We start from the raw sequence: 68980 nt of genomic DNA on the forward strand, positions 1-68980 counted from the left end.
CATTCAGTCTCTCAGCTATTTTCCTCTCTAAACAATAACTTGCAATCCCAGCATTTCTGATTTCCCACTGTGGGTCCTTTTAGAAATTAGGAACAGTAAAATTAGCTAAATCCTAATATGAAAGAAAATTGGCCTCCTCCTTAAAACTATTGTTGTTGCATTATAATGGTGCTGAGAGGCACAAGTCAATAGCAGCACTGCGTTGCTTCCACACCCTGAGCAGAAATAGCAGGTCAGTGAGACCTTGACTAATGCACAGTCTCGGGGGATAAATCAGAAGCAGAGAGAAGAAGGAAGTAACCTGATGAGAGCCATGCTGTAAGCAATGGCAGGATGGCAATAGCAGGGTTGGAGCAGGACATTCAAGCCCGTTTGTAGTGCCAAGAACACAACACAAGAGCAGAATGCAATAAATGGGCTCTACCAGAGGCAGCATTGGGTGGATTTTGTTGTCCTCATACCTATGTTCTGAAGAGTCCTCTTGTGTTTGCCCTCCCATGTGATGCTCTGCCAGACATCCCTATTTGTGGCCATCAGCACCACAGCCTCTTCTGTCCCGTGTCAGTTCTCGAGATGCTGTTCCTGCTAACAAAAGTCATAAAAAGCATATGAAATCCAAGCAGGTTTGCATTACATCAAACTCCACGCTACAGGCAGTGTTATTCAGGCTTCTCTTTTCCTGACAGAAGTTTTCATTTCCTGTTAGCACCTTTGGTGCCATTTCCTCCCCACTTGCAGTGTATTAGTGTCTGTCTTATCACACCTTGCACAGAAACAACCGCAATATGCTTCACGCTGGCATGTTGAATTAACCTTTTCATCTCTCATTACCATCTTTCCCTTCTCACCTCATGCAGTGTCTCTGCCTTGCCTTGTTTTCACAGTGCCTCTGAAATTAGTGCCTTTCATTTTAGAGCTGGGCATTGTTCAGATGTATGCATGGTGTCTCTTAGAGGGCAGCCCATTGCCCTGTTGGAGAGAGCTGGCTTGTCATGGCAGGGTCACAGCACAGCTTGACTCTAGTGGTTGGTGACCCTGCACATAGCAAGAGGGTTGGGATGAAATGAGGATTCTCATTGTGGTCCTTTTCAACCCAACCATCCTATGACTCTGCGACTCCACATATGACTTCATTCATGGCTTCAGTTGTAAACAGATGATACAGATGGGTCTGAAGTGCAGAAAGAATAAACACGCTGTGTACAACTTGCTATTGTTGAACGGCGCATGAATGATGCTGTTGGTTTGGGATCAGTCAACTCTTCTGTTTTTAATCATCGGTTTTCTTTCACCCATTTCATAACTGAATTGTTGACGTAATCCTACCCCGCGTGATGTGAGGTTCAGGGTTTCACAATAAAGAAAATGCCATCTAAACCAGCAGGAAATATCCACACAGAGTAATATAAGGTGCCCACGGAAGCTGGAGGAGGAAGCAGCCATTGGGGCTTATGGGGAGTAATTTATTCTCATCAACATTTCTAATCCTGCCTATTTTTTCTCTTCGCTTGCCTAAAGAAAATTCATATTTCGTTTCAGCAGTGAGAGGACAGATCATGCAACAGGTGGGAAAGCAGGAGGTCTGGGTTGGTTCAGGGCTCTCCGAGCTGAGCCGTCCCCTTTGATTTCACCACGAAGGGCCACAAAGAAACAGCAGGTGAGCTGACCCTGCAATACAGGCAAGAAACACTCCCAAGAATGTTCTTGATCAGAATTACAAGGAGGATTTGAGCACTGACTGTCCTTTAAAACAAACAGTAACGTCTCGTCTGATGGCTGTACCTGGAGATTCCACCAGTTCAATGCTTCACCCAGGATGGGAGCAGAACCCAGACACAACTGAGGGGCACAATCTGTCTGCAATCCCAGAACTGAATTCATCTTGTCCTCAAAACTGGTGTTCTTACTGCTTGCTGGGAGTGATCCTGGGCCTGTTTGAGCTGCCTTGTTCCTTGGAGTGACTTTGGGCTTTTAATTATAAAACCATATAAGGCTTCGAATGAGACCACAGGAAAAGTTGCCTAGAGAGGAGCTCCATCCAGACAGGAGCCCAGGTTCCTCCTGCCTGTGTTTTCCTCCCTTCTACCCACATGTTTTGCCTTTCCATCTTTACTGCAGCTCAGTTGCAACAGGAAGCTCACAACATTTATGTCTTCTGTGATGAGATCTATCAGGCCAGCAATTTCTATCACCGCATCAGTTTCACGAGCTCTGGAGAAGAGCTGGTGGACTGTCCCATCTCCTCGCACTTATGTGCAATCCAGCTTCAGATGGAGAGGAAAGCACCTCCGGTGGAGGAAACACTCTTACATATGAGTCTCTGGATCTGCAGATGGGAATTGCTTCTTCCATTCAGAGGGCAATAGCTCAGCACTGGGGACTCAGAAGGCTGTGAGAGCTACAAAGTCCCATGTTGGATGTGCTGGATGTCCCTGCTTGCTGAATTAAACTCTCTGAAGTTTTCAGGGCAGGGTTACTTTGTGTGTGAACCCCAGGCAACTTCAAGAGGGGATGAGGACAAAGACATGCAGCAAACCCAGGCAGCAGCATTTCCATGCACGGACAGTTTTGCTTTATGGTCAAACTTGAGGCTTTTGGAGTCCCTGAGATTCCTAAGGATTTTGGAAGTTTCAGGTTGCTTGGAGATCTTACAGTTCCCTGTGTCTGGACAGAGTGAAATAGGCCAAGCAGAGCATGATGCTAATGCAGCTGAGCACATCCATGAACTGGAATTAAATGATTGAGAATAGATCAGCTCTTCACCGTGGTGGCTGCATGCTGCCCGTGCTGAAAGTCATGTTAAATGGCATTGCAACCACAGGTCTGTGTACTGAGCACACCAAAATCCAGGCCTGCATTGTACACTGATAGACACACCTGGAGCAAAACTCAGCCTCGTTTATAATGACAGTGAAAGCGTTACAATAACTTTAGGCTCAGGTATTGTAAGAAGAACATAGATTTGGATGGGAGGTTTTAATCTGGTACACATCCTGCCTTCAGTGGTGCAGCTGTGAGCCTTCAGATCCCTGCAGCAAACAGCTTTCCTCTCCTAATTCCAGAGGCCCCCCACCCCAGCCTCCTGTTTCCCCCTACACATCCATAAAGCACTGGAAAGCAAAACCCCTCATCTTCTTTCCCCTGCGCTATCCTTCAGCCTGGATTTATTTCCCACGGCTGCCGATGGATGAATGACAATTGGTTTTGGCACTCGGAGGGGATGTGCATTGTGAAGCTGCTTGACAAGCCAAGCGGTGGGAGAGGAGGGGTGGGAGGGGAGATGTCTGCCGGGCAGGCGGGCAGTGCAGTGCCAGTAGCTGCACTGAGCTTTCGCTGTGTCCCCAGGGGCTGAGCCTTCATCTCACCCCAGCCTTCTCCTCTGCCACACAAGAGGGGGAGAGAGAGGAGATAGCAGAGAATCCCCTGGCCCTGGCAGCACCCAGCTGCCCGGCTCACATCTGCCTCACAAGGAAGAGCCTCTTTGCCACCACGGTCACTTCACCTTCAATTTAAAACCTTCACGTGCTTCCACAAGGGATGATGGAGGAGCAGTACATTTCCAAACTGCATCCAGTAGTGGACTATGGAGCTGGAGTCTTTCTTCTGATCATAGGTGAGTTCTGCTTGCTCAGCCTGTTATGCTCGAAGCCTGGCAATGAGCAGAAAGGGACTGCCCCATCCTTTGCTTTCATGACTTGCCTGCACAGGTTTGCTTCTGTGGCATCACAGGTATTCAAAGTAAGCCGTCTGCCCCTTACTGTGGCATCCCAGCCCTGCACAGTGAAGGAGGGGGCAGCCTGTCCTGCAGGGCTGAGCAGGGAGGGCGGTGTGTGGTGTGACCCTTGGAGGGTTTCCTTGTGCGTGAAGGGCAGCTGCGTTGCACGGACCCAGTTTGTGTACAGCTGTTTCTTTGCAGAGGAGCTGGACTGGGTTAGGCACGCAGTCCCAGGAAGATCAGCAGATGTATTTTAGTGTGTTGAATGGAAGGATTTGGGCAGCAGCACTGGCGTTAGGATTTCACATCTCACACCTCTCCATGCGCTGCTATGCACCGTGCTGTCCCCTCAGTCGTGCTGACAGCAGAGAGTAGAATTCATCATGGGAAAAGTCAGCATCTGCACAACAGTGAAAGCGTTAAACAGAACCCAAACGGGGATGTCAGCTGCTTTCTCACCGAGGAGCAAATACAGAGCTTAAGTAATGGGATGGGACAGCAAGAAGGGAACTCCTTTGGCTGCTGCTGCTGTGATATTGTTCTTGTTCCATCCTGCTATCATCTTACATCGCTCCTAAAGGGTTTTAAGGCACCCTGGCTCTCAGGCATTGCTTCCAGCACTGTATCAGAGCCCTGTATGCAGCTCAGGAACATCCCATGTACTGAGCAGTGAGATACCAGGGCTCGATGTGGAGCTTTACCAACACGTCTTGTTGAAATCTTTCCCTTGAAGTCTATGCCCATGCACGCACTTATGAGTGCATGTAATTTTGTTGTATGCCCCCTGATTTGTTTGCCTGTGAGCAGCTGATGAATGAGTTATCATCTGTGAGCAAATGCAGCCTTCCCGTTTCCACTGCTATAAGAGAACATGACAGAACCTTTTCACCATAGGATCATAGAATGGTTTGGGTTGGAAGGGACCTTTAAGACCACCCAGTCCCAACCCCCTGCTGTAGGCAGGGACACCTCCCTATAGCACAGGTTGCTCTCAGCCCCATTCAACCTGGCCTTGAGTGCTTCCTGGGAGGGGGCATCCACAGCCTCACTGGTCAACCTATGCCAGTGTCTCACCCTCTCTTTTCCTGTATCCTTCTTTCGCTTCTAACTTCAGAGGACACCTTCTCAGGAAAGCCTTTGATCAAAACATTGCTCCAGTGCAGCGTTCACTTATAAGATATGAGAAAATGGGTTGTTTAGATGCATGTACTTTTGACACTGTTGTCACGAACACTTTAAAGCCCTATGGCATCACTGAGTAATGTATATCCGACAGGTCCTTTTGCAAAGCAGGCTCTCCAGTTTGCCTCTGGCAAAACAATTTCTTCTCATAGAAAGTAAGCAGGGATATTACAGAGAGCAATGGAGGTGGATAGGTCCAATCTACCTGCGCAAGGTACTCTAAGAGAACGAGTGTGAGCTACTTACATGAGGCTGAATCCAGAGGCAAATAAGTGGAACGTAGTGCATGGAACAGGGAGAGGAGTAATTTGGACGTCTGGTGATGGGAAAGAGCTGCTTTTCATATGACAAAATTCCCCTCAGTCAGTGAGGCTGGCCAGCACCTCGCCGAATCATGGAATCCTTTGAGTTGGAAGGGACCCTTAAAGGCCATCTGGTCCCATACCCAGAGACTGCGAGCAGAAATGCAAAGCCCTCTTTGCTCTAACAAGTCCATAGCAGGACCATAGCCTGACTGGTGAGTCTTCCAGTACATCCCATCCACCTTTTACCCTTCAGCCCCAGGCTAACAATTGCCATTTGTCACATCCTTTGTGTAGCTGCATCTCATAGGTGTGCTAAGGCCGTGGTATTATTGTCTGTGCTGATTCTTCTCTTTCAGCCATCCTGACAATCCTTGGAAATTCTGCTGTCCTTGCTACAGCAGTGAAACGCTCTTCCCTCCTGAAGTCTCCAGAGCTGCTTACAGTCAACCTGGCAGTGGCAGATATTGGGATGGCTATCAGCATGTACCCGCTGGCCATTGCATCTGCCTGGAACCACGCTTGGCTGGGAGGAGATGCGTCCTGTGTATATTATGCCCTGATGGGTTTCCTTTTTGGTGTCTGCAGCATGATGACGCTGTGTGCCATGGCTGTGATTCGATTCCTTGTTACCAACTCATCCAAATCTAACAGTAAGTCACTGCATCTCTGGGAGCCTCATGGGCCATTATGGTCAGAGTGGGACTCTGCTGAACATGGGGTGGAATATCAGACCAGTAACTGTCTCAACTTTAACTGCAATATCAAACCTCTACCATCCCTCAACTAGAGGGATCTGGCTGAATTCCTTACTAAGCAGTGAGGCTTTTCACTTCTAAGTAATATCAATGAAACAACTTCATTGTTGGGAGTGGAAATCCCAAATATTTGCTGAGCCAGACTGCCTTATCTTCTCATTTCTCTGCGAGCAAAGGTACTAAAACTTGACTTGTGCTGGTGTTTCACATCTGGGATTGCAATACACTCAACCCTGTATAGCACCATGACTTAACAAGCTTTTAGGCTGGCACTGAGGGCTGCAATCATGGCTCTCACCTGACCCATGGATACCCCCAGCATATTTATAGCCACCATCCTTATGTTGGAGAACTTGTAAAACCTGTGGCTGAGGTGAGATTCAAGTAGATTTGCTCTCTTCTTTCTTGCAGGTAACAAAATCTCTAAGAACACTGTTCATATCCTGATTACTTTCATCTGGCTTTACTCCTTGCTCTGGGCTATTCTGCCCTTGGTAGGCTGGGGCTACTACGGCCCTGAGCCATTTGGCATCTCTTGTACAATAGCCTGGAGCAAATTCCACAGCTCCTCCAATGGCTTTTCATTCATCCTGAGCATGTTCCTCCTCTGCACAGTCCTGCCTGCTCTGACCATCGTCGCTTGTTACTTGGGAATTGCCTGGAAGGTTCATAAAGCATACCAAGAGATCCAGAATATCAACAGGATCCCTCACGCAGCTAAACTGGAGAAGAAGCTGACGTTGGTGAGTTATCCCAGTGAGGGGAAGGGTCTGCAGTGGCCAGGAACTTGCAGGGAACTGCTTCTGTTCATACGTGGTCTGCTCATGACCCTTTGTTGCGTCTGTCTAGTAATGGTGAAAGATGGAGATGTAGTTGCATAGACACCCATACTCTGACCCCTTCAAGAAGCTCCTGGAAACTCTGCCATTTCAGGAGCGTGGTCAGGATTACATGCTGCAGGTACCACACGAGCTGTTTGTAGTCAGATATATCTGTGATTGTTTTGGACATAGAGATTTCCAGTCATGCTGGAGTAACTGATGAATCCATTCGCACAGTAGTTGGAGTGGAGGTCCTGTCCTGCCCGGGTGTTTTAAATGGACTGAGTGACTGCTCCAGGTGAGAGCTACAGAGGCAATAGTCTGGTAGGTCCCTATAGAAACAGGTGTGTTTTTTTAAGATATAACATTATTTTTCACATAAGCACTGTGTCACATTTCCTGCAGAAGAGCTTAGACTCAAGCTTTCTGGAGGCCACTCTGTTGACATCATGCTTTCTGGCTGGGCTGTTTCTCCCATGGCATATTGAAGCCAGAGTCAGGAAGGGGCAACTGTTCAGGCAGAGGACTGAAGCCATGTTTCCCTTTCAGATGGCCGTGCTCATCTCAATTGGTTTCCTAAGCGCGTGGACGCCGTACGCAGCAGCCAGCTTCTGGTCCATATTTAACTCCAGCGATTCCCTGCAGCCCATCGTCACGCTGCTGCCGTGTCTGTTCGCCAAATCTTCAACCGCCTACAACCCTTTTATTTACTACATCTTCAGCAAAACCTTCCGTCATGAAATCAAACAGCTGCAGTGCTGCTGGGGCTGGCGAGTTCGTTTCTTCAGCACTGATAACTCTGCGGACAATTCTGTCTCGATGATGTGGAGTGGGAGAGATAACGTACGTCTCTCCACCACTGCAAAGGTGGAGACCCAGAGGGCTGCAATGCACTGACACGTAGCGATGCTTGCAGAACATACGTCAAGATTCTGACTCAACTCGTGGGTCCCAATAAGCAGGAATGCAGCACGTGGAGTTGTCACTGAATATCTTATGTCAAATACTAAGCTGTAAGTCTATACTTTTCAAACCGCTCCCAATTACTGTTTCTAAGATGCACAACAAGAAGAAGAATGCTGTCTTTTTTCAAGAATTTCCACTTTAGAGGAGATAGATCTATGTGCTAAACAAGACCATCATCACCTTTGGTCGCACTTACATCCAGGGAAACAGCTATAATTAAAACATATATATTTTTTTTCCTGCTTGTAACTTTTTAATGCAGTTTATCTAGGGACCCTTGGCTCTGTTAGTATCAGCCATCAGAGTGAAGTGTGGGCTGAACGCAAAGCGTTACCAAATAACTACAGCTGAGAAAGCAGCTTTCCTGAATCACCGAATGGTTTGGATTGGAAGGGACATTGAAGCCCATCCAATTCCGGCCTCCTGCTGTGGGAGGGATACGTCCCTAAAGATGTTGCTGGGATTACCTGCCTGGCAGAGGGCAATGCTGCAGGTGCACTGAGATGCTGAGTTCCTCGCTGGCTGGAAGGAGAACAGAAACAAAAGCATTTCAGTATATGTGCAGAGTTCCTGTCTGATTTGGCACTAGCTCAGATTTTCATTAGCTTGAGCAGTGGTGCAGTACTGAAGCAAACAGGTTACAGGCTGCAGTACATGGGGTTCAGTTGGCAGCCATTCACCTCTACCAGCAGGGCTGACAACTCCATGTTAACCTGTTAGCAAACACCACCTCTATAGCTGTGCTGCTCCAGCAGCACAGAACTTATGGGAAAAGCATGTTCCATCTTGCCATCCCATAAGAAATCCCTAATTAGGCAGGGAACTGCCTTGAAGGGCAGGGCCTAACACAAAATAGTGCACGCTGGGCAAGAGAACCATTCCTTCTCTAGACTCTTGATTTTACTTTTCAACCTTAATACGACAAGAGAGAATTGATGGACGTTAGCAAGTCCTAGTGCAGAACTTTGAAGAGACCTCCTTCAAGCGTTTAAGGATTTTGATTGAAGTTGGTGGGAATTTAATTTACTGAACTCAAAAGGAACAAGATGCAGATTTTAAAGATAGTTAAGAGTTTTACAAAGCAAGGAATCTGTATTGCAAACATAACTAGATGGCTGATACTACCAATGAGCAGCAAAACCCTTAAATAGGAAGAATAGTGTCATTGTAACAAAGGATTTTCTCCAGTTCCTTCTAGAGGGGAGGCAAAAATAATAAGCTGAGGGTTGATTTACCTAAATAAACAGCTACAGCAAGAACAATACTGGACAACGGTACAGCATTAAGGGAGAATGATCACTGAAATGAACTTCAAAAGCAGCGTCCCTCAGGGGTTGGTCTTGGGACCGGCGCACTTCAACATCTTCATCAACGACAGATGATGGCATCAAGTGCACCCTAAGCAGGTTTGCAGATGACACCAAGCTGAGCGGTGCAGTCAATACACTGGAAGGAAGAGACGCCATCCAAAGGGACCTGGACGGGCTGGAGAAGTGGGCACATGAAAACCTAATGAGGTTCAATAAGGCCAAGTGCAGGGTGCTGCACTTGGGTCAGGGCAATCCCAGATGTTTATACAGACTGAGGGAAGATCTCCTTGAGAACAGCCCTACAAAGGATTTGGGGGTACTACTGGACAAGAAGCTGGACATGAGCCAGCAGTGTGTGCTTGCAGCCCAGGCGGCCAACTGTGTTCTGGGCTGCATTAACATAGAGGTGGCCAGCAGGGAGAGGGAGGTGATTGTCCCCCTCTACTCAGCTCTTCTGAGGCTCCATCTGTAGTGCTGCGTCCAGGCCTGAAGCCTCCAGCACAGGAAGAACATAGAACTCTTAGAGCAGATCCAGAGGAGACCACTAAGACGGTCATAGAGCTGGAGCAGCTCTGCTATGAGGAAAGGTTGAGGGAACTGGGCTTGTTTAGCTTGGAGAAGGCTCTGTGCAGACCTCATTGCAGCCTTCCAGTACTTGAAGGGAATGTATAAACAGGAGGAGGAACGGCTGTTTGTGAGGGTGGGCAGTGATAGGACAAGGGGGAATGGTTTGAAACTGAGACAGGGGAGGTTCAGGTTGGATCTGAGGAGGAAGTTTTTCCCCCAGAGGGTGGTGACGCACTGAACAGGTTGCCCAAGGAGGCTGTGGATGCCCCATCCCTGCAGGCATTCAAGGCCAGGCTGGATGTGGCTCTGGGCAGCCTGGGCTGCTGGTTGGTGACCTGCACATAGTTGGAACTGATTTATTTGAGAAACAGTGAAACACAGGAGATGTAATGTAGGTTAGAGGTACGCAGTTGCTCCTATATGGGTTATGCCAGACCCAACATTATTATCTTATTAAATGAACCAGAAACTTAGAAAAACTACTGTTTATTTACTTACACACAAGTGAGTTGAGTCTGATTAACATTAACATCAAAGTGCTGCTTAAGTCAATCACGTCTCTGCTGAACTTTAGTGATTTTGCCCGAAGACTCCAACATCTGCCAAATACAGGCTTCCAAAATTCAAATGGTTATCTGTATGCAAAAGAGGTCAACCAAAGAGCCTGAGCTGATATTTTATTTATCAGTATATCTAAAAAAAAGAAAAAAACCCAAACCAACAGCAAACCCACCTACTGAATTCCCTTGATTCCTTGAATTAATAGCTTCAGAGATAAGATTTTCTTATCGGTTAATACATAAATAATCCTCAAACAAAACAAGCAGAGAATTTACAACTTTCTTAGAAAGCACAAAGCACCAGACCATGGGGCACTGGAACCAAAGGAATGTTGCTGGCCATCCTTCACTGACGATTACATTCCAAATACGATTAATCTAAGGCTGGTTGAGTAGTGTTGCATTTCAGCATTACACGGACTGCTGCCTCTTCTCCAGGCATTTCTCAATATCATCCAACACTTGGACTGCTGCTTTAGGAATGCGAGTCCCTGGGCCAAACACATTGGTAACGCCGGCTTTATATAGGAAATCATAATCCTGTCCAGAAAGAAATGTGACATCTTTTATGTAACGGTGCAACAGAAAATTGACCCTCACAGTGACTGTATGTGCTGGGCCTGAGAAAATATGCATCAACTCCCTGAGAGAGGCAACAGAGCACCAAGGGAAATAGCAAAAAAAACCAACCCAGTAACTGGAGGAATAAAGAAATATTAAAAGCATCTACAAGAAAGGTCTTATTTGTTTATCATCAGACTGATATCAGAGGTCGAATGGATGTGACCCTGAATAACCTAAACTAAATCTGACCTAACTTCCAATTTTGAAAATGCTGCTTTGAACAAGGGTTTGGAATAGGTGACTGGCTGCTGGTGGTCCCTGCAGTCTAAGTAGCTCTGATGTTATGGTCAGCCTGAAATTCCAAAGTGACCACAGAAGCAGTTATCTAGCTTCTCTTCCTTCTACACAGGGTATTCTATGTGTCTTTCAGCTAGGATAGTAGTATCCTACTATCTTATCCTACTGGACAGAACATAGTTTGTCTCTTAGAAAAATCCTAGGAGTTCTATTTGTTCATTTTAAATGTCTGTCCTTCCTAAATCACGTACCTGACTGGTTAGAGAAGGAAAACATCAGGGAAAAGGGAGTTAAGAGAGATTTGTATGCAAAATCAATCTGAATCTCTCTAGACAGAAGACAAACCTAAAGATGTTACAGACACATCTGATTGCGAGGGAATCCAGCAAGGCTGGGAGAAATACTTAATGAGAAGGAATAAGCCTGATGACAGAGAACACGAGGAGCAGCTAACTAGAGAATGAAATGTGCAGCCTACAGCTGCTCTGATTAGCCATGTCTCTTAGTCACTGTGCCTCTTCGGAACCATTACTCTAAGTCATAAATTCTCTTCAGATGGGAGCTAGCCTTTACCAGTATTAAGCAAGGTGCTGGTAATTGAAACTAACAGAACATGAAAAACACTTCCATGAGGCTGGTCTCCTCACAGCAGAACTTAATATTCCATCCAACAAACAGTGTAAGTTAAACCAGGATATGGTGTACAGAAAGCTCTATCAACAAGATGTTGCAGCACTCTGTGACCTTCCTGCAGATCTGTGCTGAACCTGGTGATGGTACCCAGCAGCCTTCAGCACTGCATGTCACCTCTCACATAAAGAATATCTAAGAAATAGCTAAAACCAGCAAAGGTGGAAATGATACTGATGCATACCTGGGGTGGGATCACACCTCCACATATGACAAGAATGTCTGGGCGGCCAAGGGCATCCAGTTCTTTGATGAGTTCAGGCACAAGAGTTTTATGACCTGCTGCTAGTGTGCTCACACCAACACAGTGTACATCTGCATCAACAGCCTGCTGGGCCACTTCACGAGGAGTCTGTATGGAAAGAGGATTATATGACAACTAACAGCCCCAGCCTGGTTGCTGAACGAGCATTAGGGGAAAAACACTACGTTTGAAAGACATGGGATTGAACACTGCTGAGTCAGTCATACCTGGAAGAGGGGACCTATGTCCACATCAAAGCCAATGTCTGCAAATCCCGTAGCAATAACTTTAGCTCCTCTGTCGTGGCCATCTTGGCCCATCTTTGCAACCAGTATCCGGGGCCTGCGCCCCTCGTGATCCATGAACTTGGTAACTCTGATTGAAAACACCAATGATCTCATTGTTAGTCACTGCGATTCACTAGAAGCATTTCCACAAGCTTAAAATGAAAGCTGCAACTGCAGCGTAAGTTCTGTACATCAAATAAATGACCTTCCAAGTCATCGTTTGCTTATGCAGTTGGCACAGTTCTAACATTCATGTTATGTGATTACTAATCCATTTCTTGTACTTAGCATTCTGAACAATAAAATAAGCTTTTTGGAAGAAAATCACTACTTTTCTGCTTTCTACGAGGACTTAATGGGGTGAATAACCACCAACTTAAACACGATTCTTAGATTTTAAGAATCATTATGAACATTTATTTCACAAGGTTGAAGTATGGCACTAGAAATGCTGTGCACTGACACATCGCTATGTGGGAGCACTAGTTAGAGCTGAAAAGGATTAATACGTCTTCCATTCTGCACAAATACTCACTGCTTTCACACATATGACCATCTTCTGATGTTTTCTCCCTAGTGATACGACTAAGTAACAACCACAGACAGCAAGTTTTATGTTGATATCCAGGCAGATTTGAGCCTTACAATTTTAGGAACAGAAAAGAAAGAAGCTGCAGGGACGATTTGTGGGCAGCAGGTTTTACTGATAGGAATAATTAGAAATATCTGTAGAGATTACTATCACACAGTCTTCAGACAAAGCAATCCAATGTATGAGGATGTCAGACAGCGTTTCTCAGCTTTCTTTTTTAACCCCATGGCCACCTCATCTGTTTCAACAAAGCCCTCCAACCAAAAAAACCATCTCAGTGTCTGTTCAATTAACTGTTGACTTTTCTCCTACTGCACTTACTGTTTTCTTATCCTGCTTACTGGCTTACAGGTATGGGAATGCCTGTTCAGGTGGTTGTTTTGCTACAAGGAAGGCTTTTTTAAGGCACAGTAGCACGTACACCTAATGTGAGCCTGTGTTTGGCTTCCTGCAAGGCTCTTCTCACCTGTTGATAGCATGAAGGATTTCATCGCTCTCCCCAAACTCCTGTCGGTAAGCTCCGCTCACCATTCGGTCACTGGCTTTATGCTCCCCAAACACCTTCTTCATTGCATCTGTTATTTCTCCAACGGTGCACCTAAGATACAGAAACAAAGTATTAATGCTATCAGCTTACATGGAAACAGAATACAGAAATAACTGGCAGCAGCCTAAACTATTTGCCTTGCTGTAGGAGCAAAATCAGTTACATTCGCTTCCCTTGTGGACCTGCAACTCTGGACTTGCATCTCACTACTGGAACACGCAAGAGTATTTGGTAAGAAAATACTGTTCTGCTGATGTGAGAAGTGACTTTACATATGATAAGGCATCTGGGACTGTTACACGGCAAAATACTGCAGGGAATATTTTAATGCTCAGCTTGCAGGATCCTGCATCTGGACTCAAATACTAAGAAAAGAAAAAGAGCACACACAAAACCAGACTGCAACCTAACTTGCTGCTGGAATTGGTCTGTCTTGACCTTGCTGTTTATATTTTAGTACTTCTTACCTGCTTCCAGCATAGCTATTTTATTGACTGAGAAGCAGAAGAAGCTGGGAAAATCCATTTCCATGCAAGTGACAAGCTTTGTTTGCTACTTGAGACGCCGTGCATGCTAGAAATGATACACATTTTACTGTTATAGCACAATTGCCAGAAGCAAACCAGGTTGTGCTGCCTTCTCATACAAACAAATGAAACAACAGCTTCTGTTGCAAAGCATTTCGAATCTTGTGCTTAATGGATTCCACCTTTCCATGTAAAATCCCTCATGCAGAATTGTCCCCAAAAGACAACGCCGTGTTCTAATAACAATTGAGCCTACAACCAAATACTGAGGAAAGGAGTCTACTTAGAAGGGAAAAACAGCTTGTCTGTGGAGGAAGAGCAGCTCACCTAGCAGCTCCATCACAACAAACTTCTTACTTGTGGTATGAAATTAACTGGGAGCTTGCACCACATGCCGGCATCCCACTGAGCTCCTGATGAAATATATCATCAATAATAACCAGCCAGTATAAACATGTTATCTTTGAATAGGAAAAGACTAAGATAAATTGTACAAAGGAATGATTATCACTTGCTGTGCACTTTGTCAAAGCGAAAGGGACAAAAGCAATACTCTTATGCAACCCTTTGAAAGTGTTCTTACAGAGATCTGATCCATTTGACTACTGCTAAGCATCTTTCAAACCTCCTGCCATGTTACATTCACCTATAAGCTACCCTTAGGTGAAATGAGGCACTCTAAAGATTTTAATACAAATTACTCAAAGGACGCTTGGACAAGGTGCAGCTTCTCGTCCATATGCTTTCACAAGAGGATGAGCAAATGAATGGCACTCAGGTTTCCTTTGGCTGCTTGCATTTTGAGTGGGTTCTGTGTGATGCCTACCTTACACAGCCTGCCACACAGCCAATACAACAGATGGATTTTTGCTGTATCAACTGGATCCTTTGTACCTCTCAGGGATGTATTTTACTTCCTGTGGCTGCCCAGCTCTTTTGCTGCACCATCACTGGCTCATGTGTAGCATCCTCAGCAAACTTAACAGTAGTTATAATCTAAAGCTACACCAGAAGATTATACACAAGAAAAGCAACCAATGCCAAGTAATAGAAAACTCATATTACCTGTAAGTTTATGGACGAACTGGACTTAGACTTATACTCTCTTTGAATTTATTTTATTAGTAGTGCCGTAGACAGCATTAGTTTTAAAGCAACCTGTCCATGACTGTATCAGAACCTGCTGCCATCTCTGTGTAAATCTTCATTTTCACGGCATCTGTGGGATCTCATAAAGCCTAGCGAGTACCGCCTGTATCACACACTGCAGTAAAACAAATGAAAGTCTCAAGAGATAAAGAAATAGACTACCCTGAGTGTGTTCTCTTGAAAATCTCTGCACGTTGCCCTATACAGAACTCCTTGTTCACAGCACACACATCTTTCAGATACTCTTCATAGAGTCACAGAATGGTTTAGGTTGGAAGGGACCTTTAAGATCACCAAGTTCCAGCCACTCTGCTATAGGCAGGGCCATCTCTCTCTAGCCCAGGTTGTTCAAAGCTCCCCAATCAGATGCCATCATGAAGTCATTCTGTGGTCACATCCCATACTTAGCCTACATGGCTCCAAGGCAGAGATAAATTCTGTTTCATATTTGCAACTTACAAAGTATTAATGCTTTTACAGATAATAAAAACAAGGTCACTAAGGAAAGAAACCAGCAGGTAATTTGTCAGTTTTGGTACAGAAGACACGAATTCCTGGTAAATCCAACATTATCTTCCAGTGACCTCTACAATTCAAAGTCAGGCAGAGGTAGCCATGCTGCTGGATAAGTGGAGCATCATGCTGCATCACTAGCATGACAAGCTGTCTATGGGAAAGCTTGTACAGAAAGGTATTCAAAGAGTGGCTGCTCAAGGAAAGAGAATAAAGAAATCTGAGAACAAGCAAGAGGGCATTCCAAACTTGAGTGATTTTGGCTTGTTCATTTCTGAGGCGTTTAGTTAAACAAGGAACAGATGGATACGTTGTATTCTACAAACTGATGTTTGAAGCAGAAAATAGTCTTAAAAGCACCTTAAGTGGAAAAAAAAAAAACAAATATCTTCCACTGGGTTCTAAAAGAAGCCTGACTGCTCTATTCAGAAAGATCCTTCACACTGTTGTTTGTCTAAGGAAACTTATTCTCCTTCAGTGGTAAAAACATTTTCACACCAAGCTCTAGTGCAGGGAAAGATGAAGTAACGTGCTAAGATTGTGCACATCCCTTTTCACATCTCAGACACTTCTCAAGTTTCCTGACCTATGAAATGGCAGGGTGGCAGAAAAAGGTAGCTGTATCTTAAAACTGCTAAGATTCTGAGCCTGAAACAACACAATTTCTGTGTACAACATGGTTTCAGATGAGATACTTTATATTCCCATTGTTCGTCAGTAGAAATTCATGCATAGCTTTAATAGACTGTAAAATGTAACAGTCCTATCTTACAACGTCCTATGCACAAGTCCTTATTTACTTCCATCTCCAAAATAAAATCCAAAAGACCTTGAGACCAACCTCACTGACACCATACCCAAGAGTAGTTGAAAGATGAATCACAGAATCATAGTATAGCTTGGGTTGGAAGGGACCTCAAGGATCATATGGGTCCAACTGCAATCCGCCACAGGAAGGGCCACCAACCTCCACACTGAATACCAGCCCAGGCTGCCCAGGGCCCCATCCAACCTGGCCTTGAACACCTCCAGGGATGGACGGGGCATCCACAGCCTCTCTGGGCAGCTGTTCCAGCACCTCACCACTCTCACAGTAAAGAACTTCCCCCCTGAAAATGAACAACCAGTTTTTAAATAGCAGCTGGATTTTCACCTTCATCCCTAATACCTTGAACGTGCTGCTTCCACTGCAAGAGCCAGGATATTGCCTTCACCTGTGGCTGCACACTGTGTCAGAGCATCAAGGCATCGCTGAGCTGCTGCGGGGTCTCTGCTAGCCTTCACCTGAAGTAGAGAAGAAATGTTACATGCTTTGGGTGCAAAACATGGCACAGCTGTTTTCTGGCTCCTGAAATTCATATCCTCATGAGACTCTCTGAAAGGCAACGATTAAAACCAAATGAACAAAATTCAAACAAAAATGGTTTTGTTAGTACTTTGTTTCCCGGAGGGTTTCCATCACTCTACATTAACATTAATGAACTGAAATCCAGCTTCTCCACTAAAGACTAGAATGGATCCTAAGTGATTTAAGGGTCATGCTTTTGGGAAGCCACGTTTTCTGTAATATTTACTCAAGTTCTATCTGAGATTCATTTTTAAGAAGGTTTTTCCCACCTTATTAATCTTCTCAATCTGCTTGTTACGGACTGAAGAATTATCAATAGCCAGAACTTCGACCGTCTCCTCTTTTTCTAGCTGATATTTGTTTACTCCAACAATGACTTCAGAACCTATTTCCAGTGGAAACACCAAAAATTTAGAATATATGACCAAACTAGTGTGAAAAGACACAGTATTTATAGAAGAACATTTAAGTAATAAGATACAATGCTTTGCTTTATAACATTTCAAATACTTTTAAGAAATAGAAGAAGGACTTAAGTCTGTTTCTCATATTTTACTGTAAGAGATGATTATATGCATGAACTTTCAACACAGTTAACACTGGGCAGACAATTTGAAGCAGAATATTTATCTTTCAGACTCATTTAGTAGTAGTAGTAGTGCTATTTTTCTCTTCTTGAGTTTACAAAACTAAACAGAAGTGTTTGTCCTCTGCAATGCTTTGCATTTAGCTTTCTGATTTTAGCAGACAAATAAGTGAAGTTCCTACTTAAACCTGCTCTGCGTGAATTAAAATTATCACATTCAAGAACTGCATTTCAGTTTGCAGCCAATATGGACTTAACAAGTATTTTATCTGCAGTGCTTCAGAGTGTTACTCCCCTTTTCAGGACAAAAACTAGTTAAGAATCTGCTTCAAATTTATACTCAAATAAGGCTCATACAACTTCTTTCCTGTTCAAGTTATCCCTGTAGACTAGAAGAACTGAACAGAGGTACTAAACATATATATACACAAACACATTCATTACACACATACATATGTGTATACATGTACATATTTGCACATAAAAACACACCTCCACAAACACTCATTGTTTGTGATTATGTATCTATACATAAATAAAGAACTGCATCATCTCCTAATATGAAATGACTGCATTTTTCTGCTCTTCAGGACGAACAGGCACTTCTCAAGGAAACTGAGACGCTTGGCCAGATGCATTCAACACTGCCATCTGCTGGCTATCACTGTTTTACACCCAGGAACAGCAGTTCAGATGTACTACCTCAAAAAGAAAGAAAAAAATCCCTTCTTTTGCCTTCTTGCTCCCTACCAGAGTCAATCCTGGCTTGCCTTCGGGCTGCACACTCTTCAATACGAAGTTTGGGAATTCCTTCAGCAACAGCTTTGGCCATTCCACCCATTTCTTCAATCTCCTCAATGAGCTGAAGCGCAGAAGATTGAGAAAAAGAGGATTAGGAAGGTTCACAAAACGAGCTTTGCAGTTGCACTACCATCCAAATTCTCACTGCATCCAAATAATTTATCAGATCCTGAAGACAAGTGCTACGTCATGGTCCAACTCATACAAAAAGTCCATTCAATTCCAAAACACCGTGTTCAAACTGCCTACAGAGAGTGGTCATCAGACCATGCTTGGCACTATCTAGAAGCATCTTAGTTAATACAGTCCTGAAAGACTTCTGTCAGTGCAACCCACTAAACAGAGAAATCTGTATGGTGCCAGACTAGTGTTTGAGCCCCTCTTTTAGTTTAAAACCATTCCACCTTGTCCTATCACTATCTGCCCATGTAATCAGCTGGTCTCCCTCCTGCTTATAAGCTCCCTACAAGTACTGAAAGGCTGCAGAGAGGTCTCCCCCAGGTCCACCATCTTCAGGCTGAACACACCAAGCTTTCCCAACCTTTCTTCACAGGAGAGGTGCTCCAGCCCTCTTAGCATCATTGTGGCCCTTCTCTGCATCCATTCCAACAGCTCCAAGTACAGGTGGACAATTTTATTCAGGACTGCCACTCGTCAGGCTACTCTTGGGCTGTACCTTTTATTCGCAACTAATAACTAGCAAATGAAATATATTATTTGGAAGCAAAAAATAAAACTTGGCTTCCAGTAACCTCTAGTTTTTAAATATGAAGCAGAGTAACAAATGCAAGAGTAGACATAGAATCATAGAATATTGTGAGTTCTAAAGACCATCAACTCCTGGCTCCACATAGGACCATCCAAACACTGTACTTTATTATGAAGTTCATCTACAGAAAAAAAAATAAATCATTGAAGCTGAAATGTTAAATAATTCCTCCCTAAGAAGTTAAAAAGATACAAAACAGTCACCTCTCAAAAATTCTATAGCTGAAATATTCCTACAAAACATAAAAGAGCATTCAAACCAACCTTCAAAGCAGCCTCATAGACATCATTGGTGAGGCACTCCATCATGTAAGATCCCCCCCAGGGATCTGCCACCTTTGGAATCCCTGACTCCTCTTGTATTATGATCTGTGTATTGCGAGCAATGCGAGCACTCTTCACTGTAGGCAAACCCAAAGCTTCATCAAATGAATTTGTATGCAAAGACTGGGTGCCTCCAAACACTGCAGCCATTGCTTCAATTGTAGTGCGAATAACATTGTTAAAGGGATCCTGAAAGGAAAAGGAAAGCTCTAAAGATCAAAGCTTCTGCCACAGGGATGAGGTGCACTGATTTCACATATACTGCTGAACATAAATGAACGCAAGATTCCCAACAGAAGAACTGTGATCATACCAAAAGCCGAAAAAGAAAGCGGTCAATGGGAGACATCCAATGAAACTGATATATCACTCAACAGTATTTCAAGCAAAGAGATTAATCAATAAAGCAAGCCAGAATTTTTGATGTACAGGCAAACTGGTCACAATAATAAAGCAAAGCACAATTTATATTTAGTTGGGTTACAAATAGCTTAATTAATTCAAAGTAGAGGTGGTGGAAGAGGCAGGATTCCTCCAACCCAGCATCTGAAAGTCTCAGAGAACATTTGGAGAACAGGTCACGAGACAAGATCCATTTTGGAACCACATTTGCTCAATATTTTCACTAATGATAGTATTACACAAAGGCAGGAGTTACTGTTGAATTCATGGATACATCAATGGATGTAAACATTTCAATAGCTGCATTGTGTGCAGGAAGCTTCAGGGTAAAAGAAGAATTATTATGATCTTAGAGAGGGGAAACTGGGTAACCTGTGTCCTAAGACAGTGAAGAACAACTCAATGCAGGTGCCTGTAAACAGCCCGCTTTAAGATATACACCATGAGAACATGTTTTAATAACAGAGTACAATTTCTAACAGAGTACAATTTCTAACCTGCTCAGTGAGTGACCAGCCTGAAGTCTGACAGTGAGCTCTCAGCAGCAGAGATTTGGAATCTTTGGGCTTGAACATTTTCTCTATCAAGTGAGCCCACAGCTTCCTCCCTGCTCGAAGTTTAGCTATTTCCATATAGAAGTTCATGCCGATTCCCCAGAAGAAGGAGAGCCTGTAGTAAGAGTACAGGAACAGGATAAAGCCTTAAAACAATCTAAAAACTCAATTTCAGTAAACGATAAGAGCTATAACAAAGCCCCCAATTAATTTAACTTTACAGATTCACGTGAGATGATAGGAACATGTCATTTGATGCCATTTGCAACAGAAGGCATGCATCTATGCCAATAAGCAGTCTTAACTTTGAAACGAGGCAACTGCAGGCAAACTGCCAGCAGTTATGGTTTCTGGAACTGCTAAGATGTGCCCTGGGTCTGATGTGGGGGAGCCCTAAGGGAAGAACTGCTCTAGCACGTCACTAATACAGACACTGACACTGCAATGCTAGGGAATTATGCTGGACACAATCTACTTGTGTGGCTACTGCTCACAAACTACTTACGAGCAGAAGTCATCCCAGACTTGTAAGTACACTTCCATCCTCCTTCTTTTGACAATTTTAGGCCAAATCCAACATCTGCTTAATGCTGACGTAAAGGCTGATTAATCTACTTCTTTTTTATTTGTAACTTCTAAGATTCATAAAAGCAAATAGTTAAAGTCAATAAAACTCAGGATACTAAAAGTGAAGCGAACTGAAGGTAACAAATTCATGGTATATTTTATAGAATGGCCTGTGTTGCAAAGGCCCACAGTGCTCATCCAGCTCCAACCCCCTGCTGTGTGCAGGGTCGCCAACCAGCAGCCCAGGCTGCCCAGAGCCACATCCAGCCTGGCCTTGAATGCCTGCAGGGATGGGGCATCCACAGCCTCCTTGGGCAACCTGTTCCAGTGCATCACCACCCTCTGAGTGAAAAACTTCCTCCTAATACCTAACCTAAACCTCCCCTGTCTGAGCCCCTCACAGCACCTCCATCACCAGAAACTAGAAATCTCCATTCCCAGTTTGACAGTGAGGCTGTCTCTGTCGACATGATCCACTTTGGTTTTGTCACAGATCTTAGAAACAGTGTTCAATTCATCTGACACCTACAGCTTGACTGTGCAACAGGCTGTATGAACTCACTGTACAGGGCAACGAACAGTGTTATTGTGTTACAAATATACAGTGTTTTTTGTTACAAAGTTTCAAAGGCAGGAAAATACATTTGCAGTAAGAGCCTTGCAAATATTACTGGTACACATAGAAATGCTTAAGATTAAAATTAAACTGTAGGGATTTTACCAAAAAAAAAAAAAAGAGTATGATATTTAGCTCACCTTGGTGCAAATTCATCAATGGTAAGGCCGGCTTTCAGTCCAGTTCTGCAGTATTCCAAGCCATCTGCTATAGTATAAGCTAATTCCAGAATGGCATCAGCTCCTGCCTCTTGCATATGGTATCCACTGATTGAAATGGAATTAAATTTCGGCATATACTGCAAAAAGAAAAGAAAAAAAAGTGTATGAAGAGAGGAGGAAACCTGATAGTAGTGCTAAAAGCACTCACAAATAATCCACTACCTGTAGATTGCAAATACAACATGTTAGCTGTTCTGTGCGGATGCTTATTTCACACACTTTCCCATGCTTTTACTACTTTTCCCATGCTTTTACTACATTGTGCTTTATTTATTGTTACTCATCATCACTCTCTTCCTCAAGGTGTCCCAACTCTTCTATGAAAATGCAATTCAGAAAACAACTGGTAGCACTGAATTTCCAGGGCATAAATCCAGGCCTTCACTCCTTTCTTCATCTGCTTTCTATGCTTTATATCACAGCACAAGGCCTTTAGATTTTCTACCTCCTTGCTCCTCTTGCAGCTGAATAATGCTTCTTAACTATGTGGCTTCTCCCTTTGTACAGCAAAAAGCCTCTCTACTCCTTGTATCCAAGCTTCCTGACACCCTTTCAGGCTTGTCTGAATTCGATTTTGATTTGAATTTACTTAATCCTAAAATTTATAAATGTTTGCAAATGATTTGAGACCTTAACTTGTCTTGATTTGTCTTCCCATCTTCTTCCACAATTGCATCTTTGTTCACTATGGCAGGTCTTCCCGTTCTCTGCTTTCTCCTGCAAAGCCCCTTATAGTTAACCAGGTATAAAAATGAAGTAAATACACTTAAACAATAAATACCTTTGAGGTGTACTGGAAGATGTCAGCAATAATCCTCATTGATGGTTCTGGAGGGAAAATGTACGTATTTCGGACCATGAACTCCTTCAGTATGTCGTTTTGGATTGTCCCTGTCAGCTTGGCTTGAGGCACTCCCTGTTCTTCCCCAGTTACAATGAACGTTGCCAGCACAGGGATGACTGCTCCATTCATTGTCATAGAAACTGACATTTTCTCTAAAGGAATTCCATCAAAAAGGATTTTGGTGTCTTCCACCGTATCAATGGCAACTCCAGCCATTCCAACATCCCCTCGAACTCGTGGATTATCTGAATCGTAGCCACGATGGGTGGCTAAATCAAAAGCCACAGACAACCCCTGTTGGCCAGCTAAGTGCAGAAAAGAAAACAAAAAAAAGAAGAAAAAAAGAAGAAAAAAAGATTCAGAAGTGTTGAATTAGAACTGGATCTCAACTCTTTGAAAGGGTGGATAATAGCAGGACAAGGGGAAATGGTTTGAAGTTGAAGGAGAGAAGATTTAGGTTGGATGTTAGGGGGAAGTTCTTTACTATGAGAGCGGTGAGGTTCTGGAACAGCTGCCCAGAGAGGCTGTGGATGCCCCGTCCATCCCTGGAGGTGTTCAAGGCCAGGTTGGATGGGGCCCTGGGCAGCCTGGGCTGGTATTCAGTGTGGAGGTTGGTGGCGCTGCCTGTGGAGGATTGCAGTTGGACCCTCATGATCCTTGAGGTCCCTTCCAACCTTCCACAAGCCATTCTGTGATTGATCTAATTTTATTCAGTTTATTTTTCACCACTCAGGTTTGTGCAATAAAATCATTCTTTGCTGATTCTTGCTCAGATGTCTCCAAAGTCATCTAATAGATGGTAATTTTCAACTTGAAAAGCTTAGTTGAACAAAAGATACTGTAGTCTTTCCATCTCAGCCATGTAATCAGCTTACTGTGCTTAATGCATTACTCAGCCACAAATTCTAAACACGTATAAACAGCATCAGGGTTTGCAAACAGAAATACTGCTTAGCTGAAAACACAAGTGTGATAAACCACACCACATTAACTTTTCTCTGCCCCAAATAAAACATATGAATACAGACCATTGCCATGGCTTGAATCACATATGCAGAGAGAGAAAATTGTCCATGTAAGCAGGGAACCAGACAGTTAGGGCTCTTTGTTGCTGAGATGTGAAAGCAGTACCTGAAACTCTACAAATCCCAGACATCCATCAGCACTGCTGCTCCTGAAGAAACTACACTCCATTCCTTTGCCCATCAGCCTCTTTATCACCAGCAGAACTCTTTGCTGTCAGATTTCAGCCTCTATTGCTCAGCTAAAAACTAGGTGTTAGTCCTGAAGCACAGTGACAACTTTCAACTGTAAGAGAGCGTGGACTCAGAGGCTTTTACAAGTGAAAATACCTGCTGCAAAGCAAAACCCACTGCAGAAATACTGCAATGAAAACACCAATCTTTTATGAAGCTGGCCTTATCAGTACAGCACGAATGACACTACGCATATGTATTTATGTGAGCTTATTTAAAACTGATAATATGAGATGGGAACCTAAAATGTCAGAATGAGCTAATTTCAGACACCTGACAAAGCTCAGATTTTTTAGTCTCTACAAGCTTCTACATGCTCACAAAATGAGTGAAGCTTTCCACAAATTCTCTACTCTTTGGACCCTGGGATGCTGCCCAATTTTGTCATTTAATATTATAGCATTTAACATGTTCATCTTTCCATCTCAATAGGAACATGAAGTAAGGAGAGTTTCAGAAATGATCCAGCACCGTTGGCAAGAACCTGTCAGAAATCAAAACTCAACAGCATTCCGTGATCACATTTGCCATATAATTTTTCATGTGAATGTCTCCCATTGCTCAGCTCGGTGATGTCTTCCCCCAGCACAGCTGTCTTACCTTTTATGTTGTCCTTGTAGAACTTGTTGCTCTCCTCCACAGTGCTGAAGCCAGCATACTGGCGGATGGTCCATGGCCTGTATGTGTACATGGTTGGGTACGGTCCTCGAGTGAAAGGTTTCACCCCTGGAAGTTCCTCAGGAAGCTCTTTTGTGTCTCTTTTGGAATACAAGGGCTTGATGTCGATCCCTTCTGGGGTATGCCAGATTAAATCCTTTGGATTCTTGCCTTTCAGCTGCTTTTCAGCAAGGGCAGCCCATTCAGGGTGCAGTGGCTGCCGGTGCATTGAACGCCATGTGAGCCTGTAGGCTGGAAGCTGAGCTGAGCAGACGCAACGGCAGGACTGCAGGTACAGAAGAGCATCCTTGGCTCTCAGCATCTTTGACCCGGTGGGAGGCCAGTATGGTGTGAGCTGAAGGGATTTAAACCACGTATTTTATATTATCATATAAATCCGACACGGGAGAAGTATGCGTGACAGCTCAAGCAATCTGCTGAAGCCAAAACAATTACTCAGGGATAAACAGGAGTGTATTATTCACTTGTTAATTTGACAGACATCCTCTTCCCTTGCCTATATTTTCCTCTAGCAAGGAAAGACATCCCTGCAGCTCATCTACAGCCACACATGAAACACATAACTTATTTTGGCCCCAAAACAATGCATCATTAACCAGCCAGCCAAAGTCATAGCATCACAGAATCATTAAGGCTGGACTCTATCATCACCGTGCCCACTAAACCATGTTCCTCTCTGACACACCTACATGGTTCTAGAACGCTTCAAGGGACAGTAACTCCCACAGTAACTGCGCAGCCTCTTCCAATGTATTACCACTCTAATGTAGAATAAATACTTGCTAATATCCAACCTGACCCTCCTCTAGTGCAACTTGAGGCCATTAGCTCTTGTTCTATAGCTGTTACCCGGGGGGCAGAGGCTGACACCACCTCACCACAACCTTCCTTCAGGGAGTAGCAGAAAGCAATAAGGTCACGCTTGAATCTCCCCTTCTCCAGCTCCCTCAATCCATTCCCCATAACCTCCACATTCAATACCAGCCCAGGCTGCCCAGGTCCCCATCCAACCTGGCCTTGAACACCACCAGGGACGGACGGGGCACCCACAGCCTCTCTGTGCAGCTGTTCCAGCACCTCATCAACATGAACCTCCTCACACCCAACGTGAACGTCCCGTGTCTCTCCTAATCGACAGAGAGACCGGAGATAAACACCCACCCAAGCGGCGGACACCACAGAGCCCCGCTCGGCCCCACAGCCGGGCCCTCCGCTCCCACAGCCCGCCCTACACACACCCCCTCGGTGACCAATAGGAGTAGGAACGGCGATTTGAGGCCTCCCTGAGGACTCCCAGCCCTGTCTGACGGGGAACGAGAAAACCAGAAGGCTCGGAACCGGGCTCCGAACCGACCCCAGAGACACCCCGGCCCCAGCAGCGCCGCTACCCGCTGTCAGCCCCCTCACCTCTCGCTGCACTGCGCATGCGCGTATTCCCGCCCCTCCTACGCAGAGGGCGGTGGCTGCCAATGCGCATGCGCCGGCTTGGGCGCGCGATACGGTTTGCCAACGGCTCGTCGGGTTAGACGCAAGTAGGCCGCGGTGGGATCGCTGAGCAGGCGGCAGAGTGGTGAGTCTCCGGACAGGGTGAGGTGTTGGAGGGGTGGGTGGATGTTTCTGCTTTGTAATCCGGTACGGGGTCTGCAGAACGAGGAAGGGGGTTTTGCGATCAAAAACTACAATCCCCAGCATGCTTTTCGCGCGGCGCGTGCGTAGCGCAGCTGCCGTCGGCCCCGGTGCATGCTGGGGGTTGTAGTTTGAGGGTCGGCACAATGGCGGCCATTGGCTGCTGTGTAGCTCCTATCTGGAATGGTTGTATCATGGGGGTTCCTTAATTGGGCCGGTTGAAGGGCGATATGAGGGGCGATATGAGGGGCGATATGAGGGGCGATATGAGGGGCGATATGAGGGGCGATATGAGGGGCGATATGAGGGGCGATATGAGGGGCGATATGAGGGGCGATATGAAGGGCGATATGAAGGGCGATATGGGCTGACTGGAGTTGGGTTGGTGGGTTCTTCGTGTTGTTTCCTCCCGTTCTGTGTAGCTTACAGACCATGAAACGCCGCCGGGCATCTTCTGAGAAAAGGGGAGAGACCCCTGGAACAGCAAAAAGAGCCACCAAGTCACACAAGCAGCAAGGAGCTACCAGCCAAACGAAGGGAACGGGGGGCAAAGGGAATAAACGCAGTCAGAAAAGAAAGGTAAGTCGTTATTATGGTTAAAACAAACTAGAAATGTAACCTAAGAGGGAGTTCTGCCTGCTTTTCTGGTTGCACTGATAATGAATCTCTCATTAAAGCTAGTCCTTGTGAGGAAATGCCCATACAGACAATGACCAAGGCCATGAGGTCTAACCTTTTGTCTGGACAAAGAGGAACTGTCTTTGGCCACGTATAAAATACATAGGCTGCTCAGAAATAACGCCTTGTTACAAAGAGTATAATGCCACCATTTGATAGAGCAAATTCTCAGCTACAAAGTGCTGTTTTTCAACGTAGCCACCACCATTAGGTATGGATTTTCACTAGTCATGAACCTTCATGTTACCCTCATGAAAATCTACACCAGTGGAGGTGACCACTTTCGCTGTCCCCCACTGCTGATGTGCACCACCAACCCCTCACTGTGATGTCAGTAATGTCTGTATGTAATGGGCTATTGATGGGAAGGTTCAACCTCTACTGCCACTCCAGTAACATCTGACTCTGATATCATGGGCCAGCATAATAAAACAGGAGGCAAAACTTTCAGAGCAGCCCTTCCATGTACTATAATTGATGGGTATAAGCAACAGGTTTTTTTATTTTCTTTATTTTTATATTTTTATTCAAACGTAAAATGAGAGAAAGCAACAAAATCATCAAACCAGAGGGATACGTGACCTGTTCTTTTGACACTAATGTATCAGGCAGGTTCGATGGCTGTGGCTCCCATTCATAGTGAGCTCTCAAGGTGTTTCTAAGGGGTTTTCAATGAAATTTTGTGCTTCGTCCTTGAGAGTAGTTGTTCACAAATGTACGTACTGCCAAAAAGAGTTGACATGAATAAGGCATGATTGTGGATCGAGGGATACCTCTCCCTGGAAAGACAGTGCTTAAACAAATCTCATAAAGAAACGTGATCTGATTTTTTTTTGGTTGAATGTCTGATTGCAACCCCATACAACCCATCTGAAATCTGCAGATAATACATCTATGTTAACAAAGGTGTAGTTGCAAATACGCCAAAAAAAATGATGTTTTTTTCATCAATCTTGAAATCTGTTCTCAAACTCCTTTATCGGAATGGAAAGCACAGCTACGTATCTTTCGCTGTTCACAGGACTGAGTTAGCCAATGCATGAAAATGCATAACATTAATTGCCATCACTTGAGTTAGCACAGTCCTGGTTAGCCAATAATATTGTGTATTTTATGAGCCGTCCTTCAAACAGGAGCAACAAAGAAGAATGAGTTGCTTTCCTGAACCTGCTTGAGATGAATTACAACGTTATGGTTCAGAAAACTGATTTGGTTGTTGACCACTGCAGTGCTTTCATGTTTTATAGCAGGTTTCTGGTAGTAAATAAGCGGTTGCACAGTAAAGGATGTTTCTAACTTACAGCGTTTGTGGTAAATATCTCTTTTCAGCATGTCACTCAGGCAGTCAGAAGGAAAGATGAGGAACATGATGATTCTTCCTCCGCAGGTCAGATTGTGTTCTTCCCTTATTTTTTTGTCTCATACAAGTATAGTGCTGGTAGTAACTGCTCTGCTGAAGTCATAGATGTTTAAGGTATGTCATTGAAATAAGTCAGAGGGGACTTCTTATTTTCTGAACAGTAACAGTGAATATTTGCAGTACAGCCTTGCTGTAGGAAGAAACCTGTTTCTATGAACCATTACATCTTTGTCTGCTACATGAGCGAGCTGAGTCGTGAGGCTGTTTACCAACGTTTGGCAAACCATTTCTTTTTCTTTCTGCTTTTGTGTTAGAAGAAGTAAAAGGTCATTCAAAAAAGGTGAAGCTATCCAGTGCTACGCTAGGATCATGGCAACCGCTCTCAGATAGCAGCAGGAAGTTTCTGGAAAGAGTAATGGACTCAGGAATACTGTAAGTGTTGAATATCCTGGTGATTCTTTTCTGCTTCACAAGGAATAGACTAAAAGCATAATACTGCCTAGGTCAGGAAAGTTTTGGAGCTCTTTTGGGTGATATAGTTGGTTAGATACATTTTTACCTGTCATAGAATCATTTAGGTTTGAAAGGACCATTATGATCAAGACCAACCATCATCTAACTCTACCAATTCCATTACTGAGCCATGTTCCTAAGCACCCCATCCATGTATCTGTTAAATACCTCCAGGGCTGGGTGCTCTACCACCTCCCTGAGCAGCCTGTTCCAATGCCTAGCTGCCCCCTCCATGAGAACGTTTTTCCTGGTCCTCAATCTAAACCTCCCTTGGTACAACTTGAGTCTGTTTCCTTATGTTTTATCACCTGAGAAAAGAGACGAACACCCACCTCGCTCCAATCTCCTTTCAGGGGAGTTGAAGAAAGCAGTCAGGTTTTTCTTCAGTCTTCTCCAGACTGAACAACTCTTTTCCCCTCAACCTCTCTTCATATGTCTTACTTCATCTGCTTCACTGCTGTTCTCTGCGCATGCTCAGTCAAGGCAACTCAGTGTTTTCCCTGTAGATGGGTCCAAAACTAGACACAGTACTTGAGATCTGGTCTCACCTGTACTGAATACAGAGGGGCAGTCACTTCCCTAGTACTGCTGGGCACTGTTTCTGCTGAGAACCAGGATGCCATTGGCCTTCTTGTCCAACTGGGCTCATTGCTCACATTCACAGGGCTGTTGACCAAAACCCTCCATGTTGATGTATGATGTAACACTTAGTCTGAAGCAAGGAATTTTCATCTAGAGAAGTTGTGACTGTTTCTGCTCGTCTTGATATGTTCTTTCTGTTTCCAGCCTTTCTGATAAAATGTTTTCCTTTCTTTCCAGATCTATTTTGTGCCAACAAAGTAAGGGAAAAGAAGACATTCAGAAACACCTCAATTTGCTGAAAGAAAGGTAAGAAGTTATAATTTGGGGTCTGGTCATCTGGTTTACTGTATGTGTGGTGTGACGGCAGTCAAGATGATCTGCTCCGTGACTTTCCCTGGCCCTGAGATTGGACTGACAGACTTGTAATTCTCCAGATCCTCTTTCATGCCTTTCTTGTTACATTTGCTAACCTGCAATTCTAATGAATTTTAGAGTTCCACTTTGGAAAATAACCTAAGGCAGCTTTTCTTCTTCCCATCTTGATCCTTTTATTTCACTGGCAGCAATTGATCTAAATTGTTTTGTTTCTTCACAGAGGAATCATTAGTTAATTTTCTTTTTATTTTGCAAAAAAACTCATGACAGGTTATTTTTTTTTCTTCTTTTTGTTATGAAGGGTGCTGAGAGTCTTCAAGACCTTGAAGGTACCCTCAGGGAAGCTGAGCAACCTGAACAATGTCCTGAGCTTTCAAGTGGCACAGGAACAAATGCTTGAGAAGAATGAAACAGCTTTGGTACAATTGCAGGTATGAAATGGGCAGAAGGGAAGGAAATTAGTTTTAAGCTTCTGCTATTCACAGAATGGCCTGAGTTGAAAAGGCCCACAGTGCTCATGCAGCTCCAACCCCCTGCTGTGTGCAGGTCACCAACCAGCAGCCCAGGCTGCCCAGAGCCACATCCAGCCTGGCCTTGAATGCCTGCAGGGATGGGGCATCCACAGCCTCCTTGGGCAACCTGTTCAGTGCGTCACCACCCTCTGGGGGAAAAACTTCCTCCTCAGATCCAACCTCAGCCTCCCCTGTCTCAGTTTCAAACCATTCCCCCTTGTCCTATCGCTATTTCTTAGTGTGCTGTAACACTGTAGTAAGACTGCTGGCTATACCTGCACTGTTGTGAAGGTGCAGTCTGCTGTTTATCACCAACCTTTGCTGCAGAACAGAGTATCTTTTAGCTGTTTCTTTTACTGTCTCTTTGAAGAAGAGACAGTAAACTGTGAATGACTTACAAAGTACTAATGAAGATGGAACTTATTAAAGAATCTTTAAGTTCAATTGCTGTTCTGTTTGTTTATTGTGGGTTTCTTTTTCCCTGTTCTTCAGGACAGTGTATGTAGAGGTTTTTATACATTTTCTTACGTACAGAATTCTCACCTTTGCTAAAGTTGATGCTGTTCTGGTTTTGTTGATATTTCATCTTAGGAAGAAATAAATAAAGCTGAGAAATCAGCAGAACACACAGAAGAAACTATGCTGAGGCTGCAGCACGACATCCAGGTGCTCAAAAGCCAGTTAGAAGAAGAAGAAAAAAAGGCCAGGAAGGTACTGACAGTAGGTGTTGCTGCATTACAGGAGAAGCTGTCTTAAGAGCTAGCAGAACCAATCTGTTTTGTAGAGGATGTTGTGTTAGGAAGGCCTCATCTGCCTTTGGGAATGTACCTTTTCAGTTTTTCAGCTAAAGTTGCAAAATTAAATAACACTTGGGTAATGACAGTTTATTTTCTTACTTGTGTTTCTGATATTTGTTTGTACTTATTTGTTTTATCTGCTTTTCCCTTCTAGCTGTTCTGGGAAGGTGAAACTAAAGAACTCCACCTTCCAGAACTCCCCAAATCCAGTTTACAGGCACCCACTTTGCAGGTGAGTGTGGAGTATATTTTCAGATGCAATTTGATTGAGAGAAGGAAGGCAGCAGAAAGTTTGTTTATTATTTAACCAGCTCCAGAGGTGCTCATCTATCTGAAAGATTTTTGTGTTTCCTTTCTTTTTGTTCAGAGCATATAATTGTGTTTTAAAAACAGAATGAAGCCCTAGACAACATGCCACTTAAAGGAATACTTGTCTTGTGTTTGGAACCCTATGGTCCTTCCTAGGCAGCATGTAATCATTTCAGAAGCATATATATGGATGGAAGGAAGCCTATCTCATTCTGTGCCTTTGAATCTTGTATTTTTAGCTGTATCTAAATACAGCTAGGCTGCATGAAAGTGTGATACAATGAAATTCCTTTTGGACTCAACGTAATGAGTTTTTTTATTGCCTATTATTCTTTCTTTTCAGGAAGAAATTTTGATGGTAAAAAATCAGAAGGGTCTTTTAGAGGATATGAACACTATTCAGCAGTCAGCTGATATGAGGAATATGTTGACGTTCATTGAAAAGATCTATGAGAAGGTGGACGTTGTTTGAGAAACGAGTCTTCTCTGAAACAAGAGTTATGCCAGCGTGCTCTGTGTTACAGTGGGATGCTGGTCATGGAAATGGCACTTGGTTCTTCATGGCTTTACTGTTGTGCTGCTGAATGTAATACAAGCTGTAAATTTGTATCTGCATTTTATTTTCTTGGACCTGTTATTGCTTCTTCTAATGCTGAAATCTGTTGTCTTAGGAGAAGGAAGGGAAGAAGTTGGCACCTGTGTATCCATAGATAATTTTATACAGTAAAGTAACGTGTTCTATTTGGACTTTCTGTATTTTATCTGTAAATTGTTGAAAGCAATACCTCTTAAACTAACACTTGTTTTGGGATTAAGTCTACTTTAAACCTGAAATGCAGTACAAATATGTTTATCTCGCACTCAGTTGCAAGGCTCCTTATCAACTTTTTATTTAAAAGTGACCTAATGAAGCCTCCGTGTCAGGAGATAAAAAATTCCTGTTGAATTGGTAGAAATTGTTCATTTCTGTTTATGTTTTAGAAGCAGTGAACATGAAAAATACACTTGTATGTTGTTTATGCTCATGACTGGAGAAAGCTGGTAGGAAAACAATGGAGCAAGTTTCCAAACTGCAAGTTGTGTGCTCACCTCGTTTCATTCATTTCCAGTTATTTTCCAGATTTAGTGAAAGAAAACGAAGTCAAACATCCATTTTCACATGCGTTTTCATCTCCTGTATTTTTATCCAGCATAGAGTTTCTCCCATAAACAGTTGAGCTATTAAATGGTGCTTTCTCCAGCCAGCTGGAACATAGTGCTCTTTACAATGACTTTACACACAGATGCCTGTTCTTTTGCTTACAAGAGACTACTGCTCTTAATAAGTCATGAGATAATCATCTCATAATTCCTTCTACGTTTAGGAGAAGGAGTAAAATGTTTCTTAATACCTACTCTAACTTTGGATCATGCTGGGGGAGTTACTGACATAATTGTACATTGTTTATAAGATACTGGCTATGGTTAGGTGAGCTGCAAGCATCAGATTTCATAGAATCATAGAATTACAAGGTTGGAAAGGACCTACAAGATCATCTAGTCCAACCATCCTCTCATTTGTTGAGATACTGCAAGAATACTGATCCACGTTCCATATTGGCTCTACCTTGTGCTGAAATTAAGCATCCTTCTGCACTCTCTGGCTAATAACATTTCCACATTGCTTCTATAGACTCTACTTTATGGTATTAGTTACCAAGTCCTGGCCAAAATGGCAATATATGTTAGTGCTGTCAAGGTCAACTGAGCATTGAGCAGAAACTCAGGGCAAATGTGGAGGTGTCACCTGAGCTCATGCTTTGGACTGCATAGCTTAATTGTTATTCTCTCTAACTCCAAATTTATTATTACAATTTGGAGCTATGAGGCAGAACACCTAAGTGTTCAGGTGGTCTGTCAGTGCAATGTTTATTTCTAATCTGAAAATACTTCCAGATATAGAGTTATAAGAGCTTTCCTTATGTAATGTAGCTATTAAACACGTGTTGCCTCTAGGTATAGTTAGTTATGTATGTGCTGACACAGTGCTATGGTGAAGTAGCAGCAATTTTCCCCTTGAGCATGGTGAAAAAATGCAAGTGGGAGCTTTAAAAAAGGTAAATGTGATTGGGGAATGGGCTTTTCTGTTGTTTTAATTTCTACATTTGCTGAATGAATACATGAAGCAGTGGGAGGGCTTGATCCTGGTGGTGGATCAAATGGATGCTGGAAGGTGGCTTCTTATCTAAACACCAAGGTCTTGAGTTGAGCAGTCTGAGCTTCAGCAGGTTCTTTTCTTTTCTGCTTTTGTTTGGGAGAAATTCTCTTTGCAGTATCGATTCCATAAACATTTTGTTTTGCTTTGTCAACAGAAGTGTCAGGAAAAGCAAAAAGCACGCAGATATATCTTTCTCATGCTCTTGGTGAGGGGAGAATTCTCCTATGCTATTCATGGCGATGGCTCAGCAAATAGCAGTGTTCTTTGCAACAGCACAAGGCCAAAGGGCCCTAATGTGTTTGCGTGCCAGCCCTGAGCCGTGAGTACTGCTCAGCTCCCGCTGTCTGCTGGGGGAGGGCAAACTGTGAAGCGGGATTGACCGGGAGTTACATTTGCTCTCAGTCAACTTCCACTACCTTGTACCGTCACCAGCAGGTGGGAGCCTTCTGCCAGCTGGAATCTGCAGACAGTGTTTATGCAATATTTGATAGCTAGTAAGAAAGTGTTCCACAAAAGCAGCAGATATTTGCCAAAGTTGTTTGCTGTGTTTACCTAGGTTATATAGTTACAGAAAAATCAGGAATGATCTTTTGGGGTTTCTGGACTAAGGTCAACTTGTTTACTGCTCGGGAAAAGTCTTAAACCAACTGTTATTTCTTCTCTATCTGTGGTAGACATGTAGGATACATCCACCTTAATAAACATGTGTACAGGGCTGTAGTGTTGGAAGTCTTCCATCGTTGCAGAAGATCAGTAGCTGCTTAACAGATGCAAATGTTGTGTAGTGGAGAAAGATTTTGTTTTGTCTCAAGGTGAGATGCAGTCAGACAGCTGCTGTGTTTGAGAGCAGCGTACCCAAAGCATCCAATAGATGGAGTACTGTCATAATTACTGTCATTGGCCCTTTTGGTGGCCAGCAGTCACTGATTTATGTGAAAGGGCACCCTCAGGAAAACACAATATAGTTGTATCAACTCCTTCAAGCACTGAGGTCATGCCTTCAGTTATCTCGTTAGGCCTTCAGAATCTTTATTTGTAAGATATTCAAGATTGGGATATGGACAGGCTGGATAGCTGGGCTGAGGCCAATGGGCTGAAGGTCAAAAAGACCAAGGGCCAATTGTGTAAAGTTCAAGTAGACAAAATTCCACGTCCTGAACTTTGGTTACATCAACCCCAGGCAACTCTACAGGCTTGAGGCAGAGTGGCTATAAGACCGTGTGGAAGAAAGTGACCTGGGTGTGTTAATTGATGCTTGGCTGAACATGAGCCAGCAGTGTGCCCAGGTGGCCAAGAAAGCCAAATGGCAACCTGACTTGTATCAGAAATAGTGCTGTCAGCAGGAGCAGGAGGTGATTGTCTCCCTGTACTCAGTCTGGTGAGGCTGCTCTTTGAGTGCTGTGTTTTGAGCCCTTCACTACAAGAAGCACTCCAGGCCGGGCTGGATGGGGCTGTGAGCAACCTGGTCTGGAAGGAGGTGTCCCTGCCTACAGCAGAGGGTTGGAATTGGATTATCTTAAAGGTCCCATCCAACTCAGACCATTCTATGATTGTTTAATCTGTAGAAGAAGTAGCTCAGGGGGCACCTTATCACAGTCCCTAGCAGCTCGAAAGGAGGTTGTGGCAATGGGGGGTTTGACCTCTGCTTCTGCACAATTAGTGATAGGATGAGAAGGAATAGCCTCACGTTGCACCAGGGGAGATTCAGGTTTGATATGAGGAAAAATCTCCAGAAGAGTGGTCTGGTGCTGGAATGGGCTGCCCAGGAAGGTCATTTTCTAAAGCTGTTCTCACTGACTTTTAATACTTGTTCTCTTGTCAAATCCTTTTTCAAACTTTGCCTTCTGCGGAACCCACCCTGTATTTTCATACATGTCTGCTAACATGTACAGCTCAGAGGCAGAAGAAGAAATGAAGTTTCTCTGTTATTTAGCCCAGATTAGACAGTTAGTTAAGTTGATCCATGAGTCATCAATGATTCTGGTCCGCAAGAAGTGCCCTCTCAGTAAATGTTTTCTTTTTATGGTTTAGTGGCTTGTGGTAGCAATGCTAATGGAAGGATGGTTGGACTAGGTGATCTTGTAGGCCCTTTCCAACCTTGTGATGCTATGATTCTAAACAAAGAATAACATTTTGGTTTAGGTGTACTGAAGACCTTTATTAGGGTGCAGCGTTGTGAATCTTTTTTGGCCAAAGGAAATCATGAAGAAGTCATAACATTTTCAAGTCGGTTTTATGCTGATTTGAACCTTAAGAACGTGCTACAGCACAGATTTTGTAAGGTTTTGGGACAACATTAAATGAAATAGCAGGGCTGAGGTCCAGGTCTGAGGGGGAAACTCCGGGAGGAGGCTGGAAGGTGAACCTCTGCAGGAGGCTGGTGAAGAAGAGGAAGAGCTCCATTTTGGCCAGAGTCTCACCGGCACAGATCCTCCGCCCTGCAATGAGATACAGAATGTGTGGGGAACAGAATCAGCTGGAGCTGCTTCTTCAGTGGTTGGAAGATATGAAACACCTCTGAGCACCTTTTATTCTGAGGAAGAGCAATGACTTGAAATGCCATGTCCCAAGTACGAACAAAGGACAAAGCCTCATTCAAGTACATGAGAGCATGAGAGAGATATACTTGGATATTTGCTCTTCAAAGGAATGATTAGGAATGCTTATGAACTCACCTAGTGATTATTTTCTTTTCCTAAAGTGGGTTGGTAATATGCTTTAATATGCTTGTATTTGGGAATAAATGCAAAGGAATACAATGTAAATTTCTTAACTCCAGTTTTCAACAAAGTATGTATTCTTCTTCTCCAGTAGGGAGAAACTCACTAATGTTGGCTAGGCCAGGACAGATCAATGAGAGGGTGGAGAAACTCTATGGAACACCTAATTAAGCTTCATTAAGCTGAAGAATGAGTGAAATGTCAGAAAAGGAGAGAATCATTGTGTGGGTAGGAATGTCCTGTGCTTTTGAAAAGCATGCAGGTATGTAAGATAAGGTGATCATCACTCTCTGTAGGAGACTCAGGGCAGCCTCTTTTTCATCCTTTGTTATTAAAAGTAGCTTAGGTATTAACACAATGGAACCCTTGTTTGTTGTATTAAGTATTAGCAGAAATACATCCTGAGAAAGTTGTGAAATATAAGTATGGCAATGGTCCCATGATAAAGGCAGTATGGGGGCTTTGATAACAAAGAACCACCAGTCAGAGCAGTCTAAGATAGGTACAACAGCAGTAAATAAAATGAGAAGGTACCTGCTGAAAATGGCATGAAAGCGTCTTTCTTCACAAACTTTCCTCTGGAATCAAGAAAGTGATCAGGATAGAACATGTCTGGTTTCTCCCACTGGGATTTGTCTCGCAGGACAGAGGTCAGTAAGGGGATGATGTAGGTTCCCTGCAAGAAGAGGCAATGGAGGTATTCTGCGGTCAAATATTTCAGTGGAGGTTATGGCAGTAAGATTTTACCATAAAGAAATCAGCCTAAGGAAATTAGTCTGACTGCCATTGTGTGGCTTCACAAATTCACCTATCTCACATTAACTGAGATTGGAGAAAGGCTAAAAGAAACAATCCTGTAAGCATCTCACCTTGGGAATGAAATAGTCCTTGAGAATGACATCTTGAGCGGTCTCATGAGGCAAATCCAATGGCAGGATATTAGCAAACCGCTGAACTTCGTGGATAACAGCATCTGTATAGGGCATTTGAGTTCTGTGCTCAGTGCGTGGGGGGTTTGACCCAATCACTTGCTCTATCTCTTCTTGAACCTTTCCTGAGGAGAGAAACCAGTGCAAGAAAGTGACGATGATTCCTTCATCCCTCAGACGTATTGGGCTGCACTGATGCAAAAACATGGAAGATCTTGAGTGGAAGCCATACGCTCTCCCAAAGTCTCTTAATAACGGGAGGTGAACAGAATTACAGTGCCCGATTGTTTCTTTGCCAATAAGAAACCTATGGATAATTTAAGAAGGCTCTTCAGTAATAAATACATTTCCTTGTCAACTAACTATATGTGTTAAAGTGCATATAAGTTCTGTTTTCTTACATATCCTCGCATTAAAATATTAACAATGGAACCAGTAAAATTACTTCTTTGTTGGTTTTTTTTTTTGTTTGTTTGTTTGTTTTTTTCAATTTCTCATTCTCTGCTGGGTTCTGTGTTGCTTTCTGGAAGGTGGAAGGCAGCAGCTTCAGATCAGTTCCCTGAATACTCTCAGGGATTAGAAGTGCAAGTCTCTTCCACTGGTTATCCACAGGGTGTTTATGAAGGAAATCTGGAACAACTTCATCGCCCAACTCAGGAAGAGCTCTGTTGTTCTTTTTTGTTCTTTTTTCTCCCCCTAATTATTGAGATCTTACTGAGAAAAGAACATGGCCCATATGAGAATTGTCAGCAGTTTACAACGTAGATTGGTTAATGTGTCCCTCACTGGGTCTGAACCTCAGGGTGTAGCCATACCTAGATAATAATTAACTGAAAATCTTTCTTTTTAGCAGATTCGTTAACCATCAGAGTTTCAGTTCCTAAAGAGCTGAGTTCAACAGCATCTGTCGTAAAGCCACTTACTCTGAATTTCAGGGTACTTTAGCATCAGCAGAAGGCTCCAGTTTAGTGTGGTGGAAATGGTCTCAACGCCAGCAGTGAACAAATTGCTCACCAAGCTTAGCAGGTTGCCATTATGGAAATACCCATTGGTAGCAGATTTCTCCTGAAAGAAGTGGATGAGGTAGAAGGGTGGAAACGTAAAGCTTTCCATGAAAAAATGCAATACAGACAGCGAAATATTTGCTAATAAATTCTCTATTTAATCTAAAAGACAAAGAGCTTTGGGCTTATACCCAGGCAGCTGTTGTCAGAGGTTTTGTTTTGCATAACTTGTGCCTGTATTGAGGCCAGCTTCAAAGAGAGCTGGTTTATCAATGTAAAAGGTAATTAGGATGAATCAAAGCCACCAAATAAGGATCCCAGTAGAGCCCAGGGAGATCTTTTGCTCTGTAATGCATTATGGTTTTGGAGGAGTCAGGAGGACTCGGACAGAGCATATGGAAAGGTGTAACCTTGGTAAAGGTACCCAACTAGTCTGGAGAGAAGCTTAAAGAAAGAAACTGCTGCTGATTAAAAGGGGTCAGAACTGCAACAGAATGACATAGGCATTCATTCAGAATGAATATCCATTCATACCCACTGATTCTTCAGCCCTGTTTGGTTGAAGATAAATTGCCGAAGAAAGCAAGCTATGGTTATTAGGACCCAAAGGAAATGGTGAATGACTTCAAAAAAGCATTGAAGTTTGAAGAAAAGAGATTCAGTTACCTCCTGCTGTTTAACAAGGAAAGCATCAATGAAACTTCTTTGATCATTTTTGTCCAGAGTTTTGAGATTCTCTAGAAAAGTAACTTTTACATAAGCATGGAATTCATCTCTGTTTTTGAGAAGGGTCTTGTTGGCCCTCAGGAGGAATCCAAGGTATGGGAAGATGTTATACATCTACAAGAGTGAAAGATGTTAGCATTTAGCTCCCAGAAGTCTAAGTGCCTTTTACAGGAACAAATGAATAATATCATGCCCCCTTTTCAGATACAAAGAGAAGAGACTTCACATTAATATTCTGATAGTTAGAACATGACAAGACAATGAATACAGGAAAACAGCAAATATTCAAGGAGTACTACAGTTATGTCCCATGCATACAACACAGACATCATATATGGAGCATAATTACAGAATGAAAGGAAGAAATTGGTGTCTTGCCACTGTTGCAGTGGTATAATTGGCGGTATGCTAAACCCTTTCCCTCTGGAGAATGGGAATTGAATTGCGCAGATGTGTGCGATGATATCTACACTGCTGATTGCAAATGGCTAAAAACCATGAAAATTCAAGTTTGTTTGGGTTTTTTAATGAAGAAGAGCACCTGCTCACTGAAGTGTTATTCTGCAACTTTATCTATGGCTTCTCTGCTGAATATTTTCCCTATTTTGAAGCCTAACAGGAGAGAAGTGATTCTGTCGTGTGTCAGCACTGCATACAGTTATCTGAGCTTATCACTCATTGAGACATTTCCACATACAAGTAGCATGGAAAAATATGCTCCGCATCAAGGCTTCTTATACAGGTAGACCATATCCTCCATAGCTTCTCCCTTTCACATGCTCATGGGCAGGTCACCATATGTGTGTGAGACATATTTGGGGGACAAGTTGTCTCATAGAAAATATATTCCTCTATAATTCTATTTTACATTTTATTTTATTTATTTTATTTCTCCCATCCATTTCATATCAATACTCCACAAACAGGAAATATCACAAAGGAAAAAGGAAGGAAGAAGGGAGAAGGCAATCTGATCTTTTCAGTCCAGATTTAACACTCATCTAACAATAAGTTGTTATGAGGTCAAGGGTTTGGCTGTTGGCTTCACGATGACCTGACTGCCTTGTAAGCTTTCTTTTGTACCAGAGCGATTGTAAACTTATTAACTCTCAATATCTTAGTCTTTTTTTGTTTAATACCATCAATGAACTACCGGCGTAATTTCCACTATAGAAGAGCAACATGAAAAGGTTTAACATTACCGTAACCAAAGGTTTTCCTGCAAGCCTCATGCTTTCATTGGTCAGATGTTGAAGCCTTATAAATCTCGAGTCTTTGTAGTCAAATCGTTTTCCGAGTAATATTGATACAATAATGTTAGCAACTGCTGCATTAATCATTTTACTAGCATCAAAGGGTTTTCCTATATGATGAACAAAAGAACACATTACCTTGTGGGAAGAGATTACATAAGTTAAACACTAATTATTACTATTTATTTCTTTTTATTGTTAGTGATTAGCGTTTATGGTCAGATAACCACACCAAATCAACAACAACAACAAAAAAAAGAAGCCAGAGGAGCCAAATTAATCAATTTGATTTAGCCCAAAGTAATCAGCTGAAGAACCTGGGAAGGTTATTGTTAAGCCACAGGGTTTCTGGGCTGGATGGGGCTCTGTGCAACCTGATCTACTGGGTGTCCCTTCCTGCAGCAGGGAGGTTGGAACTGGATGATCTTAAAGGACCCTTCCAACCCAAACAGTTCTGTGATTCCATGATAATTTGGACAAAACCTTAGAGAACTGAAGAATGTCTCATCTACCCACCTTCTTGTGACCCAATGTTGTCTATCAGATAGCCATACTCCTCCACAATGCAGTCCTCAATGGCTCTTTTCCCCATCCCAAAGTCTCGTAAGGTTGTGAGAGTAAATCTTCGCATCACTTTCCAGTTTTCACCGTGAGCAAAAACAATCCCTGACACAAAGAGGAGATCCCAGGGCAGTGGCGGATTTAGACTAACCAGTTTGCAGACAAATGACAGCATCAGCAGTAAGTTTGGAAACAGATTAAATTCTGTCTGACTGAGGAAATAAATGTTTCCCTAAATTTGTTCAGTCTTCAACAAAAGAAAGAAAAACAAAATTTGGTTCAAAATTGGAATAAATCCACTGAAGTCAATAAGGTTATGACTCCCTATTTCCAGTGCCTTATATTTCCTCTGATTCTAAGTGACATGACATCCTCTGCTTTTTAAGTAGAAAAACAAAGTTTTTTATTAGAAAAAAGAAAACCAACTCACCATTTCCTCTGGTCAGATCTTCAAAGATTGGGATTTTAGGTCGCTCTGCAAATGCATCTGCCTGGTTAATGAGAGCTTCCTTCACCGTCTCATACCCAGAGATCACTACTATTTTCCTTTGCCCCATCTGGACACTGAAGACAGGACCATATTCTTTTGACAGCTGGCAGAAGAAGTTAACAGTGACTTACAACTTTTGCAGCCTACAGACGAATTGACCACTTTTTCAGTGCTGCTTATTTACCTGCTTTGTCTGTATGTTATGAAAATGTTTTCATAAGCAGTTTTGCCTGAGCTGATACCCTTTTTTGCTTGGTTTATTTTTACTTAACTCAACTTTTTTGGTCCTCCTAACAATATGGGGTGGTTTGCATGACTGAATCCCTTTCTAGAGTGAATCTGAAGGTAAATCTTTAGCACTGGCAGTCAAAGCTATCAGCAGCCAATAAGCAAGTGCCAGCACCTGTACAAAATGATGTAGCAGCAGCGGCATGTGTCTGAATTAAGGCCTTGGGTGGGGGTACTGTCATCCCAGACTCTTGTAGCTGCAGCAGAATTTGATCCTTACAGAGGGCGTTCCTCACTAACAGCCTTCTACCATTTGCATTGTTGGTGCTGAGGATGAATGTATGGTTTCCAATTGTGTTTATGCACAGAATATGTGTGAATTCCAAGCCTTGTGCTGAGCTCAAGTTGGGAGATCAGCATTCTCTGATAGAATAGACACAGCAATTGCAGCAAAGATATACTAGTTTTATTGACCTGAAAGGAGATGGAGCCTGCTTTTGCCAAGCAAGTTAGATTGCATGGGATATCTACTCATTATTTTCCAAAACTGCATCTGAGTGTTCTTTCAATCCATGATTGTGACATTCATGCAGATATGTAGGTACTGTTTGTTACTTTAGTTTGTTTAGATCTCTTCTGTATATCCTGGCAACCACAGGCCCTGAAAATTAGAAGTATGTGGTTATCTTAATCTTTTGGGAGGAAAGGAGGAAAGGAAGATGAGAGAGGCTGCTAAGTGTGTGAGGCAGTAGGCTATGGGCACATAACCCATGCAACCAATGGAAGATGGAGGGAATTATGAGCACTTGTTATTACTGTGAGAACTGCTTGATGCTGAAACCCAAATGCATGTAGTTGCAGGGAAGGGAGTTAATATAGCAAAGAACAAACCTTGCTGCACTCAAATAACTGCTCAAATGACCACCTCCTGTCATCACTATGGGTCACCTGTGAGGCAACATCAAATGAGGTAAGGGAAATTCTCTGACGTCTCTGACTGTGCAATTACATGTAATTATGAGAACAACAGGGTCATAGAATATCCTGAAGAATAGAATGGAATGGAATGGAATGGAATGGAATGGAATGGAATGGAATGGAATGGAATGGAATGGAATGGAATAGAATAGAATAGAATAGAATAGAATAGAATAGAATAGAATAGAATAGAATAGAATAGAATAGAATAGAATATCCTGGAAGCAATCCACGGGATCATTGAGTCCAGTATAAACGATAACGACTACCTGTAGGTAAGTCCTGTAGGGTCTCTTCAAATCAAACAAATGAAGGTTTCCAATGATGGGTAATGCCCTTGGTCCTGGGGGAAAGTTCTTTCTCCGGTGGTTACTCCAGACACCTCCAATTTTCATAATGAACAAAAACATCAGGACGAACACTAAACCCATGGTAGTGCAGTTGCTCCAGTCCATCTCTGTTCAGCTGAGCGTTAGCTACAAAAGAGGCAAGAGAAATTGCAAACTCTGGATTTCTGTCTTCTTGAAAAAAAGGAAGAAAGAAAAAAAAAAAGCTATAAGTAAAATTAGTCCATATAAACCTCTATTCCAGCAAAGGGTGTTGCTCTTGGTGACTAGTTTGCCCTCTTTCCCTGTGCTTGTTAATGAGTTACCAGTATGGTACAGAGTCAGTCAAACGTTTGCCAAGCCTGTGTGATTGGGTGACAATCCTTCATTGTCCAGTAATGATAGCCCAGAGGTCATGAATCTGGTCATGAATAAAAGTCATGAGCTCTGCATGTCGTTCATCTTACTGATAGATTTTCACCCCTAGTACAGGCACAGCACTGATACACCCTGAGTGCTGAAATCAGTACGCCAATACCCAAATGACTAATACACAGGGATATTTTTGCTAAGTGATAAGGCACTTTTGTATCTTTGATCTCATTTGGACTGATTGGGAATTTCAAAGCACACACTCATGGGATCATTAACAGTGACAAGGACCTCTGGAAGTCATCTGGTCCAATCCCCTTCCTCATGCAGGAACACTTGGACCTACTTGCCTGGTATGATCTACAAATGGCTTTTGAAGATCTCCACAGAGGAGACTCCACAGGCTTTATGGCAACCTGTGTCAGCGCTCAGTTACCTGGCTAGTGATGTTAGGATCATTGAATCATTAAGGCTTGAAAGAACTGTAAGATCATTAAGTCAAACCATCAACCCATTACCACCATGCCCACTAACTGTGTCAGTGACACATTCATCTCCCTGCACAGCCCATTCCAATGCATTGCCACTTTTTTAGAGAAGAGATTCCAACCTGAATCTCCCCTGGTGCAACAACTTGAGGGAATGACTTCTTGTTCTATTGCTGTTACCTGGGAGAAGAGGCCGATCCCCACCTCAGTACAGACTTGTTTCAGGGAGTAGGAAAGAGCAATGAGGTTTCCCAAGCCTCCTCTTCTTGAGGCTAAACAATCCCAGTTCCCTCAGACGTTCCTCTTAAGACTTGAGCTCCAAACCCCTCACAGCTTCATTGCCCATCTCTGACAAATCTCCAGGGCCTGAATGTCTTTCTTGTAGCGAGGCTACCAAAAGTGAACACAGCACTTGAGGAGAGGCCTCACCAGTACTGAGTACAGGGGGATGATTACCTCCCTGCTCCTACTGGCTGCACCATTTCTGATACAAGACAGGATGCCACTGGCCTTCTTTCCCACTTGAGCACACTGCTGGCTTATGTTCAGCCAAGCATCAACCTGCATCCCCAGATCCATTTCTTCCACACAGTCTTCCAGCCACTCTGCCCCAGACCTGTAGCGTTGCTTGGGGTTGATGTGACCAAAGTTCAAGATCTGGAATTTTCTTTACTTGAACTTTATACAATTGGCCTCAGCCCATCAATACAGTTTATCCAGGACTTACTGAAATGCCTTCCTACCCCCAGGCAGGTCAACACTTCCTCCCAGCTTGGCGTCGTTTCCAAACTTATTAAGGGTGCTCTCGTGACCAGCTGTCAGCTGGATCTAACTCCATGCACCACCACTTTCTGCACTCAGCACTACAGGCAGTTCTTTATCCAGCAAAAAGTGTACTATCAAAGCCATGAGCAACCACCTTCTCCAGGAGAATGCTGTGGGAGACAGTGTCAAAGGCTGTACTAAAGTATAGACACGCTACATTCACAATATGTTCACAGGAAACCTCTGGTGTTCAAGTTCATACTCATTGCCTTTTGTACTGGCACTGGACACCATCGAGCAGAGACTGACTACATCCTCTCTGCACTCTCCTTTCTAGTATCTATGGACACTGATGAGACTCCCTCCAGTATGCCCATGTCTCTCTAGTACTGGGAGTTCCAGAAACTGGCACATCACTCTGGCTATGACCTCACCAATGCTGAGAAGAGGAGCAAGTTTATTTCCTTTGACCTGTTGGTGCCTGATGCAGCCTACGATAGTTAGCCTTCTTTCCTATCCCTTCTTTCACTCAGAGGGTGGTGATGCACTGGAACAGGTTGCCCAAGGAGGCTGTGGATGCCCCATCCCTGCAGGCATTCAAGGCCAGGCTGGATGTGGCTCTGGGCAGCCTGGGCTGCTGGTTGGTGACCCTGCTCACAGCAGGGGGTTGGAACTGGGTGAGTTTTGTGGGCCTTTTCAACTCAGGCCATTCTGTGATTCTATGATATGATTCTATAATGGCACTTTGTGTCTCATGATGAGCTAGGGGTCCACCAGGATCCTCGGGTCAACTTCTATGTAGCTGCTTTTCAGATCCCCAGCATAGAGGGAGAAATTCATGGGCCTGCAAGTGCAGGACTTTGTCCTTTTCCTTGTTGAACTTGAGGCACTTAACAGCCTATTTCTCCATCTACTTGATATCCCTCTGGATGACAGCTAGATCCTCTGGTATATCATTCACTCCTCTTAATTTTGTGCCATCAGCAATTTTTCTCAGGTTACATTCTGTCCCTTCATCTACATCATTAATGAAGTTGTTAATACTGGGTACAGTATTGATCCTCTATGTCTTACTGGCCCTGAACTAGACTTGGCACTACTGCCCACCACCCCCTAGGTCTGTTTGTTCAGCCCTTTGCAACCTCACTCACTGTCTCCCCATCCACACCATTTTTTATCAGCCTCACTATGGAGGTCTTAAGGAAAATGGTGTTTAAAGCTTTGCTTAAGTCCAAGAAGACCTTGTAGTTTTCAAATGTTCATTTGACTAAAAAGCTACAGCAGGGCTCTTTTATAAACAATTTGGAGGAGCCCAAACAGTGCCATGGGAGCACTGGTTTGCCCAGTTCCAACTGGAAAAATAGCACTGATTTGTTCCCGACGCAGACCTTACATTTCAGGTGCAAAACTGCTCAGTTTTGAAGACAACAACATTGGTGACAGTTTGATTTGAAATGGAGAATTTATTGTTTTCCCATGTTTTTCTAATTTTTATTAATGTACATATTATTCCATAGAAAATTAAATTAATTTCAATTTCCAGATGACGTTCTATCCTCTATGAGTCCTCTATGTGACTGCACTGAAGTTCTGCATTAGTGAACATCTTTCACTTATCTCACATTGAACTGTTCAGTTACGTTTCTATGTGTGTTTTTGCATACATTCAGGGCAGTGGTGTGGGGACAAAAAGTGTAATGGGTCATTTTCACTGGGCAGCTTGGGTGCAGCCATGCCGGAGGAAGAAAGTGAATGTCCTTGTGTGTGTGTATGTGAGATCTGTGCAACACCCTGTGAGCTTTGGCCACAGGTCTGGGCCCAGACTCTTTTCTTGAGCGGAACATGCAGCGGTGTAGGGATGGACTCATTCATCCTCACAGGAACCATCATCAATTTGCTCATTCAAGGAGTGGCAGGAGGTCAGGACTGCCACCTTTTGCAATGGTGGGTGACACAACTCTCACTATGAGTCAAGGTGTGCTTGGGCTAGAAATCACCTACTAGATTCAGAAGTACCAGACTTCCCTGGTAGGAGTAGAGGCAAACTAAGATATTTCATCTGAGCGTTCCAAGACAAGAAGGCAGCTGATAAAAGTCCCTAGGAACGTGATATTGCACAGACCTCATGAGTTACTGGGGCAATGACAAACCTAGTGGTGCCAGAGAGATCCAGGTCTGAGGGGGAAACTCCGGGAGGAGGCTGGAAGGTGAACCTCTGCAGGAGGCTGGTGAAGAAGAGGAAGAGCTCCATTTTGGCAAGAGTCTCACCGGCACAGATCCTCCGCCCTGCAATGAAATGCAGAATGGTCCATAAGAATCAGTGGGAGTTGTTTGTGTGTTTGTTTTCTTTTTCAGTTCTGAGGGGCTTTGAGCTTTAGGAGAGTGAATTCAGAGTTCAAGTCCAGTGGGTAAAGCTGAGATATTCAAGTTAGCATATGTAGGTGGAGAGAAAAGGAGAGGCAACCTCTGGGAAAAGTCTGAAATAACAGGTTCAGTGAGAAAGAAGTCCAGTTCCCTTCAGAGCTCATAGAGCAGAATAGAACAAACCTGCTGAAAAAGGCATGAAAGCATCCTTCTTTACAAACTTCCCCTCCGAGTTGAGGAAGTGCTCAGGGTAGAAGGAGCATGGTTTCTCCCACTGGGTTTTGTCTTGCAGGACGGAGTTGAGCAAGGGGATGACATAGGTTCCCTGCAAACCAAGGTAGAGCCGTTATTGCACTAACAGGGGTGTTGTTGGGAGCAGATGCTAGAGCTGAAGAAATATAACATATTAACATATTAAGAGGGTAGCTGCTGCTGAAGTAGCTGTGAGTACCACAGAGTGAGTGAGCATCCCTAGATGCAAGACCGACTAGAAAGGAAGAGGTGTCACACTGGAGATAGAGGGAAGGAAAGAAGTTCAGCTGGTGTCTTACTTTGGGAATGAAATAGCCTTTGATAGTGACATCCATGGTAGTCTCATGAGGCAAGTTCAGTGGCAGGATATTAGCAAACCTCTGGATTTCATGTACAACAGCATCTGTGTATGGCATTTTAGTTCGATGTTCGGTTCTTGGGGGGTTTGATCCGATCACTTGATCTATTTCTTCCTGCACTTTTTCTGTGAAAACAGCATATGGATCACACATACACTGTTCAAATCTCTCTTTCCCATGGTAGGAATAATGGGATAAGGAGAACTTGCTTTTTATTCAGCCCTGCTTGGGTGCAAGTCAAGGTGACTTGATGAGAAGAAAGCCACTGAATGCCCAGTTTCCACTTACTCTGAATTTCAGGATATTTCATCATGAGCAGAAGGCCCCAGCGCAAAGTGGTGGCTGTGGTATCCATGCCAGCTGTAAACAGATTTCTCACAACCTCGGTTAAGTTTTTATCATCAAAAAATGTCTCAGCCTTGCTCTTCTCCTGGAAAAAAAGAAAAGAAACAATATTGTTATCAGCCAGATAAATACCCAGGAAGGTATTTTTTCGTTTCAGAAAACACAGAAAAAAAGTCATACACAAACCACAGGGAAGGAAAGCTTGAAAGAAAATTGAGGTGGTACGAGGAGGCGGCTGGCATTCAATTACCTCTTGTTGTTTGACAAGAAAAGCATCGATGAAGCTCCTCTGGTCATTTGTGTCCAGGACTTTGAGATATTTTGTGAAAGTAACCTTGATAAAATTGTTGATTTCTTTTGTATTCTCAACAAAACTTTTGTTGGCCTTCAGGAAGAATCCAAGGATGGGGAACATATTGTACAGCTGCAAGATGGACAGAGGCAGAGGAAGAAAAAGCAGCTACTAAGTAGATGTACCACTATTCAAGAGTGTATATTAACAAAAGCCCTTACAGAAAATATCGTATAGTCTTATAATCTTGATGCAAAACACTCTTTACCCACTTTCTTCCCTTCCCATCTATGTAAAATTGTTAACATTTGCTCTCTCTTACATATTAGTCACTCTAGCTGATGGCCTAGAAATTCCATGTTTATGTATGTGTCTTTGGCATAATTTCCTACTTCTCCACTCTTGAACTTCTCATCCCTCCCTCTCCAACTCAGTTGAAGTTCAGTGTCTCAAGAGACATTTACAATTGAAGGGACAGTTGAAGACATTTCCATAGTTTTTACATTGTTCTTTGAATGGGAGATAGGAAGTCATGGGCAACTTCAATCACCCAGGGACACTCTCCTTTTATTCTATAGCATGTTCTCCAGTTCTTCTTCATGAAAGGAAGCTACCCTCCCCCAGACTAAGAGAAACCATATGTAGTACCAAAGGTCTGCTTCCTGCCATTTCAGGATGTATCTGTCATACACAAATAGATGAATTTCGGTGACCTGGAGTGTAGTAGATACACTGTTCTCACTCTGTGTTGTGCATGATTTTGAAGAGAAACATTCAAACTGTATGAATTACCGACACTGAGGGACTTCCAAAAAGCCTCAAATTTTCATTCATCAGTGACAGAAGTCTTTTGAACGTGGGGTCTTCATAGTCAAACCGCTTTCCAAACAATACGGATACAATGACATTAGCAACAGCAGAATTCAACAACTCGGTCATCTCAAGTGGCTTCCCTAGCAAAGGGAAAGATGGTACAAACAACACATTCAGTGGTTATTGTAATTAATTAAAATGTAACAATAGCATGTAGAGTCTTATTGAAGTCTGGGAAATGATAGGCACAGAGTTGGCTTATAAGAAAGATGGAGACAGATGTTTTAAAAGGGAATGTAGTGATTGGATAAGTAGTATTTTAAAGTGGAAACAGGGTAGATTTGGGTTAGATATAAAGAAGATATTCTTCACCATGAAGCTGATGAGGCAGTGGAACAGGATGCCTGGAGAAGCTTTGGGTGCCCCATCCCTGGAGGAACTCAAGGGCAGGCTGGATAGGGGTTCTGAGCAACCTGATTTAGTGGAAGCTTTCCCTGTATTTCCCAGGGAATTTGGACTACATTGTCTTTAGAGGTCCCTTCCAACCCAAGTCACTCTATCATTCTATGATTCCATTCTAAGTCTTGCTGTTGGTGACTGAATCTAGTGACAGATAATCCTGGATGATGTTGTAGAAATGCATAAATGAATCTTCTGTCTCTTACTTGAAGGCATTTTCCAGACATATGCCTCTAAGGGCAATTGATTTTTCAGACCAGATGTGCACGTCCTTGCAATTGCCTTCTCTGTTTCTCCTCAAAGTCTGTTATATATGGAGGTGCTGTACATGGAATAACAAGCCCTTTTCCTCAACTGTACTGTTTTGTATTAAACTCTGTGTTTGACTTCCAGTACTTCATAAAAGCTCTTCATTTACACACCAGGCAATTGCCTGGTAGAGAGACAAGGAGACAGACACAACTCATGTTACTCATCACAGCACTGATATTGGAGAATGATGTATCTCTGACAGAGGTCTGTATCTCTTCTTCCTTGATGCTTTGTATTCCTGAAAAGACCTTCTGAGAGAAGTCAGGTACATGCTATGAAGTTAAGAATTTCCTTACCCTTCTGTGACTCGATTACATCTATCAGGTATCCATACTCCTCTACAACATGATCTTCTATGGCCTTCTTTCCCATCCCGAAGTCTCGTAGAGTTGTAAGAGTAAATCTTCGCATCACTTTCCAGTTTTCTCCACGAGCAAATACAACTCCTGAAATGGAGAATTAAAACACATACATTGAGGTTTAAGCAAAGATACTTCATCTATACTGTGGTGGTTTCACACTGGTGGAATGCTGAGGTTCATCACGCTTCTCTTTCACCTGCGCCTCCTGAAAAGAAAAGGGGCAGAAGATATGAGAACAGCCCACTCACCTTTTCCTTTTCCTGTTTCTTCCACAATTGGTATTTTCGGTCTCCCAGCTAATGCATCTGCATGATTCACCAGAGCTTCCTTCACTGTGTCATATCCTGACAGCACCACCACTTTCCTCGGCCCCATCTGAACTGTGAAGACTGGGCCATATGTTTTAGACAGCTAATTGAAGGAAAAGCAAGAAGAAAAGGATGACATCTGGCATAGTGAAAAACACGTGCTTTTCAGCAGGCTCAATGTTCTTCTTCCCACACAGCACTATTTTCACCAGAGCCCTGGGGTTTCCTGCTAGCAGGTATGCAAGAATACAAAGGGAGTTGTTGTTTTTTTTTCCTAGCTTGCTCTGGGAAACCAGGAAGTTTTCTCCATCAAGAGAGAGGATCAAGAATTTGTTTGCTGCCAGTTTCCCAAAGGCTGAGTCCAATAAACAGCTCTGGTCTCCCCCCTAATTGTTTCAGCAGTCCCTGATAAAGTTTCTTTAATAAGAGGAGATCCAGGACCCCTCTCTTCTTGTTACCCTTGCCTGAAGAGAGATAACATTTCCTCTGTTCCACAGAAGTAGATCCGTTCTGCTGGAAGCCAATTCCTCTGCACTACACAGTATCATATGGTAGGAAGTTGCTGCAAGGAATACTATTATGTTTGCAATTTGCATGCCTGGAGATCTTTATAACCATTTCAAGAGGTCAGTGACCTTCTCAGACTGAGAGCTCTAAGGAAAGGAACAACAGAAGTTACCTGTAGCATTGTCTCGCCGAGTTTCTTTAGGTCCATGATGTGCAGATTTCCTATGATGGGTAAAGGCTGAGGTCCTGGGGGCAGTTTCACTTGGCTCCTCCAGAAAGGTTGTGTTTTCAAAATCAGCAGCAGAATGAGGACTAACAGCAGCCCCGCAGGAACAAGGCTGGCCCAATCCATTTCCTTTCAGCAGAGGCTTAACTGAAGAGATGGTAACTCAAGCAAGCTCCTATCAGTTGTTTCAAGCAATAATGGCACTTCTGCACCAAGAGGTGTAGAAATTGAGGGATGTGCTTCACTCAGAAATGCTAGAAGTGACAACGCTTCTGCAAATTTATCCTCATGAAATACCTACTAGGCAGTACCAATCGCGCTCATTTTATGCTCTCCTGGTTACTGTTTAACAAGATACGTCTCGGTTCGTGTTGTGCATTGGTAGAGGTGTCTGGGGGCACAAATGTAGCAAGGGCAACTCGAACTCTGCCTTGAACTTTGAGATTGAAACCAGCAGACCATAATGGACACACGGAAAACTAGTGAAGTGTGTTTGCCCAAGAGACGCAGGGGTCATCCCTTTCATTTAAATGCTCTGTTCTTAGCCACTGCTGTCTCATCATCCTCTTTAAAACTTCCAGACTTTCCTCAGGCAAAATAACCCAATGATCCCTAATCTTATCATCATAAAATTATATTCACAACTTTTAATACATCCACTAGCTCTTGTTCTCACTCCAGTTTTCACTCTTTGTCTCTAGTCTCACTTCACTTCCTTCACCCCTCTTCTATACTATTTATGTTCTTCCTCAGGTAGGTTGGACACCTAAAACCTTCTTGTCACTGCTGAGGTCAGAGTGCTCAGCTCTTGGAGGCCTTTACTCTGACACTATCTGATCAGTCTTTGTCCAGTTTGATGTCGATTGCCAAGCAAAAGATAGATAAGACTACAAAGTGAGGGACAAAACCTTCAGGTCCTAGAAGAGACAGAAATCTCTTAGTCTCAACATCCAGTTTTGGTGTGTGTTCTGTAGCTCAGTGAATGGTGCATCCACTGCAGTAAAGCAAAGGTACTTGGGTTTCTAAGCTCATGAGAGCCACAGCTAACTTTCTTTTGGACACAGGAGGAGGAAGAAATTCAGACTGCAGCTGTGTTACTTACTTTTGTCATCTGACAGTTTCTGGAAGAATGATAGAAAGAAGAGCTTGTAGGATTATCTCTGAGTTGAAAGCCAGGCCTGGTGGACATGGTTACTGAAGAAAGATGGCTGAAGCGCTGTCAGTGGCTCAATGTCCTGATGTAGATCAGTGACACGTGGGGTCCTTCAGGGATCAATACTGGAACTGATGCTCCTCAGTATGTTCACCAATGACATTAACAGTGAGATAGAGTGCACTTTCAGCAGTTTGTGGATGGTACCAAGCTGTGTGGTGCAGTCAATACATACAAGGGAAGAGATGCCATCCAGATAGAACAAAATAGACTGAGCAGTGGTCCCAGGTGAACCTCATGATGTTCAGCTACACCAAGTGCAAGGCCTACACCTGGGTCCCCATCAGCCTCAGTACAAGCTTTGGGACAAATAGATAGATAGAGAGCAGCCCTGCTGAAAATGAGCTTTGGGCACTGGTGGTTGGCAGCTGGGCATGAGCCAGCAATGTACCCTTGCAGCCCAGAAAGCTAACCATATCCTGGGCTGCATCAAAACAAGCATGGCCAGCAGGGCAAGGGAGGTGATCTGCTCTGCACTGGTGAGGCCTCACCTGGAACACTGCATCTAGATAAGAAGTCCTGGAGAACAGGAGAGACTTGGATCACAGAAATGATCCAAGGGATGGAGAACCTCTCCTAAGAGGACAGGCTGAGAGATATGGGGCTGTGCAGATGGAGACAAGAAGGCTGCGAGATGAACAGAGAGCAGCCTGTCAGTATCTAAAGGAGAGCTACAGGATAGAATGGGACAGACTCTGATAAAGAGTCTGCTTTGACAGAGCAAGGGGAAATTATTTCTAACTAAAAGAGGGGAGATTTTAACTGGATATAGGGATTTTTTATTTTATTTTATTTTATTTTATTTTATTTTATTTTATTTTATTTTATTTTATTTTATTTTATTTTATTTTATTTTATTTTATTTTATTTTATTTTTTCTAACAGGAGTAATGAAACACTTGTATAGGTTGCCTGGATGTGTGGTGCATTCCCTATACCTGGAAACATCCAAGGTCAGGCTGGATGGGACTCAGCACCACCTGCTGCCACTTGGGTCACTGGAGTAAAGGCCGGGTCATTTTGCTTTCTTGGATGATGCCCCATAAAACATTTAAAGCTTATATCCAACTGTGTGCTAATTGGTGTGTTTCTTCTGCACCTCTGCAAAGTAGGTAAAAAGGCACTGTGAGACTCATTCTTTCCACACGCAGACAAGATTTAATTATTAACTAGGGGTAATACTGACTCTTAGGTTGTGAGATGAAATGGTGATTCTGAGACCTGTGCAGAACTTCAGAACATGTACAGCATTTCCCTGCACGTACGAGACTTGCCAGGTTATTGGAAAGATGCTGTGGGACTGGAGGTGTCTCCAGAAATGCAATGGGAGAAGGAAATAAACCCCCAAGCTCCACTGTCCTTGCCTGCTCAGCCCTGCTGGTTCCTTCTAGTAGGTCTCTGGCTCATGCAGTGCCAGCAGGCAGTGAGTGAGCTGAGTAGTGTGAGTCTATTAAGATGAGGGTGATGGGCTCTGAATAGCTTTTCCCTGCAGGACACATCCCCACTAATAACTGTGACATCAAGTTCAACACGGGTGACCTTTATTGATACTGATTAATGTTATGCTTTGCTTCCTCCATGCTAATGAAAGTTTATTGGTTCTTTTTCCATCATCTTGATGTTTTTGGGGTTAAGGGGAACACTTATCCTAAATAATCACCACCTATTTGCATCAAAATATACACTTAAGAACATTCTAAGCCATCTTGCACAGTTTCCTAGGCTAAACTAGGCTTCTTTCCTGAAAACAACAGCTGGGTTAGGTGGGATAGATTTCCATGTAGAAGGGCTCATCTCTCTGTTCTACCTTTTGAGAGACCCTGAAGAAGTAATAGTTGTTTCTCACTGAGGCATTCCTTTGCAGTCAGAACCCAGTGCAATTAACTCATGGCTACATGTGAATAAATGACCCCCTGAATCCTCGGATAGGATTTCAGCTGTACCTACTATATTTATAAAGTTCTCTGAGGAAAAAGTGCACAAGCAGAATAGGAATAATCTGTACGACATTCTGTATGACAGTCTTCCCCTTCAATCTGATAACTAAGCCCTTGTCAGCAAGGGTTCATCGAGGGAAAGTCCTGACTTAGAAATTTCATTTCTTTGTATGATAAGCTCACCTGCTTGGTTGATGGAGGGAAGGTGGCAGACAGAATCTTTATGGATTTTAACAAACCCTTTGATGCTGTCCCTCATGGCACCCTTCTGGACAAATTCCCCCACTGTGAGTTGAACAGATTTATGGTATGCTGGTTCTAAAGGTATTTGAACGTGTCCAGAAGAGGGCAGCAAAGCTGGTTAAGGGGCTGGAAGCTGTGTCTTACTTGAGAGGTTGAGGGCAGAGAGGTGACCTCATTGATCTCTGCATCTTTCTGAGGGGAGGAGGCACGGGGAGATGTTGGTCTCTGCTTCCTGGAAACCAATGGTGGAACATGTGGGAATAGCACAGAGCTGCACAGGGAGGCTCAGGTTGGGCATCAGGAAAAAATTCTCTACTGTGAGGGTGGTCAAACACTGGCACGGGCCTAGAGATGTGGTTGATACCCCATGACTAGCAGCGTTCTAGAGACTGTGAAATATTCTGTATATCCTGTAAAAGGCTTGAAAGACAATGGTTGTTTCATTGTCTGTATTGACTCACTGACGGTGAATGGTAAAATATAGATAACTTTGTAATTCGTGTTGTTGTTTTTTTTCCAAGAAATACATTGGGAAGATCAAATTGCTTTGCCTGAACTTGACATAATGACCATTTCTGCTAAAATCAGCTTTCTTTTTAAACTTAGAGAAATATAGCTACCTACTGCTCCTTCTGGAAGATATTTGGGGTTAGAAAAATTTGGGGGTGTTGGTTTTTATCATGAGAAACAGAAAAGAGCATCGTAAGGACACATATATGTTTTTCTACATGGTAGCTTCAAATCTGCTGTGCTCATCGTAGTGGTTGGAATTAATTTCGTGCAGTTTCTCCTCTTCTGGAACCTGTCGTAGAAACCAAAGAACAGTTCAGTTGATGAGATAAAGACATCCATTTTATCACAGAAGGAGACAGAAGTGTACTGAGAATGTAATTCTGTTTGCACACACTACGTGTCTATTTATTAACTGTAAGGAATTTACTGACACTAAGGGACCTTCAAGTGAGCAGCGTAGTTACTATTGCTGGTCAACGCAGGCTGTGAGTTCTTCAACCTTGATTTAAAACTTTCATTCTCCTGTCAGTTTGTATCACTTTTATATGACAGAGCTATTCAGACTATTCAGACCTTGCTGAAAACCAGTGCTCGTTGCTTTTCCAATGTCAAACAGCAAACAGCTTGCAGAACTGACATTAACATTTTTTCTTTATTTTTTCTCTTTCCTGAGTGTCACGTCTACAGCTGATCATAGAATCAAAGGGTCACAGGATCAGAGAATCATAGAATAGCTTGGGATGGAACAGACCTCAAAGATCATCCAGTCCCAGCCCTCTGCTACGGGCAGGGTTACCCACCACTAGGTCAGGCACCAGCTCAGACTGTCCAGGGCCCCATCCAGCCTGACTTTGAGCACCTCCAGGGATGGAGATCCACTGATCTTTTGATTCACAACTTCCCTCTGAGCCACAAGCATTCTATGACTAAAAGACAAATTGCTTGGCTTGTACTGGAGTTTAGTTCATTAAAAAATTAATAAAATCTTGTTGGTGGTTAACAACATTTTGTTGATGTGTACTGTATATAAGATATAGAGCTTTAGCTTGGATGTAGGCAATTAAACATCCTTGGTAACCAGTGTGGAATAAGAAAACTCTTTAGATTTTAATTAACTAAGACTAGGCAATGTGTTTGAAAGTTGACTGATATGCAAACTTCAGTGTGTTGTATCTCTTCTAACATGATGAAACTATTGTTCCTTTGTTGTGGTTGTTTTAACAGTGGTTTGTATCTCACCTCCCAGTAAGCAGAGTCATCAAAGCAGTTCTGGTCAGATACTTGTCCCCAGATGGGCAGCTTTAAAATAGCACCTGCGGATAAAATGACCTCATAAGTTGAATAAAACAATGCCCAAAAATGCATTTTTCAGATATGTCCTGGAACAGAATTATACACTCATAGAATCACCAAGGTTGGAAAAGATCTCCAGGGTCGTCCAGTCCAATTGTTGACCTACCACCAACATTTCCTCACTAAAACATGTCCCTTAGTACAACTCTGGGGCTAAGGAAGGCACCACTATCCAGCTGTTGGGAGGTCATACGTTACAGTGGTTTATTTAACAATATTAAGTCAAAAGAAATCACTAAAATATCTCAGCTGTCTCTTTTCCATATGCAAAGCAGAAAAGATAAGAAGTATGGTTGAAATCCCACTGGATACGGGCCAGGTGTGCCTCTCCTGTAAATCCTGTGTTGTATCTACTAGTCCACTACGGATGTCTCAGACAACCTAGTGTAGAATGAGACACCTATATATGAGTAACAGAATCACATGAAAACATGGGACACCTAATGGGACATGACCTTATCTCAAACTAGTTTCTGTTCAGAAATTGTTAGGTTGAAATTCTCCACGAGCACATCTCTAGCATCACTTATATCCCAACTGCTGTGTGCAGTTGTGAACTGCATATGTGAACTGTATGTGAACTGACCTGTCAGTGCTCCACCGAGCAGTGCAATTCCAATTGTGCTGCCCAAGGCAGCAGCCTGTTTGCCAGCAGTAAGTTGGACACCTTTCCTGAAACAGACAGGAAAACAAATCAACAATAAAAACTATGAAAGTGCAGAGTGAGATTTGGAGAATGGAAAAGTAAAATAGACCTTCCGTAAAGGGGACTTCTTTCTCTTTTCTGGGTATAACTTACTTAGTTTCGGGTCGTATCGCAGTTACTATGATGCCTGCAATACCTCCCAGTATTCCGGGTAAGCCATGTAAATTATGGACTCCACATGTATCTTGAATTTTCAGCTTGGATGCCAAAACAGGCTGAAATGAGGGGAAATATAAAGCTCATGGTGAGTTTCGTCTCCACTCTGCCAAGAATGACACTCAAAAGAAAGTAACAGAGCAGACCAAGAAATGATTGGACACTTTTCAGATATACAAAGTGTAGCCTTAAAATCTGTTATTTTCCCTTTTACTGTGAAATTATACAAAGAGAGAAAATTCAATGAGTATCTCTAGTGGTACTCCATTGTCCAAGTTACCATCATAAATATAGCACTGCAGGACACAGAACGTCAGTGATATTCCCAATGTCAGTGATATTCCCAATGTCTTCAGGCACAGAAGTTATGCCATAAGAATATGTTTTAATCACATGCATTTTGAAATAATTATTTGAAAATAATAGAGAATTTACTCTCTGTAGTGTATCAGCCAGTTTCTTTCTATTAAAGAAAGCGAGCTCCAGTAAAGCTGGTGAAGCAGAAAGTAGGTGAGAGCAGAGGTAGGTCCTGGGTACTTACAGTCAGGAAGCGGAACCCAAGGACAGAGATGATCCCAGCGATGCTCCCAATGAGCATAGCAGCAAAAGGGTATATTGTCAGGTCAGCACAGGTACCCACTGCTACTCCTCCTGCCAGGGTGGCATTTTGAATGAGAACCTGCACAGTGCACAACCATGAAGATGCTAGACGTGGAACAGAGGTTTGTTTTGGGGCTGAATGACTTGTAAGGGATTTTTACAGTGAAAAACAACCAGGAATTTAAAACAGAGTTCTGTGTTAAGTGTTGAGGGTGCTGTTTCAAAGCAGTTTTAAGCCAGCAGATCTCTTTTGGGTACTACAAAACAAAAACTCAGGCAAGATCATCTTTGGAATAAGACCCAAATATTCTTCTTAATATTGAACCACAGCAGGTTCTGCAGACATGAGAGTGGAACCATCCTGACAGTATCTAGAAGCATTCTATTCTTCAGACACAGTGATCCCATTGGGGAAGTAAATCACATACATAAAGCAGAGTGGGTTGACTCGGAGCGCAGTATGACATTGCAGCTTTCTGAAGCATAACAGCCCTAGTTGTGTCTGCAGTGTAAGGGCTCCAGGTAGCTCATGGATACTGGAAACCAATAAATTTCCTGATTTAGCAGAGGTAGTGGTAGGACTCTTACCATACTGAATTTGCCTCTTTGATCCAGCAGGCTGGAGATGGCAAATGTTATAACAGCACATGCCGCCAGGGCGTAGTAAGTGTTGATAATTGTTATAGACTTGTCATTTTCATCTGCAATTGCAGAGTTAAAACTGGGCCAAAAAAGCCAAAGGAACAGGGTACCTGGATGGGCAAAAATCAAAACAAAATGAGGACCCTTAGGTCACAAGAGGCATTTCACTGTGAAAGATACAACACAACAGCACTAAGTACATGAAATGAGGAAGATGGTCAATGAAAATGTAAAATAACCTGAAATGCTGGAAGAAATAGCAGCCTATGGCAGAAGCTTTTGACTTTGGCAGTTGGGACTTTGATGTGACAAATCTTACTGTAAGACTTTAACGTAATGCCAGCCCTCACCATGTCCCACACATTGTTAGAGCTCACTATCACTGAGCAGAATATCACTATGCCTGAGCAGGATGCATTATCCAGGGAGTTCACAAGTAAATCTTTGGTCATTTTGTAATGCAACTGATAGCTTTCAGTTGATAAATTGATCTATGTGTAGATATCGTGGGCAGAGGGATCAAAACCCAATTCAACACCCATGTGGTTTCTAACATTCAGTAGTAGGGAAGCATAATAATAGGTGATCATAAAAGCATATAGATGAAAGAGGGATGGAAAGCTGTTCACCTCTCAGTATTACTTCACTGTGCTTCTTTTACTTACCAATCATGGCAAATATGTCTGAGTGATAGCTAGATTCCTCATTTTCATGCTTGTTTTTCAAGCCAGGACGATACAAGATGAGTGTTACAGCCAAGCCAAAATAAGCTCCAAAGGCATGGATGGTCATTGAGGCTCCAATATCTGTGGCCTGTATCAGGGACCCAAAGTAGTAGCACAACATTTACACAACAAAGAAATGAGGATTTGATGAAAGAAAACCCAGCATGGCTGGAAACATTACACAGTGAAAAGGAGTTATAACAGGAAAGTGTGAGATCAGGAAACAATTATTTCTTAAGAGTTGTACCTGAAATATTTCCGTAACTAGATGTTCATTGACTGCAAAGACTGTGATCTCCAGAAACGTCAGGAGAAGCATTTGAACAGGGTTGGTTTTCCCCAGAACTGCTCCAAATGAAATCAAAGCAGTTGCTGTGCTGAAGTCTGCATTTATCATGCTGAAGGTGAGAAAACAAAGGCAAGCAAACCAACAAGAAATGAGAGAGAGAATCAGCTTAATGGGACCTGAAATAAAGGTGTATTCAAACTTGTTGGGTTGTGTGGGCTTCATACAGAAGGCTGAGGAGAAAACTTGGGGAAGTTGCCTCCTACTCAGCTATCTGAGATTACAGCCAAAATTTGTGTTGAAGATGTCTGTCCTCATCCATTAGGGTTGAGGTTTCTTTCAAAATCTACAAGTTTTCCTAGAAAGCAGAACTGCATACATGGGAAACACTCTGAGACCCTGCTAGAAGCAAGATGGATCAATGGAGGAGGGATTAGAAGCCCCTAGAGGCATTACTTGTGAAGTCCCTTGTTCTGAGGTTGGGCTCCAAGCCCTGTGTTTGCACAAATTATTCCTCCCTAAGGAGGAGAAAACCTCATGTGTGGACTGACGGACTGCTTAAGCCTTTCCTTTGCGACCCCATGTGCCATGGAGGAACAGATCCTGCATGGGTGCAGGAGGGATCTGCACTACTGCTGATAATTCTCCACAGCTCCAGACATTCCAAGCAGTCTCTCTACATGGCTTATGTTCCACACGTAACTTGTCAACTCAGATTTCATCTCATATTCCCTTGACCCAGTGCAGCAGGTGCTGCCATTTAGGTGAAAGACAGAAAGGTTGATAGCAATGTTCCATCAGAAGTTGATGAGTTTGGAAGGCTAATCTCACAGATGTTGTATCTTTATTACTGTATACTGTATATGTTAAGGGATAGAAATTTCATTCCTGGAAAATTTCATCTGTACCTTTTGACGCCGACAGGAATTTTCCCTCCTTTACCCCCGTGCAAAAATCCTTGCATTAGAGTTCCCCACTGAAGACCAAAGGCGGCAATGAGCATGTTGATGCCAACACTGGTGAATCCATATTTCTTCAGAAAGGTCATCAGGAAACCAAATCCGATAAATATCATCATGTGGACATCCTTAAAGACTGAAAGAAGAAAATGTCTGAGTAGACAGCAACTAGAGGGAAGGCTGTCTAGAGATAAAGGAAGATTTAGCTGAAAACTGAAAGGAATCTACACTCATGTTATCAGTGTGACCTGTTGTCCCATCCATTCTGACCTGCATATTATCTGAGCTTTTGGAAAAAAATGGGTTATTTTTATACTTTGTTATTATGCAAGGAACACTACATCTCTATGTGGGTATAATTAATATGCCCACAGCTTTCATCTGGACCTGAAGCTACCTGGAACATCACAGCTTCACATCCTTACAGAAATTTTCATGTTCTGGCCAGCTCCAAAACTGTGCAAGAGGTTGTTTTGAGAGTCTACTTGTTGGCACAGGGCAAAAGTATGCCTGTGGTTCATAACAACGTGCTGTACAACACACTGAGTTCTTCAACTGCCTACTTTAAATTTAACAGCTTATATATGGCCTTAAGTGTCTTAACGTTGCTAAGTAGCATAAACGTAACCCTCCTGCAAATACCATTTTTTCTTTAAAACGTCAGTATTGTTGTTGAGCCATTTAGTCCTTCTTTGAACTTTTCTTTTTAAAATTTTTACATTTTTAGCATTTTTATGAGTTTAAGTGTAAACTAAATTTATCACCGTAGAATCACAGAATCAAAAATTTGTGGGTTGCAAAGGCCCACAGTGCTCATCCACTTTCAACCCCCTGCTATGTGCAGGGTCACCAACCACCAGAGTAGGCTGCCCAGAGCCACATTCAGCCTGGCCTAGTTTACAGAACTACTTACCAAACTCCTGTGTTGTACCTACTACTTGTTTTAGGAGAGATAGAAACAGCTCTTCTGTTGGGGCTTCCACTCTTGTATATCTTGTATTGCAGTATTCCATGAAAGTTAATATCTGCCTTTGAGCTAAAGTGATTTCCATGCTTCAAAGTGCCTTCAAAGTACGGAAGTGGTTTCACACTTAAAGAGGGTAGATTTAGATTGGATAAAAGGAAAATGTCTTTCACAGTGAAAGTGGCAAAGAATTGGCGCAGTGTGCCTAGAGATGTGGTTGATGCTCCATTCATGTGTTTAACATCACATTCAATCTTACCTAGATTATTAGATGTTTAAGTAACCTGACACCACACATGAGCAAAAGAACAGGTTTCAAAAACACCTTGATGGAGGAACTTAATTTTTGCAGTAACCTCCTATGGGGTTTCTTTGTGCTCAGCTCTCACTTGAAGTGTTCTATAAGGAATCTTACCCCAGACCCAAATATGACATGTAACCAATTTCACAAGTGAAGGCTTCCAACTCATCTAGTCCATTCCTTGTTCTCCTGCTACCTTTTGCACTTTCTGTTAAAGAATGAGTCGGTCTAGAATGATTTGTAATGATGGAGAAAGCAAAGGAGTTTGGAATAAGCTGTTTCAGTCACTAGTTGTGTTTAACAGAATGTGGTACTTTTGTGAGGCAGGAAGGGAAATACAGAGAAAAACACTCCAGGAGATCTGTACAAAGTGACTGTATGTGATTCTGGCAAGGCTGCCAAAGACCAATGTACTGATTTCCCTGCAGGGTCCCTGCACAGTAGTCAGTCTAAACACAAATACACTTAAACAGCTACACGTATGCTTAAACTGCAACTCTGTTCTGCTGAAAGGAGTTACCTTACAAACTGAAGGCAAGGGGTACAGACTGTTTATAGATAGATGAATCATGAGTCCATGGTAATACATTAAATGCTGTTGCCAGCACTGATGAAATCCCACAGGAGTACCTGTGAAACCATCTCAAACCCATGTCCGGCAGATGAAACTAAACCTGTGAGCTACAGCTGAAGTTACCCTCTCAGGGCTCCTTGGGATAACATGGAAGGAAGTTTGAAGCCACCAGACTGGGAACTCAGGGAAGGTCTTGACTCAGGATATATCCCAGACCATCTACACAACTCTGCCATTAACTGCCTGCCAGGTGCTTCTGCAAAATGGTCGTGTGCACTTTGCAGATAGGGATGCTTGAGAAGATGGTTTACAAGTGTAAATACAGGTGTTAGGACATTCTTCTTCTTTCCTTCCAGTTGTTTACCAAGGATTAGATTTTCATACTCCTAGGTCAGCATTATAAAGTCCAACATCAAGTCTGTGATGTTTTCTTTGTTTATATCTAAGTTAGCAAACTGAACAGCCCAGAGCCTGTCCTCTGCCAAAAGGGCACATGGCATACATGCTCTTCCCTCCCAAAGCATTGCTCCCATGTTGCCTACCACGAATAACCTCTGCTTTTGCTATGCTTAAAGCCATGACTAGGAGGAGGTCAAAGTGCTGATCTACCTGAGCCAGCACCATGCCAGAGTCTTGCTAGTGGTTCTGTAAGGTGAACAGCTGGGTACAGTGTACAGATTACAGCACAGTCACACACTGCCTGTGAAGGAAGGCAGACAGAGGGGAGACAAGGCAAAATTTCTGTCATGCTTAGACAGTGAAAGACTTCGGGCAATCCCTAACTTAATAGCTTGCATTTAAGATGGCACAGACATCTCCCTCTGGAAGACCTGAAGTTCAATAAAGAAGTATCACAGCAGTGTAAATGGCCACTCAAGGCTGTTAAACTGATACAATAAGCCCAAGGCTCTCAGGCACCTTTCTTCATTTTACTTGGTAAAGGAAACTCCAAGAAAGTATGGGTCAAGTTAGTACAGAGCTGGGAGGTATGACATTTAGGAGAAGGCAGTTTTCTGTGTTCTTGTAGGGACAATGGACCTTAATCTGAGTCTGAAGGATACATGACCTTAAAAACATCCTTCTGGCTTACTAAATTTTACCAGGATTCCCCAAAACACTATTGTTTTGTGGCTATATTTGCTGTTGTGCTGTTTTGGAGGATAGCCAGAGAAGAGGTAGGCAGAGAGGTATTTTAGGAAATAGCTATATTACTAGTGCTGCAGTACAATACACTACTGTGTATTTACAGAGCAATATAACATAAATATATCAACATGTCACTGTGCCACAGTATAACTGTCTGAGATGCTAAATTACTGAGTAGTTGTAGCTGTAGCCTGGCTCACAGTGGGCCAGGGATCATTCCCAGCATGTGCACAACCTGAATTCACCTTTGAAGTCTAACAGCTTTCACCCCTCAGAGGATTCTTTGCCCCATGGTCTGCCTTTCTTTTCAAGCAGTGTTAGTTGATCCCCTAAGTTATTCAGCAGTCTCAGTTAAGATTAGTTGAAAGCAATTCTAAGTTCTATGAATCTCATCAGTACTTACACGGATACAAACTGATGTCATCAGCATCATACTCCACAAATAGCCCAAACAAAACGATGAAGACCACTTCTAGAAGAAGAGCGATGATCGAGAACTTGAACCTCATGTTGGTGTCAAGGGCTGAAGGCACTGCAGGAGAGCTGGAGGCTGCAAGGACCTGATAAAGGACGCTTGCCTTTGACTGAGCTGCCCAGTTCTGTGGGTCTGGGTGATACAGCCAAAAAAAAAAGAGAGACAGGCAAACCAACCGTCACACCCACTATGGGAGGGAAACAGTACGGGCCAATATTGCCAACTCCGTTTCCCAGGCTACTTCTGTGTATGATATTAAATGGCTTAAATATTCCTCAGTTTGCAACGCCAAGCATCTTCTTTAGCCACAGATACGTTCTGTGTTTTCTTATGCGTATTTTTTAACAAAGGAAGTAGCCAAGAAGTAAATCTCACGTAGTCTGATTTGTTGCATGTAATTGCAGAGCACAGCTACAGTCAGTTGTGGTTCCTGTAGTCCATCTGCTTCTCCAGGCTGTAGCCTTCATCTGAACAGTTCAGACTTTTCTCATCTTATGTGAATCATGAATGATCTCCTATTTCTTGAGAACAGGATAATTTGGGAAAAGAGAACCGTGTTTCTACTTCCACTGTGAATGAAGTGTGCCTGGTGAGGACACGAGTTCTCATTGTGATCTGCTGTTCTAATAGGAAACAATTCTGTTTCTCCAAAAGAAAGGAAAAAAGAATCTTCCTTGTTCTTAAAAAACAAAGCTGTGTTGTTGTTTTTTCAATTTAAATTATTGCTTTTTGATTGTCCTTTGTCTCAGACAACTAGAAATAATTCAGACACCAGATTTCTTACATGGCTTTTATAAGCTCAGCTCAACAACTTTCTCATGAATAAAGGAGCTAATTAAATTTCATTCAAATTATGAGAACATGGTCACTTATCCTTGAGATTCACACTGGTTGTCAAATGTATTGAACCTTGAGTGTGTTGTTTTGGAGGTAAAATATTTTATTGATGTGATACTGACGACTGACTCTGATCATTCCATATTTAGGCCAAAAATTGTATGGTAGGAGACTTTATTTCAGGAAAACATCTTCCAGAAAAGAGCTCAATTTACATAATTTGCAGCTTTCAGCTCTCCAAACCAAGTGATTGACCCCAGGTAGGCTTTAGGAATGGTGCCCTGCTCATTCTACTACCTGGACTACACTTTCTTGACAGAGCTGCTGTAATCTTAGCATAAAATTCCAGGCACTATTCAGCTTTTTAAGTATGAGGACAGAATTAGGCCACTAATTTAGACAAAATTTAAAATGATCTCAGGCCTTTCTTCTTTAAAATGAACCTGCAGCTTCGGGAAGAAAGAACGTAGCGGTCTATCATGGAACCTAACCACTTTGTGGCAAAGCTGCAGTGAACATGTGCACGTTTTTCCTTCTTAGTGACTATATTTCATTTGAACAGCTCAAAGAAAGGAAGCAGAGCTTTGTTAAAGAGATACTGATCGTTCTTGCTGCCCTAGAGGATAAGGCAGCCAGCACTGCATGACTGTAAGGAGCAGTGAGCCCCTTCATTTGAGCAGGAAGTAATTAAACAAGAACAAAATCAAGAATAAAGTTATTATTATTATTTATTATTAAAACAAAACAAAACCAAATAAAACCACAGAGTTCAACCATGAATATCTCTTATTTTTCACTGCATTGTATTTTTCCAAACGAATATATGTGTACAATCCTTATGTTAAGTTCTTCTAGGGATGCAGATTCTCCTAGTTGAAATCCTATTTGGAAAAGTATCTTTTAATAATCATTAAGCATTCTATGTGGATCAAATTCATTTAAACATGATTATCTAACGTTTTTGCTCTATATCAAAAACTTCATGTAGGTACATAAGCACACACACTATAAATATTGTAAAACTGTTAATGAATGCTGAAGTTAATCAAGTTTCACTGCCTTAGTGGTTAATAGGAACTTACGTGCAACCCAAGAAGATGGTAAACCTCATCTCTTTTTACCAGCTGTCTTAGGAAAAGATGCATCATGCTTTATAAGTATACATTTATTTTCACTGATTACAATAAGAGACTGTGTCAAGTATTGAGGCTTAAGCAGTGAAGTCCTAGAAACTTGAGTCAGGACAGGTAAGCTTGGGCTTTTCAGGTAAGAATTACAAGGACTTGGAAAAATATATTCTTGTTTGCTCAATGGTAGTCCATGCGACCTGTGCAGGGGATCTGCTGTCTGAGAGTACAAACAAAAACTGATGTAGCAGCGCACCTGGAATATAAAATATTTTAGCATTTATTTTGCAAGCTTCATGTTGACATCTTAGTAGGAGGTATATAGCTTTCCCCATGTCCTTCTTCTTTTACTTTTGGCTGTATGTGAAAAGAAAGGGGAAATTCAATGGCTTTCCCACTGAGGTGAGCTGATGTCCAGCCAACACATATATATGGCACTTATACACACACAAGTCAATTACGTATGATTAGGGATGCTGAAGATAGTATATTCCAATAGTCACTCCAATATTTGTGTTTCATTGATTGTGTCCAGTAAAGAGCTGATCCTGCAGCCTTTTGTTTGTAAGACTGTTGATGACAGTGCGGATGGCTGTCTCTGTCATTCCCATCTTTGTCTTTGTCTTATTTCTGTAATAGTCTTATTTCTGACATAGCCTTGACAGCTGATGGGAAGCAGCTACCTACAAAACCTCATTTCAAAGTCCAGAAGTGACCATCTCACTGCTGCAGAGTGTAATCAAATTGCACACATCCTGGAACAGATAGTATTTAGCATCTAAAAAATTCCCTTGTGTCCCATGTTAGCTTCAACTCAGTCACAACTACTGAAATGGAATGGAAGAATTGAGGGTGTTCTGTGATGAGCATTATGGCACATTTGGATCTATCAGTTAACTGGTGTGTGAGTTGTACCACATATTTTTAAAGCACATTTTGGGTTTTTCATCCTACTTTTATGTCTGATGTAAAGATATGGTATTGGTAAGATATCACAGCCTTTATATAAATAAGTGAGAAGACTTTAACTCTTCCAAACAATTCAAAACAAGAGATAGAGGAGTAGTTTGAGTGATATCACTAAGTAAAGAATGAGAAACATTCCAAAAGAATACCCTCAGACATCAATAGCAGTTGCATTCATCTGAACAGATATAAACCATAGATGTTTGTGTCTGATCTAACCAGTAGTGCATCTCTTTCAGAAATACAGAGAAGAGAAACAGGAACTTCCAAGAGCAAGTGATTTTGCCTTAAAAGAAAACATTTCAGACAGGCTAAATAGACAATTTGGGCCCTTTTCATCATGTTCGATGGCTAATTCAGGCTTTACTCAGATTTGGGATGTCTCTTAGAAGAGGTTCAGCATGGCCTGCTGAACAGCCCAGCACCATTGACAACTCCAAGTTCATCCCAATCAAGTCTGAACTAGAAATATTCCTCTTCTGATTGTGTGGATTAACAGACTGCAACTTGAGAACACGCCAGTCTTTAAACCAGCTGAATAAGGCTTTTCGAGAACATTAGTATTTATCCCATTTCTGTGGTGTCACATTAGTAGAGTTACTTCATTATACATTAACTTTTGTAATATTTTAAATCAGCACATGGAACAGAACTTATCCTGAGTTGGAAGGGACCCAACTAGGATCACTGAGTCCTGCTCCTGACATGTATTCCATCCCAAGCCAAAAACTCAACTCCATAATTGAGGTTTGTCCATGAAGTTCTTAAGTACCTTCCTTCACCTCAAAGGGGAAAGGGACATTAAAGGTGTTTTTCTGATTTCTCAGGTAATAGCAATATCCTTGCCTTGGGTGGATCCATATCCCTATCGTTGACATTTATGTTCTGCATTTACTACAAAAGCATTGTGAAGAAGGACTAAAATGGTAAGGAGAAGCTACTGATTGAGGTGTACAAGCAGAAGCTATTGGTTGAAAAGTATCCTAATGCTACAGGAAAGCTGTTTGCAAGAGATAAAGGTGTTCCTGCCTCCTTACAAAAGGGCCAGTTTGTGCTGCTCCTGGAATCAAAAAAGGTCGAATGCAGGAAGGTGGATGATTTACATGCAGCTTAAAGCTTTATTTATTTTTTCTTCCCAGGGAAGCAATGAGAAGCAGTATAAAACTTAAAGTTTGAGATGCCGTTTATAAAAGGTGTTCGTGAGAACAGCCTCTGGCAACTGCTTCAATGTTCCTCAATCAGTTGAGGTAAAATGTAAGTGGACTTTCAGCACTGGGGAAAAGTCCTGATCAGCTGTGAATCTACACAATTTCTGCAATGCCGTTTTCCTTCATTATATTCATCCTTCACTGAAAGCAAATCAGGTCTGATTTGCATTTTGATGTTTGCTGAAGACGATATCAACCCCTTTCATCTTTATAAATGCACCTTTCTATTTATATTCAGTCCTTTATTAGTTACAGTTCATCTTAGTACAATGCTACCCCTGCAAAGGTCCCATACACCCCAATTTGCTATATAGAACAGCTCTATCACTGGGGTGATGACTTACAAGCAAATTTGTGTGCTTCCTGTTTCAGCAAAAGGACCTTTCCCATTCCTGCCCCTTCATCATGCCCTCTCACTGAGAAGGTTAAGTACTTCTTTCTCCACTGAATCTCATGCAGCACACAAATGGTAAAGCAGTCTCAAGTGAACTCCGTAATGCAAAGCTCACAGCAGTAATTGCAGTGCATTCATGTTTCCAATACAGGTAGAACAACCCGTAGACAAAAAAATCCAACAAGAAACTCACATACTGCTTATTTTTATCCCGCAAACAACTCACTTCTCCTTCAGCTGCCTGAATATTAGGCAAACAGACTTCTTTGTTTGCAGCTTGAATGCTGACCAAATGCAAGGCATGATTTGTGGCACACATAATTAATTTATATGTCTGTTTTTAGTTTCCACGAAGTAAGTACTAAATCACTGAACATACAGAAGTAGTCCTGTGCTATTGAACTGACAAGATGAATTTATTACTTCCTTTGGATGGGCCAAGCAATATTTCAGTGAACAGCAGCAGCCTAGCTTACTGTTTAAAATAAAACAGCCCATCAGGGCCAAGCAGGCACTGGAGGTACTCCAATGAACTAAGAATACACTGCATATGGGTACACCAGAAAACAACAGTTTCAGTGGAGAAGCCCAGTCTCTGAAGTGCTCATACCAGTGTGTGACAGGTTTTCATGCCGCAACTCATTAGACATCACATTCTTGGATGCTTTTCAGATGCATATGAAATAAATGCTTACCAGCATTAAATAAGTC

The 68980-nt window shown here is 42.7% G+C and overlaps 6 protein-coding genes across 15 annotated transcripts; 2 read left to right on the plus strand and 4 right to left on the minus strand.

Moving 5' to 3' along the window:
• Positions 1 to 3540: 3540 nt before the first annotated feature.
• LOC140250718 (opsin-5-like) lies at positions 3541 to 7675 on the plus strand. The gene is made up of 4 exons (XM_072333622.1): positions 3541 to 3613; positions 5559 to 5852; positions 6369 to 6700; positions 7328 to 7675. The coding sequence occupies exons 1-4, from the start codon at positions 3541 to 3543 to the stop codon at positions 7673 to 7675; spliced, it is 1047 nt and encodes a 348-aa protein (XP_072189723.1).
• Positions 7676 to 10097: 2422 nt separating this feature from the next.
• On the minus strand, positions 10098 to 26093 carry MMUT (methylmalonyl-CoA mutase). Of its 6 annotated transcripts, none has more exons than XR_011903055.1 (14): positions 25964 to 26093; positions 24479 to 24890; positions 22560 to 22927; positions 21698 to 21855; positions 20318 to 20489; positions 19359 to 19607; positions 18276 to 18387; positions 17209 to 17324; positions 16760 to 16875; positions 13322 to 13453; positions 12204 to 12351; positions 11917 to 12084; positions 10355 to 10721; positions 10098 to 10285 (listed from the first exon to the last, which is right to left on the minus strand). XR_011903055.1 is itself a non-coding variant. In XM_072331673.1 (13 exons), the coding sequence occupies exons 2-13, from the start codon at positions 24855 to 24857 to the stop codon at positions 10593 to 10595; spliced, it is 2247 nt and encodes a 748-aa protein (XP_072187774.1). In that variant the 5' UTR covers positions 24858 to 24890; positions 25964 to 26093; the 3' UTR covers positions 10098 to 10592. The 6 variants fall into 6 exon arrangements, 4 of the variants coding, with proteins under 4 accessions (XP_072187774.1, XP_072187776.1, XP_072187775.1 ...); XR_011903056.1 differs by having other exon boundaries at positions 10098 to 10256; positions 25795 to 25968; XM_072331673.1 differs by having other exon boundaries at positions 10098 to 10721.
• Positions 25992 to 32712, plus strand: CENPQ (centromere protein Q). 5 transcript variants are annotated; one of them, XM_072331683.1, is made up of 9 exons: positions 25992 to 26126; positions 26605 to 26761; positions 28190 to 28247; positions 28538 to 28652; positions 29553 to 29621; positions 29992 to 30121; positions 30794 to 30913; positions 31154 to 31231; positions 31652 to 32413. In XM_072331683.1, exons 2-9 carry the CDS (start codon positions 26615 to 26617, stop codon positions 31778 to 31780), a joined length of 846 nt encoding a protein of 281 aa, XP_072187784.1. In that variant the 5' UTR covers positions 25992 to 26126; positions 26605 to 26614; the 3' UTR covers positions 31781 to 32413. The 5 variants fall into 5 exon arrangements, with proteins under 5 accessions (XP_072187784.1, XP_072187782.1, XP_072187783.1 ...); XM_072331681.1 differs by having other exon boundaries at positions 28535 to 28652; positions 31652 to 32396; XM_072331682.1 differs by having other exon boundaries at positions 26006 to 26126; positions 26612 to 26761; positions 28535 to 28652; positions 31652 to 32699.
• Positions 32713 to 35746: 3034 nt separating this feature from the next.
• On the minus strand, positions 35747 to 42849 carry LOC140249668 (cytochrome P450 2K6-like). The gene is made up of 9 exons (XM_072331678.1): positions 42664 to 42849; positions 41129 to 41291; positions 40654 to 40803; positions 40087 to 40247; positions 38825 to 38998; positions 38078 to 38219; positions 37095 to 37279; positions 36760 to 36901; positions 35747 to 35943 (listed from the first exon to the last, which is right to left on the minus strand). The coding sequence occupies exons 1-9, from the start codon at positions 42847 to 42849 to the stop codon at positions 35756 to 35758; spliced, it is 1491 nt and encodes a 496-aa protein (XP_072187779.1). The 3' UTR covers positions 35747 to 35755.
• Positions 42850 to 46443: 3594 nt separating this feature from the next.
• Positions 46444 to 51070, minus strand: LOC140249669 (cytochrome P450 2K1-like). Its single transcript, XM_072331679.1, has 9 exons — positions 50891 to 51070; positions 50152 to 50314; positions 49838 to 49987; positions 48750 to 48910; positions 47916 to 48089; positions 47609 to 47750; positions 47261 to 47445; positions 46893 to 47034; positions 46444 to 46631 (listed from the first exon to the last, which is right to left on the minus strand). The coding sequence occupies exons 1-9, from the start codon at positions 51068 to 51070 to the stop codon at positions 46444 to 46446; spliced, it is 1485 nt and encodes a 494-aa protein (XP_072187780.1).
• A 2228-nt stretch (positions 51071 to 53298) lies between these two features.
• RHAG (Rh associated glycoprotein) lies at positions 53299 to 63857 on the minus strand. The gene is made up of 10 exons (XM_072332484.1): positions 63666 to 63857; positions 60227 to 60413; positions 59280 to 59430; positions 58973 to 59120; positions 58254 to 58417; positions 57607 to 57744; positions 57003 to 57124; positions 56790 to 56875; positions 56090 to 56163; positions 53299 to 55139 (listed from the first exon to the last, which is right to left on the minus strand). The coding sequence occupies exons 1-10, from the start codon at positions 63769 to 63771 to the stop codon at positions 55062 to 55064; spliced, it is 1254 nt and encodes a 417-aa protein (XP_072188585.1). The 5' UTR covers positions 63772 to 63857; the 3' UTR covers positions 53299 to 55061.
• Between the last annotated feature and the right edge of the window lie 5123 nt (positions 63858 to 68980).

The sequence above is a fragment of the Excalfactoria chinensis genome, chromosome 3 (assembly GCF_039878825.1).
Source record: "Excalfactoria chinensis isolate bCotChi1 chromosome 3, bCotChi1.hap2, whole genome shotgun sequence".
Taxonomy (NCBI): domain Eukaryota; kingdom Metazoa; phylum Chordata; class Aves; order Galliformes; family Phasianidae; genus Excalfactoria; species Excalfactoria chinensis.

Bases quoted from the DNA above. Each gene is read 5' to 3' on its own strand.
- LOC140250718 (XM_072333622.1), top strand. From the start codon at position 3,541: ATGGAGGAGCAGTACATTTCCAAACTGCATCCAGTAGTGGACTATGGA. The intron at 3,614-5,558 runs GTGAGTTCTGCT...CTTCTCTTTCAG, and splicing joins AGTCTTTCTTCTGATCATAG to CCATCCTGACAATCCTTGGA. The intron at 5,853-6,368 runs GTAAGTCACTGC...TCTTTCTTGCAG, and splicing joins CAACTCATCCAAATCTAACA to GTAACAAAATCTCTAAGAAC.
- MMUT (XM_072331673.1), bottom strand. From the start codon at position 24,857: ATGCTGAGAGCCAAGGATGCTCTTCTGTACCTGCAGTCCTGCCGTTGC. The intron at 20,490-21,697 runs GTGAGCTAAATA...CTCTTACTACAG, and splicing joins ATTGATGAATTTGCACCAAG to GCTCTCCTTCTTCTGGGGAA. The intron at 19,608-20,317 runs GTTAGAAATTGT...TTTTCCTTTCAG, and splicing joins GCTGGTCACTCACTGAGCAG to GATCCCTTTAACAATGTTAT.
- CENPQ (XM_072331680.1), top strand. The intron at 29,622-29,991 runs GTAAGAAGTTAT...TTTGTTATGAAG, and splicing joins CTCAATTTGCTGAAAGAAAG to GGTGCTGAGAGTCTTCAAGA. The intron at 31,232-31,651 runs GTGAGTGTGGAG...CTTTCTTTTCAG, and splicing joins TACAGGCACCCACTTTGCAG to GAAGAAATTTTGATGGTAAA.
- LOC140249668 (XM_072331678.1), bottom strand. From the start codon at position 42,849: ATGGACTGGAGCAACTGCACTACCATGGGTTTAGTGTTCGTCCTGATG. The intron at 40,248-40,653 runs GTGGGTAGATGA...TTCATCATATAG, and splicing joins CAACATTGGGTCACAAGAAG to GAAAACCCTTTGATGCTAGT. The intron at 35,944-36,759 runs GTACCTTCTCAT...ATCTCATTGCAG, and splicing joins TTTCATGCCATTTTCAGCAG to GGCGGAGGATCTGTGCCGGT.
- LOC140249669 (XM_072331679.1), bottom strand. From the start codon at position 51,070: ATGGATTGGGCCAGCCTTGTTCCTGCGGGGCTGCTGTTAGTCCTCATT. The intron at 50,315-50,890 runs GTAACTTCTGTT...TCCTTCAATTAG, and splicing joins TCGGCGAGACAATGCTACAG to CTGTCTAAAACATATGGCCC. The intron at 48,911-49,837 runs GTAAGGAAATTC...TCCCTTTGCTAG, and splicing joins TGTAATCGAGTCACAGAAGG to GGAAGCCACTTGAGATGACC.
- RHAG (XM_072332484.1), bottom strand. From the start codon at position 63,771: ATGAGGTTCAAGTTCTCGATCATCGCTCTTCTTCTAGAAGTGGTCTTC. The intron at 56,876-57,002 runs GTAAGTTATACC...TGTCTGTTTCAG, and splicing joins GCGATACGACCCGAAACTAA to GAAAGGTGTCCAACTTACTG. The intron at 56,164-56,789 runs GTCAGTTCACAT...TTTTATCCGCAG, and splicing joins GCTCGGTGGAGCACTGACAG to GTGCTATTTTAAAGCTGCCC.